Source organism: Chlorocebus sabaeus, chromosome 27 (assembly GCF_047675955.1).
Source record: "Chlorocebus sabaeus isolate Y175 chromosome 27, mChlSab1.0.hap1, whole genome shotgun sequence".
NCBI lineage: Eukaryota > Metazoa > Chordata > Mammalia > Primates > Cercopithecidae > Chlorocebus > Chlorocebus sabaeus.
This window is the reverse complement of record NC_132930.1, coordinates 25,955,137-26,027,225: the sequence shown is the minus strand read 5'-3', so window position 1 is coordinate 26,027,225 and position 72,089 is coordinate 25,955,137. Positions and strand designations below refer to the sequence as shown.

General features: G+C 45.0%; 1 protein-coding gene across 1 annotated transcript; it reads right to left on the bottom strand.

Moving 5' to 3' along the window:
- Positions 1-29,578: 29,578 nt before the first annotated feature.
- On the bottom strand, positions 29,579-59,342 carry LGI2 (leucine rich repeat LGI family member 2). Its single transcript, XM_008017735.3, has 8 exons — positions 58,893-59,342; positions 56,914-56,985; positions 55,231-55,302; positions 53,164-53,235; positions 47,238-47,309; positions 46,060-46,229; positions 40,456-40,620; positions 29,579-32,097 (listed from the first exon to the last, which is right to left on the bottom strand). Exons 1-8 carry the CDS (start codon positions 59,087-59,089, stop codon positions 31,280-31,282), a joined length of 1,638 nt encoding a protein of 545 aa, XP_008015926.1. The 5' UTR covers positions 59,090-59,342; the 3' UTR covers positions 29,579-31,279.
- Between the last annotated feature and the right edge of the window lie 12,747 nt (positions 59,343-72,089).

The window sequence follows — 72,089 nt, the reverse complement described above, 5'->3', positions numbered from 1 at the left end:
CACAACCCCTTATCATAATCCAGACATTCCTTTCTACTGAAAATAAGTCAACCAGTTGCTGATCAAAAAATCTTTAAATCTTCTTATGACCTGGCAGCTCTCACTTCCAGTTTTCCCACCTTTCCAGAACAAACCAATGTACATCTTACACATATCAATTGGTCCCTTACGTCTCCCTAAAATATATAAAACCAAGTTGTGGCCCAACCACCTTGGGCACATTCTCAGAATCTGTGGAGGACAGGTCACTCATCTTTCCCTCAGAATAAATCTCTTCAAACATTTCACAGAGTTTGACTATTTTCACAGAGGGAAGGATGACAAAGGGACACAGGAAAACCCTAGCTATCATGAACCTGTTTGCTGTGTTGATTGTGGTTGAGGACTAAATTCTGACCTTTTTCTTTTCTTTTCTTTTCTTTTCTGAGGCAAGTTCTCTCTGTCACCCAGGCTGGAATGCAGCGATGCCATCTCAGCTCACTGCAGCCTCAACCTCCCTTCCTCAAGCCATCTTCCCGCCTCAGCCTCCCAAGTAGCTGGGACTACAGGCACGCACCGCCACGCCCAGATAATTTTTGTATTTTTTGTAGAGATGGGGTTTATCCATGTTGCCCTGGCTGGTCTCAAACCCCAGAGCTAAAGCAAGCCACTCCCCTCTGCCTCCCAAAGTGCTAGGATTACAGACAGGAGCCACCACACCCAGCCTTTTTTCCTCTCTTGCCCAAATTCCTAAGAAGCCTGGGGAATCACACACTACAAACCGTAAAATCTCATCAGAGAGGTTTATTTAATCCTGTCTAAGTGACTGACTTTCCAATCTGACCCTGGCATAACATCACATGACAGATAAAGAAGGAAATCAAAACATTTTACCCCAAAGTATGTTTATTTGCCATACTTTGAAATAGCCTGCAACGTGGTTTTTGTGGTGGAATTACATCTGTAAGGAATCTGTTAACTAGATCTTTCCCCTTCCAAGCCCTCCCAATCCTGAAGAGATCAACTGAGGGTCTAGCACTTTTAAAGGGTTTGAATAGGAAACATTTGCCATCTTTGGCCTGTAAGGGTGGGCACCCATGAAGCTTCATCTATGTAACAAGAACCTTGGTTTCCACAACCCCTTATCTTGACCTAGACCCTCTCTTCTATTGATTCCAGCTCTTTAGATAATAACTTAACTCTTTTAACCAATTGCCAATCAGAAAATCTTGGAATCCACCTGTGACCTGTAACCCTCCCATTCACGTTGTCCTACCTTTTCAGACCAAACCAATATATACCTCACATGTATTGACTGATGTCTTATGTCTCCCTCACACACATAAAAACCAGGCTGTAACCCAACCACCTTGGGCACATGTTCTCAGCACCTCTTGGGACTGTGCCTCAGGCCTTGGTCACTCATATTTGGCTCAGAATAAACCTCTTTTAAAATGTTATGGAGTCTGACTCTTTGTCTCAACATGCTGGTGGTCCCATGGGTGTACACCTATGTCAAAACTTATCAAATTGTACATTTTAAGTATATGGAGTTTACTGTATATTAATTGTACCTCAAAAAAGTGAGTTAAAAAAAGTCTTGAGAAAAAGAAGTCCCCTTTTGTTTGCACTTGGAGCTGTAGGTAAGCATGTCTGAGGCTACTGGCAGCTATCTTGACATTGTGTGGAGAAAACATGCTTGAGAGTGAGGCCAACCCAGAGGAAAACAAGAACTAAAAAGGCCAGAGGAAGACCTGATTCCAGCTATCCATTGATACTGGATCCAGCTGTGCCTACAATTGCCACTGGAATTTTTGCTCATTGAGACAACACATCTGTGTGTGTGTATGATTAACCCAGTCTGCACTGAGTTTTGTTTGTTACAACTGAAGAGTTCTGTGCAGCATCATCCACAGTCCACCAGGAAAGCTGAAGGTGCTTCTTAATCAGCAAGTGCTTCACGGAGGGTTTGGGTTTGGAGTTACGGAAGTGAATAGAGCTGCCTGCCTTAAGGCAAGTAGGCCTTGCTCTGTCCCCCTTGCAGTCCCCGAGCCCGGGAAGCCCGAGAGGGAGCCCTTCAGTGCTTGTGCACTCGGCTGTTTCGCAAGAGTCACGGTCAACTGCGCCTCTGCTTCGGAGGAGTATTTTTAGTGGCAAATAAAGTGGTGTGCAAATAAACAAATGCCTGGAACAAATCCTGCAAAGGAGAGCGCCTGTGTGCGGCCCACTGTCTAACTAGGTCAGCCTCGGGCACAACTCCTTTTGACAGTTTGCTCCCCAGGGTGGAAGGTGACCCACAGGTGCTGGCTGCTTTTCCCACCAATCAGCCATCTGTGGTTTGAGACTCACAGGCCTAGGAGAGACTCGGGAGGCATCAGCTCTGCACCCCGCACTCCCACATGAATTTGCCCCCGCCCTGAGCCAGAACCCTAGAGGGGTGAAATCCCTGAATTCTGCAGGGGAAACCCACACTTCTTTGCTTTTTCGGCAATTCCAGGAGATGCCGTTTTTCAAGTGGCAAATGTGTGGCTCTAGAGGACAGAGTAACCACCTGGCAGCCAAGCAGTCCTGATGTGAACTCCCAGCTTTGCTGCAGCACCCAGAAATCACCAGACCTTTCTGCATCATTCTGGGTGACTCTGTCATGAAGATTTCATAATGTAATTCCCTAGCACATAAGAATTTCTCAACTAATGTGACTTTCTTTTTTTCTTCTCACTAGACTTTGAGCTTCTTAAAGGGAAGCCATGTCCTATCCATCTCTACATCCGCCACACCAGTCTGCCTTCAGTAAGTGCTCAATAAATGTCTGCTTAATCACATCTTCCCATTCAACTGCATGGCCTTGGATGATCCAATTCTGTGGGACTCAGGGTCTCCCTGATTCTGAAGATCTCCATTTCAGCCACCCCATCCTGGTGCTTTTCCTGGAGAGACTGGGAAAGAGGTGAGCAGACAAGAGTAGAACCAGGAGACGGAGGGAAAGAGGGTTGAAAGAGGGGTTGGGGGAAGGAAGGGGAGGGAAGGGAAATGCTATAGTTTGAATGTGTCCCCTCCAAAATTCAGATGTTGCCAATGTGATAGTATGAAGAGGTAGGGCCTGTAAAAAGGTGATGAGGCCGTGAAGGCTCCCTCCTTGTTCATGGGATTAAGGCTCTTATGAAATAGGCTTTGCGCAGCATTGCACTACCTTGCTCTCTTGCCTTATGCCCTGTGAGGTTGCAGCAAGAAGCCCCTCATGAGATGACAGCACCTTGCTCTTGGACTTTCCAGCCTCCATAGCTATGAGAAATAAATTTCTGTTCTTTATGAATTACCCACTCTCAGGTATTCTATGATAACTATTCTGTTAAAGCAGCACAAAATAGACTAAAGCAGGAAGGGAAAGGGGGAAGATAAAACAGAAGATAGGAGAGAAGGGGAAAAGAAGGGAGGCGAGACAAAAGGAGAAGGGGAAAGGAGAGGGAGGGGAGGAGAAGGCAGAAAAGGGGATGGGAACTTGAGGGGAGGGGAGAGAATATAAGAGGGGAGGGGAGGAGAAGGAAGTGGGGAGGAGAGGGGACAGGAGAGGGAAAGGAAGGAAAAGTAGGACAGGGAAGGGGAGGAGAGAAAAGATAAAAGGAGAGGAGAGGGGAGGAGAAGGGAGGAGAGGGAAAGGGAGGAGAAAGGAAGAAAACGTCCTGGGGAAGGAGCTCATTGATGGGGATTGGGTCCATGCCCATTCCTGAACCAGTCACCGCACACCATCACTAAGTCCTGCGTCCACCCCTGCAACCAGGAAAGCAACACAGTGTCAAGGGTAGTCCTCCAAAGAAAGGGGAAGTAATGGGTCCCAGGCAAGCAGAAACCACAGATGTCTTCCCTGCCGATCTTGCATGTCTGTCTTTGAATTTTGTAATTAGAAATGAGTTTTTTTCTGATCATGTCCATCATTTAACTCAAACCTGGATGGGGGTCCTGAGAAGGGCAGAGTCTGTGTTCCAGTGTGGTCCATGCATACAAGGAAGTGAAAAGAAGAGAAAAGGAGGGTAGAGGAGGACAGGAGACAGGAAAAAGAAGAAGGGAGAGGGAAAAGAGGGGAAGGGAGGGAAGGAGTGGGAGAGGGGAAGGGAGGGAAGTGGAGAAGAGAAGAAAGATCTGGTGGCAATCATTTGAGCCCCGTGTTTAGCTGTGCCTACTTTAGATTTTTCAGTTGAGCCAATAATTACCTTTTTTCTTAAATGAGTTTAATTATTTTTAAGAGTACTTGGAGCTCAAAGGGATCTTTACTAATCTATCTGGGCCCTGTAGAGTAATTCCAGGGCCCATTTGTCAAGGAAAGCAACATGGAGCACAGTCAGAGTCCCCCACTTGAGACCGTCGGCAGGTATCCTCCTTGCTTGGGCACTGTGTGGCCCTGGAACCAGGCCTGTGTCAGGGTGAAGGGCTAGAGAAGGCAGAAATGGGTGTAGAAGTATCACCAGGACATTTATCCAAAGTGTGTCATCAGGCCGGGTGCGGTGGCTCATGCCTGTAATCCCAGCACTTTGGGAGGCTGAGGCTGGTGAATCGCCTGAGGTCAGGAGATCGAGACCAGCCTGGCCAACATCATGACACCTCGTCTCTACCAAAAATACAAAAAGTAGCTGGGCATGGTGGTGCATGCCTGTAGTCCCAGCCACTCAGGAGGCTGAGGCAGAAGAATCACTTGAACCCAGGACACAGAGGCTGCAGTGAGCCAAGATCGCGCCACTGCACTCCAGCCATCTGGGCAACAGAGTGAGACTGACTCCCTCTCAAAAAAACAAAAAACAAAAAGTGTGCCATCATCTGGCCTGCACTGGTATGGTGTCGTTTCTGAAGGATGTTCCCAGAAGTGTTGTCAGGTGAGTGCAATGGACACCGGCTCTGGAGCCAAGCGGGGATTTGGAAGCTATGTGCGATTGTGGAGAACATCTGGCTGCTAGAGGAGTGTGCGTGGACCACACCAGAACACAGGCTCTGTGCTTCCCGAGACACCTGTCCAGGCTTGATTAAAGGATGGACCTGATCAGGAAACAAACAAACAAACAAACAAACCTCATTTCTAATTACAAAATCCAAAGACAGGCACGCAGGATTGGCAGGGAAGACATCTGTGGTTTCTGCTTGCCAGGAGTCCATTATATCCCCTTTCTTTGGGGGACCACCCTTGACACTGTGTTGCTTTCATGGTTGCAGGGGTGGACATGGGATTTAGTGATGATGCACAGTGACTGGTTCAAGGATGGGCATGGACCCAAGCCCCATCAATGAGCTCCTTTCCCAGGACATTTGCTGGAGCTTTGGGAAAGAGATATTCTTTTTCCATGGAGGACGCCAAGCTGGCAGGTTGGAGCTCCTCTTAACCATCTTGCGTGGAGACCCTGCCTAAGATCTACCAAGCACAGACAAAAGCAGAGCCGTGAGTCAGGACACATCCATTTCTCCCTGGATCTAGCCATTCCTGAAACCACGTGCATTCATTTTACAAACCAACATTTCACTCCCCCACACCTCCATTATTTATGGTTAAGCCAGTTTGAATCAAGTCTCTGTCATTTGTGGCCAAACAAATCCTGACTCATGTTATCTGTGAATCAACAAGCCTGTCTAGCTAATGCCAGATGTTGAAAAGGATAAAAAAGATGATGTTGTGGACCCAAATGAAATACCTAAGGCATGGTAGGAGGCACCCAGCACTGGAGATCGGCTCTGGTCTCAGCCCTGCTACCCCTAAGGAGGATAAAATAGCTTAACCTCCCCTAAGGCATTACCAATACAGGGATGATAATACCACATAGGTCTGCCTCTTAGGAATATTGACCAGATGATAATGTGCATGTGAAAGCGTTTTGAAATTCAAAAGCTCAATGCGAACATAGTAACAAGATATGCTGTAAATCTGTGCTACTTGGCTGGGCACAATGGCTCTTGCCTATAATCCCAGCAGTTTATTCGGCCGAGGTGGGAGGATTGCCTGAGGTCAGGAGTTCAATTCCAGCCTGGGCAACATAACCACAATCCCATCTCTACACAAAGTAAAAAATTAACTGGGTTTGGTGGTGCACACCTGTAGTCCCAGCTACTTAGGAAGCCGAGGCAGGAGGATTGCTTCAGCCCAAGACTTTGGGGCTGCACTGACCTATGATCGCACCACTGACTCCAGCCTCGGTGACTGGGCAAGACCCTGTCTCAAAAATAAATAAATAAATACATACATACATACATAAATCTGTGCTGTTCAACACAGTAGCCACTAACTACCTGCTGTTACTGAGCATGTAAAATGTGGCTAGTCTGAGCTGAAATGTGCTGTAAGTGTAAAACACACAGCAGCTTTCACAGACTTGGTATCTTCTTAATAATTTAAATATCATATTAATACCTTTTATATTTTTTCATGTTGAAAGGATATTTGTGATCTACTGAGTTAAATAAAGTACATTGTTAAAATTAATTTCACCTGTTTCTTTCCCCGCGTTTAATGTAGCACTAGGAAATTGTAAGTTGCACGTGGTGGCTTGCATATGTGGCTCACATTCTATTTCTGTTGGCACCACTCGTCTAAATTGTGAGGGATGGTTGGTTGTTGGCGTGGGAGGTCAGTGAGTTCTGGAGTAGTCAGAAAAATCAGAAAAACCTCAGATGAAGCGACAAGGATGGGGATAGGATGACATTTGGAACCCATTCTCCTGTGGTTGTTGTCTCTAATTTTCCCTGTGAATAAAATGAACTGTCTTCCCTTTCCCCATCATTCCTCCCACCATTCACCACCCACCGCCCACCAGACAATGAAATGGTTTTAGCATCCTGTGTGCTTTTCACAGCTGAAATGCTGGCAATTTTGCCACTGATTCAGATCTGCTTGGACTCGCTGGTTTCCTTTGGTAAAATGCCCCATATCCAGAAAGCAAGTCCACGGGCTTCTCTGACTTGGGCGTGTCTTTAGGATTTCTCAATAGGATGACTTCTGTGACTGGTTGTCCAACACTCATGGCTCCTTTCTGCAGGCGGTGCACTTTGTTCTTAGCCTGAGTTACCCCTAAAAGGAGACCCTGAGAAGGACTGCGTGCAAATGGTTTGGGGGGAGAGGAATTGCAGGGAACACTTTGAGGGAGTAGGGAAGTGAGACAGGGAACAAATGGAAGCCAATAAAGGGTGAATTAATGAGGCCACCATGGGGGACATGGATTCAGTGTCTTGGGAAATACCTTGAGAAATACTGTGGAGCATATCTCCTTATGGTCCCTGGATAAGGAACCTGGGATATTTATTAACTAACTTTTATTCCTTAGTATTGAGGGTCAGTCTTGGGGTGTTAACTTTCTGGTATTTCCAGCTTGGGTGTACACCACCAGGAACAGAGAATGCCCTCAGACAGAAAGATGCGGGCAATCTTTGAAGCATACAGGAAATGTCTGCAAGTGATCTTCAGGATAGGCTGCGGGGAAATGGTCAGACAGTGTCTGCTGTACCTTAGAAGAAAGACAGAAGACATAGAGAGAAGTGGGGTCCTTGGCGATAGTTTTGATCTACTGGACCAAGCCTTACCGGAAACCTACCTCTAGATTTGTCATTTACCTGCACCTATAAATTCCATATGCTATTTAAACTGGTTTGAGTTTTCTGTTATTTGCAATGTAATGATTCCTAACTCAGTCTTTTCCTAACCTGGTTCCTACAATTGAGTAGATCCCCTGTGGTTTCAAAATCAGGAAACAGGGCTGATGGGTAAGTCATGTCATCATTTCCTTCCTGAAACCAGAGTGCAAGGGAAAGAAAAGGAGGAGTTGCATGGATGGTAGCCAAGTTCTCATTGTGACCCAGGGACCATTACGGTAAAAGGAACCTGCCCAGGGAACTTGCTCAGCTCTCTCTAAACACAGTCAGCTCCATGTTCCCAACTGAATGTCACATCAATTGCATTGATGTTAATTCTGGTAAACTGAATTCACCCGAGAATCTTGTTGTGGAAGCAAAATGGGCTTAAAAGGCTTCTTTGATGCACGAGGAATTCTCACAAGCAATAAATTAAAAATGATCAAGGAGTTATTTTATATAATCTGTATATAATATAAAGTAATTGTGTCCATAAATAACGAGGAAGTTAAACAGGAAAAGAAAGGCTTTTTTCCTGACGTTCACATCGCTTCACAAGGTTTCGTGGATTCAGAAGGACATCTGGACCCCAGGAAAATTCCAATGTAGCATTTGAGACTTCCCTACGGCCCCCCGTCTAGTACGCAATCGCGGATTCACCAGCTTGGGTCAGTTGGTCTGTTTTGCTTTTGCAGGTAAATGGGGTGGTGGGAAGAGATACATTTCCATTCCTGATGTGGCCACAAGAGGGAGCTCCCAATGGTCGGCTGTACCTGAAAGTCCTGTCCGTGAAAACGGACAAAGAAAACTTGATTTAAAAGGCGTCTTCTGATAAACCTCAGCATCTCCTTGCTAACATACTAAGAGCAATCACTGAACACTTTTCGTCTGTTCAATGCGTCCTCGCGGCATCTGAGTAGCATTGTCCTATTAAATCTCAGTCGTCTGATTTTCAGCATCAATTTATCTTGGGAGCTGCTCCTGCATTTTATAAGGTGAATTCTGGAGCAACGAGATTAAAGATTCAGAAAGTGAGTAAAGTTAACACTGAGCCCTTGGGCCTGGTAAATTGACAACTGAACCAGAATAAGTATTTACCATTGTAAAGCTCTCGTCCTCGAGGCACAATTGTTTCTGAAGAATGCTACCAGCACTTCCCTGCCCTGCATTTGTCTGGCTTTTTCCATTCATATTTGAATCAATTCTCTCTCTCTCTCTCTTTTTTTATTATTATTATCATTTTCCAGGGACTTTGGATCATTATAAGATTGCGGGTAATGACAGACTGTAATTAAGCCTAAAACAGATTTTTCTTTTAGGAGACAGAAGAATCCACTCTAGCTGAGACTCCAGATTGCCTGGGCTGTAATTTACGGTGCTGTCACAAAGGGGTCCTTTTTCCGCATGGTGCTCTGCGGTGATGAGCCAGAAGCTGAAGCTGAGGGGTGTGTGACTCTCCTGCACACTCTCTGGAGTGAGCAGAATGGACGCTTAAATGGCTAAGTATAGCTTGAAACTGATTACAGGCCAGATCCCGCTATTGTGCATCATCAGTTGTCATTGTTGAGACTGAAATTGCACTGGGATGTTTCTCTTTGTCACCAGCTCCAAGCTCGTTTCTAGGACAGGAGTGAAACCGTATGGTGAGCCTCAGGCCCAGGCACAGGGAGAATTGTTCTTCTGGTGTGTCGCCCAAGGAGGGGCTTGGCAGGTCTTTGGCAGTGGAAGATGGGCTGGCTTCAGTCTTGATACCTGTAACCTTGGTGTTGCTAGGGCTTCTAGATGTATGGATAGTAACCTCTAATCTCTAGCAAAGAAGGCTGAGGTTGTGGCTCTTCCTCAGTTGCTCTGTGAACTTCAGCAAGCAGCTTAACTTCTCTGGCCTTAGTTTTCTTATCTGTACAACAGAACTAATTATAGTTACTTTCTGATTTGGTTTGGCTGTGTCCCCACTCAAATCTCATCTTGAATTGTAGCTCCTACGATTCCCACGTGTTGTGGGAGGGACCTGGTGGGAGGTAATTGAATCATGGGAGCAGGTCTTTCCTGTGCTGTTCTCATGATAGTGAACAGGTCTCACAAGATCTAATGGTTTTTTAAAGGGAAGTTTCCCTGTGCAAGTTCTCTTGTCTGCTGCCATATGAGACGTGACTTTCACCTCCCACCATGATCGTGAGGCCTCCTCAGCCACATGGAACTGTGAGTCCATTAAACCTCTTTTTTTGGTAAATTGACCAGTCTTGGGTATGTCTTTGTCAGCAGCATAAAATCAGACTAATACACTCTCCTATTCTCAAGGTAGATTTGCAGAGCAATGAAATGAGATATATGAAGACCCTGAGATATATATCTCTATATATAGATATATAGAGATATATATATATACTCTCACACACACACACACACACTCAGGCACTGCACACACACATGTACAAACAATATGCATAGAAGACATAGAAAGTACCGATATGTATTATTATGGGGTGTGTGTGTGTGTGTGTGTGTGTGTAGTTTCTTGGTAAAAGCATGGGGGTGAGATTATGGAGGGTTTATATGCTAGAAGATGAAGTCTGGACTTGACTGCATAGTAATTATAATAATAGTAAACTTGCATTCAGTGCTTATCATGAGCCAGGCACTGTTCTAAGCTCTTTGCATGTATGAAAGCAGTGGTTTTCAATAGAAGCATTATCAACATTTGGGCAGGACAATTCTTCATTGTCAATGGGACTGTCCTAAGCCTTGTGTGATTACCAAAGGTCTCTCAGGACCCTCATCATCACTGCTGACAAAAGACAGCCCAACTCCCCTGCACTTTTAAAAACACCCAGCTGAGAACCAATTGCCTAAGTATAGATATGTACTCTCCAATATGGAAGCTACTGGCCACAGGTGGCTATGAATGGCTTGCAATGAAGTTAGTCTGAATTGGAGTGTGCTGGAAGTGGAAAAAAACAAACATTGGATTTTGAAGATTTGGTATAAAAAAATCGTATTAATATTTTAAAAGATTGATTACATGATGAGATGTTAATAGTTTGGATAGATTATAGTAAATGAGATATTTAAATTCATTTCACCTGATTCTTGTTGCTTTTTTTTTTTTCTTTTTGAGACAGAGTCTCACTCTGCCACCCAGGCTGAAGTGCAATGGTGTGATCTCGGCTCACTGTAACCTCCACCTCCCAGGTTCAAGCGATTCTCCTGCCTCAGCCTCCCAAGTAGCTGGGACGACAGGCACCTGCCATCATGCCCAGCTAATTTTTGTATTTTTGTAGAGATAGGGTTTCACCATGTTGGCCAGGCTGGTCTTGAACTCCTGACCTCAGGGGATCCACCTGCCTTGGCCTCCCAAAGTGCTGGGATTACAGGAGTGAGCCACTGCGCCCTGCCTCTTGTTGTTTTTTTGATGTGGCTACTAGAGAATGTTGAAGGACAGCCGGAGCTTGCATTTGTGGTTCGTGTTCTGTTTTTATTAGGCAGTGCTGGAATGGACAGTGGGATGCTGGCGAGGGCTTTTGAGCCAAAATGGCGTCACAGTGGCTGTGGGGGACGCTGCTCGCCCAGCCCACCAATATTCATTTCTGTTTCTTCTATACTAGCAAAATCCTGATTGTATTTGTGATGGCCTTGTGTTCAAATACCCTTCTCCTTAGATCCCATGTAACCTAGTTTTTGTCAAAAAGCATAAATGGAAGTCAACTGGGTGGGCCATCTGGGGAAGCTGTTGTTAACATGAGAAAAAGAAGACTTGGCTGACATGTGCCTTTTGCCCTTTGCCCTCCCCTCCTTTTGCTGCCTGGAATGCAGACACAATGCCTGAAGGTAGAGCAGCCTTTTTGGGACCATGAGGTTGACAGTCACATTATAGGAATGATGAAAGGAGGGAGGAGACTAGTTCCTTAAGCAGCGTCACAGGCCCAGCACTGCCCACCCAGGACTCTTCATTATGTGAACAGAATAAATACCTTTTTTGGTTAGGCCACAATAGTTGGGTTTCTGTCACAAGAGTTGAAAATGAGCCTCACTGATCATTATGGTTTCATTTGTTTCATTTTGAAGTCAATGCACTGGAGGTTTTTGCTTTTCAGTCTGTCTCAAGCATTTGAGCATCTTTGCTAAGTTTGGGGAAATTCTGACATTAAGAGTTGAGACTGCACATGGCAGAACTCAGAAACCACCAATGGGCAAGTCCCTCATGGCATGAGGCTCTGCCAGTCGGTATTTGATTCTGAGAAACTGGAGAAGAGGATCTAGTGTTTAGCCCCAATAGCCTTTTAATAAACTCCTTGTCTGCTTAGCCAGCCCAAGCCAGCATCAATCGCCTGTAACCTAGAGCACTGATGGCTGCAGCTGGGAGTTAGTTAAGGTCCTGGTCCTCAATAGTCTCTTATTAAAATCCTATTCCCCAGGAAAAGACACAAGAATCCTTAACTTCTCAGCAGGAAACACTACTCTACTATCAGGCACTTCCTTACATTGGAAGGGCATTGTAATCTGTGCCATTGTCAAAATGCAAGACAACTCTTATTATCCCCACTCTCCTCTGTCTCTGGAGGCTGCTGCAGTGCGGGGCTTACAGAGTGTATTGACAATCACTTTTTGAATTCAAGCTGCTTGCGAGGAATCTGGGTAGACCACACCTGGGTAGGGAAATATTAACGAGTGAGGAGTTGCTGGAATACCAGTCATCTGCCTCAGGATGGAGTGTACTTCCCCGCACACCCCTCTGCTTCAGCCCGAGAATGCTTACGTAGAAGTGAGACTACCCAGATTCAAATCATGGCACCAACACTTACGTTTACAATATAACATACATTTACAATATAACATGACTGCTGTGTGTGATCTTAGGGAGGTCACTTAACATCTCTGAGCTTTGGTTTCCTCCTCTCCAAGGTTAGTTTCAAGAGTCTGTGAACTGTGCAGACACTTAGGGTCTCCTCCACTTGGAAAGGTTCCCTACTTAGTTTCATGCTTTGCTGTTGCCATCTTAAAATGTGTGATAATTTTTAACAAGGGGCCCGGCATTTTCATTTTGTCCTGGGACTTGTAAGTTATGTAGCCAGTCTTGCTTCTCTATAAATTGAGAATACTATTTACCACAAATATCTGCAGTGAGAAGTAAATGAGAAAATGTCTTTTATGTTCTTTGCCAAGTGTCTGGAACTAGTATGTCCTCAGTGAATGATGGCTGTTCCCTGTCAGCGCAGCTAATTTTCTCACAGCATCCTCCCCGGCAGGCTAAGTTCCCTGCACCCCTCTTACTAACTTCTGTGTACTCAGGGCCCATGTGAGGACAAGTTGGACACCCGCTGCAGCATCAAAAGTGGGAGACCTTAAGGAGCCAAGAATTCCCAGAAGTGAGATTTTGTTTCAGTTCTTTCCAAATATAAAGGCACTTGAACTTCCCCTGTGACTTTGATGCTGCAGTTGGAATTTCCTAGAGGATTCTAAGATGAGAAATCCATGTGATTAGCCAGAAATGCCACAGGCTCGTAGCAGAAGCTCCCAGACGCTTCCTTCTAAAGCACTGACACTTGTCTGCACTGCGAGGTTTGGGGATTAGACAGACTTTTCCTGAATACTCCTTAAAATCTTCCGGGCCCCATCTCTTATTCCAGCCACTACTGCAGTGACCAGTTCCAGGCTGACTTTGATCAGCTTTGTGCAGGTGCAACTGGACATATTTACTGGGATTCACCACACACCTCTGTCCTCCTGTCTTGGGTGAACATGCATCCTGATGCTGTCATATGGGGCACCCCTAGAGCCTGCCTAACCCAGAAGAGGGGGAGAGTAAATGCCTGCAAGGCCACCCCTGGCCAATGGGGGATGGACGCTGATGGATAAATGCTTCCCTTTTCATCCCCTTCCCATGCAGCTCTGAAATACATCGAATACAGCCACTGAGAATGTCCCAGTGGGATGCTTGGGCAGCAGCCCCTGTAGCACAGGCCAACTTGTTCCTCCTCCTGTTTCTCATTCCAGCTCCCCTGGATCCTCCTCTCCAATAGTCAACCCCATGCAACAAAGCCTTTGCGTAAGGCCCTGCTTTCCAGGGATCCCAGGCTAAGATGATCCGCTCATCTTCTGAAATGAAATACATTTACAATATAACATAACCTACCTCCACAAAATGTAATGCCATAACTGAATTTTTGATAGAGAAATAAAAAGGAAATAATCTTAAAAATAATTAAAATGTCCCAGCAGAACTCTACCAGAAAACCAAGGGAGCAAAGACACTGAGCCCCTTGCATGGAATCCCTATGAAAGTGACTTCGTGGCAGGAACCGTGGAAGGAGGGTCAGAGGACCTGGTTGGAGTAACCAGCTCTACCATTACCCTCCTGTATCATTTGAGTCCTATTTTTCTGGGCATCCATTTTCTCAAGGGCGGTGTGGCATTGCTCTCTAAGGACCTTTCCAGATTGATTTCTATATGATTTTCTGATCTTCTGACCTTTGCAGGATACTTGTTACTTTGTTCTGGCCTCCCTCCAGCTGTTAGCCCGGCCATCAACAGCTGAAATACTAAAGTTTTATTGAGGATCCATACCTGCCAGGCAATGAAAAAAGAGGCAGAATTGTCCATTGTAGAGTTTACATTTTGGGAGGTGGTGGGGGTGGGGAACAGACAGTAAGCAAACAAACAACTAAACATATAGTATGCCAGAGAGTGGTAAGAGCAATGGAGAAAAATAAACAAGTAAGGGGTCAGGGAATATGGGTGGTAAGAGGCAGGAGAGGCTGCTCAATAAATTCCCTATGATGCTCATCCCATAGAGTTATCAATACGAGGAGTGATGTCTCATTTGGAATGCCTGCTGTTCTGGTTACTATTGCTGCATAAAGAATGACCCCAAAATGTAGTGGCTTAAAACCATAGTTATTTCATTAGCTCCCATTGTTTCTATTGGCCAGGAATTTGGGAAGAGCTTGGGCAGGTTGGCTTTAAGTCTCTCCGGCACTGTGGTCAGACCGTAGCTGGAGTAGTAGAGGCTGCCCAGGAATCTCCCTCTCTCTTCATTTAGTCTCAGGGCCCCTCCTTGAGGTCTCTGTATGGGCTAGCTTGGGCTTCCTCACATCATGGAGGCCTCGGGACAGTAAGACCACTGACATGGGTAGCACAGAACTCCAGGCGAGTGCTCCAGGAAACCAAACTGAGGCTGCAACATCTTTTGTGGTAGACACTCCCCAGAGAGGCCCCCATGATTTCTCCCCCTTAGTGTCTGCACTCTATGTAACTGCCTCACCTTGAGGTTGGCAGGAACTGTGACTTGATTCTAACCAATCATATATGGCAAGGGAATGGGATGTCACACTTGTAATTATGTTATGTGATATGGCAGTGGTGTCAGGGGATCTCAGGGGTAATTAAGGCCCCTAATCAGTTGAATGTGAGTTACTCAAAAGGGAGATAATCCTGAATGGACCTGAGCTAATCGTATGGCTTTCAAAAAGAAGACCTAGATCTTCCCTGTAGTGAAAGAATCCAAGCAGCAGAAATTCTCTCTCTCTCTCTCCCCCCCCCCCCACCCCCCTCTCTCCATTGCTTGCTATTATGGGCTGGATTGCTCCCCCCACACCACCAAATTCATATGTTGAAGCCATAACCTCCAGTACCTCAGAATATGACTGTATTTGGAGACAGACTTTAAAAGTTGTCATTATGTTAAAAGGAGACTGTCAGAGTGGACCTTAATCCAATCTGACTGGTGTCCTTATAACAAAGAGGAGGGAGAGACACCAGGGATGTGTGCACACAGAGGAAAGACCTTGTGAGGACACAGCAAGAAAACACCCATCTGTAAGCCAGGGAGACAGGCTTACAAGGGAACCGAATCTGCCAAATAGCCTCTGGAACTGTGAGAAAATAAATGTCTGTTGTTTAAGCCACCCCAAAACTGTGATATTTTGTTATGGCAGCCCTAGAAAAATAATACACTTGTCTTGAAGAAATCAGCTGCCACAAATTTTACAGTCATAAGGAAATAAATTCTGGCCAAAACCTGAGGGAACATGAAAATGGCTTCTTCCCTAGTTGAGCCTTCAGATAAGAACACAGCCCAGACCACACCTGGATTCTGTCCTTGGGAGATCCTGAGCAGAGAATGCAGCTAAGCTATACCCAAACTTCTGACCCACAGAGAGTGTGATATACTAATGTTGTGGTGAGCCACTAAGTTTGTGGTCATTTGTCATGCCACAAAAAGACCTAATTCATCTGTAATAACCCAGCTTAGGAAGTCACAGCACGATTTTTTTTGCATCTTATTGGTTACAAATGAACCACAAGCCCACCCAGATTTAAGCACTGGGATGGGAGGTGTTGCTGGGGCCAAATTTGGAAAATACAGCCTGTAACACCTGCATAATTGAATTTTAATTTGTAGCTCATATTTGAAACTGCAGCTGGCTTTCTACATCTACATCAGCTTAATCAACTTGGCATGTTTCCTCCAACTGGTCTTCACATGGGCTTCAGAACCTCTCTGAAGGATGTCTGCCTCTGCCTGTCCCTTTGAGGAGCCTCCAAAGTGCAGAATACCAGCACAGAGTATAAAACAGGCTTTTTCTAACATTCCCTCCATGTTTGATGACCGTTCATTTGGGCATTTTTACATGATGCCTTAATAGATAAAAACAATTATTTATTTGGTATAGGTTTTTCTTCACCCCATCTTTGCACCTGCTGGCTGGTTCCAGATTCCAACCTGGGAAAGCATAAGCATGACTAGCCAACTGGAAGTATGTATCTCAGCACCTTGTGAAGTAGGCCCTGAAACAGGGGCATTCAGCCACTTCTCAGGGCTGTACCTGCACTTAGAAGCCCCTAGACTGGACCTATATTATTCCTGGGGGTAATAGAAAAACCAGAGTTCAGAGTCCTGTCCCCAGGCTGGAAAGCCAGAAGCACCCTTGGCTCTCCATAAGTCATGACACTGACTCATGTGCCCTCAGCTAGGAAGGACCTTGGAGGACATTTAGGCCAGACATCTGCTACTCAGTTCCCTTCTACAACATCCCCACCTAGTGGATCTGCCAGAGTGCTTCTCCAGTGGGGATAATCATTCCCAGTTGCCCCAGGGAAGGAAAGGGAAAGTTCTATCCAGAAGAAAGAGGCCATTAACCACCTGGAGTCTCTAGGCTGCCTTCCTTGACCTCTTTAACAAGACAATGGTCTTGATAGCTGGGCACTGTCAATAGAGGATTTTCTAAACTCCCTTCCTCTCATTACTACATTAGAGCCTGGCTACCTAGATCATAGAGTTTTACTATGAGACAGAGAAAAAAGAAGCCATGGTATGATGACAAGGAAATGAGAAGTCTATTCCTTCCAGTCCCAGAGATTGTGAGAGGAAGAGGAGCCAGGCCAAGAAAGCAGAGAAAGAATGGCCAAGGCTCTGGATGTGGGGGGTGTGCTCCAGAGGGAAGGGGAGGGCCAGAAACTCTGCACCGCCAGAGACATGCTTCCCTGTGAGTCCCAGATGGATGTGCAGAATGTCCAGGAGAAGCCCACGAAGCAGCCCCTTTTAACATGACACAATGTAGGGGCAACGGCTATGGCAGACACAGCACTTTTGGCCACATAGGATCTCATTTACACGCCCTGCTGAGGAGACCTGGAGGGGCTAAAAGGGCCGGCAGAGGGTCCTGCCAGGGGACAGAGTCCACTGCCAGTCATTTCCTACGACGAGAGCAAATGGCCAAGATCCAGTGATGGGTCCTGGCCAACAACAATGATATTGACCCGTATTGAACACTTATTAAATGTCAGGCTTGTCTAAGTGCTTTCCATTTATTATCTTATATTTAATCTTTGAATTAGCCTTGGGAGGTAGGCACTATTATGATTCCCACTTTTCAGATGAGAAGTTCCTGGCCAAAATTTCTCAGCAAGATTAGATACGATCAAACAGACCTCAGTGGTCCTGAGGTCAAAGACCAAACCAGAACAGGGCAGAAGATGGAGTGTGTCCAGAAGATACTATATGCACATGAAAACCCTTCCCCATCCCACCTCATCCCCACTGCCACCAGAACCCTAAAAGTTCTCTTGCAAGAGAAGCTAAAGAGGGTGGAAATCTGAAAAACTGACCATTTAACTCTTAACAGCCTGAATGGTCTAACAGGACTACTGAAATTGTTAGATTTGACTGACATTACTGGGTTGGTCTGTGCGTAGTTTACCTACTATCCAGTGCTGGGGGTCCAGAAAAAAATTAGGTCAATTAGACAAAAAATTACAGAAGTTCAATTTTTTGCATGTTCGACTGGAGTTTGAGTAAATTTATGGTTTGACTTCATTTCCTAGTCTGTTATATCTAAGACACTTATTTGTTCTGTATAGGAAAGTCCGACAGTTCTGGGTTTGAACCCAGCTGAGCTACTCACTTGCTGTTTGACTCTTGCTTACTTTGAGGGCTTCATTTTCTTCACATGAAAAATAATAATAACAGATTTATATTGTTTAGAAGAGAAGCCAGCAAATATTTTCTATGAAAAGTTAGAGAATAAATATTTTAGGCCTTGGAGTCTTACAGTCTCTATTGTACCTGCTCAGCTCTGCCACTGAAGCACAAAAGCAGCCACAGACGATAGATAAGTGGATGTGCAAGACTGAATTCCAATAAAACTTTATTTACAAAGGCATATGGAGAGACAGATTTGGCTCAAGAGACTTTGTTTGCTATCCTTTGGGTTGAATATAGACTACACAATGACAAAGAGATCGCAAAATATATTGCCTTAAATAAGACAGAAGTGGTCGGTGCAGTGACTTACGCCTGTAATCCCAGCACTTTGGGAGGCCAAGTCAGATGGATCATGAGGTCAAGAGATGCAGACCATCCTGGTCAACATGGTGAAACCCCATCTCTACTAAAAATAAAAAAATTAGCTGGGCATGGTGGCACATGCCTGTAGTCCCAGCTACTCAGGAAGCTGAGGAAGGAGAATCCCTTGAACCCAGGAGGCGGAGGTTGCAGTGAGCCAAGATATCACACCACTGCACTCCAGCCTGGGCGACAGAGAGAGACTCCATCTCAAAAAAAGAGACAGAAATTTATTTCTGTCCCTTGTTGACAGTCTAGAGGTGACCATCCAGATTGGTGGGGCAGCTCTGCTCCATGTGGTCATTCAGGATCCAGGTTCTTTCCATCTTTTGCTCTTCTATGCCTAAGGAACATTCAAGGAATAGCAAGGACAAGGCTGGAGTGGCTAGAGCCAAGCAAGCAAAGGAAGTCGTTTAGGAGATGAGGTCAGAAAGGATGCGTGTGTGTGTGTGTGTGTGTGTGTGTGTGTGTGTGTCAGAGAAACAAAGACAGGAAGAGGAGTTTAGGTTCTTGTAAGCTATTGTAGAAATTTGGCTCTTGCTCTGTGAATGATGGGAAGCCCTGACTTTTCCTGAACCACCTGATCTGACTTACACTTTAGCAGGATCCCTAGAGCCACTAAGTGGAAAACAGACAAGGAGGAGTCAGGGAGGCAGCAGGGGGCCTAATGTGGTGGCCACAACAATAATCAAGGTGGGAAAGCATGATGACTTGGGTCAGAGTGGATGTGGTCAGACTCTAGATATGTTTTTAAATGCAAATACAATTTTAATTTTTTTCTGCTGAGAAAGTTCATGACTTTGTTTGGCTTATCAAAAGTTGACCCTCTAAAAACTTGCAAATCGCTGTGTAGGCCAGTCACATTGAGATATGAACAAAGGCTTTGAGGAACCACTTAGTGTCTGAGTATCATGGTAAATAGCTTCACACAAGCAGGAACTGTGTCTTTTTTGTTAAACGCTGAATTCTCACTGCTTGGCTCAGTGCATAACATATAGTTTTGCACCACCATGCCCAGTTAATTTTTGTATTTTTAGTAGAGATGGGGTTTCACCATGTTGATCAGGATAGTCTCTATCTCTTGATCTCGTGATCCACCTGCCTTGGCCTCCCAAAGTACTGGGATTACAGATGTAAGTGCAGGAAAGTGCAGGTATAGCAATGAACACAGAGTCTGCCATAAACTCAACCTTTGTGTCACCTTCACAAGGTGCACAGCTCTCACTTTACCATTTCTACTGTGTAGAGAACAAGAGCTCCAAGGGGAGATGGAGGTGTTAAAACAGGCTAGCCCATCCCCGTTCAAGAAGCCACAGCCTCACAGGTCTCCTAGTTATGCTTCTGTAAATCACAAGGTCATGGGCTTTTACCATCTTGATTACTTGAGACTCAGATGGTTCAAGTTGCAGATTCCAAGGTGGTACCATGTTCCTCATCTTCCACTGTGAAAACAAAGCACACACAGGAAAGTGCTAGCTCTCCCTCCCTTAGGCAAGACATGTCATCTCTGGGCCTCCGCTTCCTACCTAGAACACAAGGGGGTTGGAGGGAGAGGCTCCAAAGGATTTCAGGCCCCCTGAACTATTCCCAGACTCAGGCCTGCCCTCTCCCCCGCCACCCCCACCATGTTCTAAGCTCCAGAGAGAGTGGCTGGCTGGTGGCACACGAGAGGGCTCCACATCAGTGACTACTGGCTACTCATGGGTGAGTGGGTGGTCAGCAGAAAAGGCTGGGCTTACAGCCGGGCACAGTGGCTCACACCCACAATCCCAGCACTTTGGGGGGCTGAGGCGGGTGGATTCCTTGAGGTCAGGAGTTTGAGACTAGTCTGGCCAACATAGTGAAACCCTATCTCTACTGAAAAAAAAAAAAAAAAAAGCTGGGTGTGGTGGCGGGCATCTGTATTCCCAACTACTGGGGAGGCTGAGGCAGGAGAATCGCTTGAACTCAGGAGGCGGAGGTTGCAGTGAACCAAGATCGTGCCATTGCACTCCAGCCTGGGCCACAAGAGCAAAACTCTGCCTCAAAAAAAAAAAGAAAAAACGAAAACGAAACAAAAAGAAAAAGAAAAGGCTGGGCTTAGAGAGCCCTTCGTGAAGAATGGCCTATCCAGCTTCTCATATGACCCACGCAGCGAAATAGACCCCCTCGCCCTTCTTGTGTTCCCTCACCCCTCACCCTACTGCCACATCCACATGCTCGCCTTAGAATGGGATTACAGAACAAAACATGGGCTCTGGAGTCAAACACATCTGGATCAGCACTTGGCACTTATAACACTGAGGCTTTTTGCATATTTATGGATTAAAAATGGAGGGTAGCCCAGTGGATAAGGGTATACCTTCTGGTGCCAGTGTTTCCTGGGTTTAAACCCAAGCTCCTCTTCCTGCTGGCTGGGTGACTCCAGACAAGTTCCTTAACTTCTCTGTGCCTCTGTTGATTCAGTTGTAAAATGGGGATAATGATTGGACCTGCCTCACAGAATTTGTGAGGACCAACTGAGATAATAGCTATAAAGCCTTTAGAATAGCACCTGGCACTGGGCTAGGGCTACAGAAGGGTTAGATATGATCATTGTTTTCTCCGTTTCAGGTCTTATTGGCTGTGCAAACTTGAGGGAGTTGCCTAACCACTCTGGGCCCTGTTTTCCTGGCTTTGCCACTCTTCAGCTGTGTGACCCGGGGAAGCTCTCAACTTCTTTGTGCCTGCATTTCCACATCTGTAAAATGGGGATATGACAGTGGCTGCTTTGTGAAGAGTCGTGAGAATAAATCAGTTAAGGTATGTAACACTCTGCCTGGTGCCTGGCACTCTGCAAATGTCAACCAATCATTTAATCAGCATCCTTTTAGAAAATATTAATTGAGGCACACTTTGGGGCTAGGCGTGCTGGGAAAAGAGTGGTGACCCCTACAGACACAGCCTCTGGAATGAGAGCTTCCTTCTGCCTTGCCTCCTACCCTAACCCATGACTTTGATGGTCATAGAAAATTTCATGTTAATTTCACATCTTTCATTTTCTAACAGCTCAGCTAGCATTTGTTTGAACTCACTTATTTTTCCTTTACAAATGTCCATTTTTTCCATTCTCTGGGCCAGCATGACTATAAATCATTGTCTATGATTCCATGCTTAGAAAGAGCCAGGCTAGAACCTACCATTGGAGGGTTTTACTAGGTTATTTATTGCGACAGAAAATGCAAATGCATTGGCAGTAAACATAAGGAAGAAAAAGCTACTTCAGCAGTATGTGCAGAACGTAAATGCAGATGGAAATGGGGGGGTGGAGTGTCATTTTTAGTAAGTAGAGCAGATACTCCACTTTGCTGAAAATATGAAATACCAGAAAATTCTCCTGACTTTCTATGTTAATGAAAGAAATGTAAAGTTGACCTGCTTCCTTTTTCAGGACCCCGGAATGACATTATATTTCACTATAGTTTGTGCTATTCAATGTGAAAAACTGATAAAATAGCAAATAAAAAACCTAAAAGGAAGTGTGCAGAGAGCAGAGCTTTGCTGAATGACATCAAGTCCTTTCTCATCACCTGCACTGCAGAAAGATCCTCCATTGTGTTGCCAAATTTCCTTTTTCTGGTCTGTTTCATACCAGAAAGATCTTTTCTAAGTGGTTAAAAATATATTCTCCTGGTCTCTGTGCATAACTTGCAAACAGAGTTAGGCACCAGGGAGCCCGAGCTCCCCAGAGCCACTCAAGGATAAGAAGCATTGCCTTGTCCTGAGTAGCTGACATTAGAGAAAAGGCTTGATTCCTACTCCTCATGCTTCCTTCCCCATGGAGGGAGCCCAGGAGCACAGTACTCCTGGCACAAGTCTGCGGGCATCACTCTCCAGCACCAACGAGATGCAATAGGTGCAACGAGGTGAATTAGGACCAGCAACTGAACATGCTAAAACCAATCTCACCCTCTCCCTCTGGTCTGCCTGTCAAGCGCAAATGTTCATCCGCTCCTCCACACTACAAAGATGTGACCAGGTATGTCAAAATGTGTGTTTCAGAGGTCAGTGTAAGGAAACCCATCTACATGCAGATAACAAGCTGTGGTCTCCAATGTAACCCTTATCAGTCATAAAGGACACTATTCTGGCATGTTCCCTACTTCCTAAGGGCTGCAGTACTCAGACAGAGAATCGGGGCTTGTGACAGGGCTATCCCAAACCCCAGGAGGTGACAGAGATGTCTCTGAGGTATCATGGATAATCTTCAGAGCATCATCATCTTCCTCGGGGTCACCCACAACCCACCAAACGCAGCCTAGGAGACCTTATTGTCACTAAGAAGTCTTCTTGGCCATGGTTAAGGAAGTTAAGTGACTGCATTCCTCTTCAACATTCAATTCCCAGTCAAGACTCTGCTGAAATGCCTTCAAGAAATCTCCCTTGATTTTTTAGTTAAATGGATCATTTCCTCTTTTTAATTTCAATACAACTGTTTACTCACCTGGGTGCACAAATTATTTGTGAAAATGACTTCTCTCCCTTAAACAGTATGTGTGTTGTGGAAATGACATCTCTCTCTTAAACAGTGTTTGTGTGTGTGTGTGTGTGTGTGTGTGTGTGTGTGTGTGGTGACATACAGTGTGGTATGTGGATGTGTTGGTTCCTTCTCAAATTAATAGACCCATTTGGCAGCAACCTCATTCCTATAAGCTAATAATGGTGGTGTGTTAGTTACTCATTACTGCAAAACAAATTACTCCAAAACACAGCATCTTAAAATAAGCGCTTAGCGTCTCACATAGTTTCTATGGATCAGGAATCCAGGTTTCTCAGGAAGTTGTAGTCAAGACATTGACCAGGTCTGCAGTCATATGAAGGCTTGACTGGGGCCGACAGATCCACCTCCAAGTTGGTTCACTCCCATGGTGCAGACTGTTGGCAGAAGAACACAATGCCTCCCACGTGGGCCTCTCAACAGGCTGCTTGAGTATGTTCACAGCATAGTGGCTGGCTTCCCTCCGAGTGAGCAGTCCAAGACCTATTCTGGGACGTCATACGCCAACACTTTTGCCACATTCTACTCCTTAGAAGCAAGTCCCTAAGCAAAGCTCACACTCCAGGGGAGGGAAACCAGGCTCCACCTCTTGAAGGAAGGGGCACCATATAATTTGCAAGTATATTTCAAAACCACTGCAGGTCACTTGGCGCAGAAAGAGAGAAGCAGAGCAGAAGAATATTAAAACCTATTGAATTCATAATAGCAAGAATAAAATACATGAATGTTGGAACATTTGGAGCTCCTTTCTCTCTATTGTCTACCCAGGAAAACGGATGTGGATACATGTGAAAGAGAGCAGGCCAGTGGATGAAATGGTGATGTAAAGGTGAGCTTTGTGGAAGAGTGGAGAAAGAGATTGGCAGTGAAGTGGGCAGTGAAAGAGCAAGAGGCTTGTGGGAGACTTGATTTCAGAGGCAGAGTTTGGATGGTTATGAACAGCCTTTCCTCTTCTTTCAGGGGCACCGTAAAGATCAGAATTAATGGTATGACTATTTGGTTTGGAGGCTGTTTCATTAAGTGGTACACTGTGGAGAGACTGGATCACATGGGTCATATTATTTATTCAGGTTACATTCATTCACACTCCCTGTGAATTCCCACCCTATGCAAACTGGCAAGAAAGCACTATTTTAAAAGATTCTTGAACGCTTTTGTATCTTTCTTAAGACCGTTGTATACAGCACTGTTCACATAGTAGGTAGTCGAAATTAGTGGGAAAGACTCAAGCAAAAAGTGTATTTGGATTTCCATATGATTTATAAGCCAAGATGCTATAATCCAAAGAGGCAGGAAAATGATATAAACCAGAAATAAAAATATTTGTAAGTGACAATGTGTCCAGAATTCTTTGATAGTTTAAGAGAAACAAAAGCAGGAGACGAGGAGAGAGTTACACTAGGGTGAGCAGAGAGTTAAGCCGGGGCCTGGGACAAGCATCAAGAGTGTCACTTCCTCTGAGGTCCCAACCCTACTTCCATAGGCTCTGTAGCCCACACCACCCTTGAAAGCAAACAGGGAGATGGCAGAACTGATGGGCTGGCAGCACCACCTCAAATCTCTTAGCTCCAAAACTGGAGGTACTCATCAGAGCCCTGCATCATTTCTGCGGGTGATGGATGGTGTGAGGTAGGGCACACAGATCTAGACTTGTTTCTCCTTCAGTAACAATTGTTTCTTGGAAGAGGAAGAAAACTTAGCTGGATTTTCTCTCTCTGTGTGGATTTCCAGGGTAGACACTCAGAGGTGTGTGCAGGAGCATGCTCTTTGGGGCCCACAGAGAGATTCCAGCAGGTGATGGAGATTCTGGGGTAGCCTTTCCATGACTACCGGCCTCTTTTCCCTGTGTTGTTTTGGTTTGCTGTCTGGCTAAAGGCAGGAGTGGAAGAAACTCACATTTCGCAAGAGGCTGCCCGGAACAGAGGTCAAGAGGGTAAGGTTTGTCCAAGGCCTTCCCTCTCAGCTTTGCTACCAATTTGTCAGGGAAAAAAAATCGTTTGTGCCAATTAGACCCTGGTTAGGAAAGTGTTGTCCTGTTTGGGAGGCGGGTACAGAAGCCAATTGCAAGGACAGGAGATCAATGAAAGTGACACATTACTATGCCTCCAATTCTTCTCAGCCCTCAATTTACTCTCTGAGACACAGAGAAAATAAGTGTACTTGCCTTGCTAATGGGTACATGGTTGGCTCTGGGCAATTTATATAGTGCACTTTAGTTCTAAAATGAAATGCACTGAGATATTAGGATTAGTCTCTGCTTTAATTAGTTTCTGACTTGCAGGTTTGAAAAAATTTAGTTCTTTTCTGTACTTCTCCATAAACACAAAACAGTGATTTAATGGTAAAACAGCAATGAAAAGAAACCAGGCCATTCTCTCCAAAATGTTTAAAAGGGTAATTCTCCTGATCTGACATAACCGTTCCTCATATGAATTTATTATCTGTATTCACACTCATATGCCACCTGAATGCCTTGGGTCCAGGTGGATGGTTGCTTATGGTTCGTGTGTATTCTGAGCAGGTAGGCCTTCATACTGTTTGTTGACGCCTGTGGTGGACACACCTTAAAGTGACTTCTCACATCCCTGATTCAAATTCTTGTATAACCTCTTCTCTTTGAGGACACAAATTGTGACCTGCTTCAAACCAGTAGAATAGAGACAAGGTGATGAGATCTTTGGTGATTGCATCTAACTGCCTCATTTATTGCACAATTAGTCACACACTGTTTTGTGATGCAGAACATTTTTTTTTTTTAAGAGATAGGAGTCTCATTCTGTCACCCAGGTTGGAGTGCAGTGACATGATCAGAGCTCACTGCAGCCTCAAACTCCTGGGCTTAAGGGATCCTCCTGCCTCAGCCTCCCAAGTAGCTGGGACTAGAGGTGCATGCCACCACACCCAGTTATTTTTTATTTTTTGTAGAGATGGGATATCATCACTTCATGGCCCAAGCTGGTCTCTGACTCCTGGGCTCAAGCGATCCTACCATCCTGGCTTCTCAAATTGCTGGGATCACAAGTGTGAGCCACCATGCCTGGACTGTGATGCAAAATTTTATCTAAACCTTTATTGTTGACTATAGCATCATGCACTTATTATTTTCCCTCTTAACTAGATTTTAAGTCTCTTGAGGGCAAGAGCTCTGTTCTTGAAGATTTTCAAAAGCCCCATAGCAATTGGAAGTACAGTAAGTACACAGTCATATGTAATTTGGGTTTCTGAGCCTTCATTTGTCCAACTAAACCAGATGGGTCTTAGATGAAGATATACATGGCAAACACTGCATGCCTACTGTGGGCCAGGTTAGATCCCAGACATGCAGAGAACAAGACAAAAACTCTGTCCTCAGGGGTTCATGGTGGTTCAACCTAACCAATGAAGTCTTGCAATCTCACTTCCTCCTTACCTTGTAGAATCGGAAGATATCCAAAGATTCCTAGAGTTCTTTGTCAAGCTGTCAGGATTATAATTCCACAGATCAGGCATAGTGTAACCATGAAGCTCTTCAGTGAATTTTTAGTGACTTTTGGGTGATTTTTTAGTTTCCAAGTAGAAGAAGCAAAAGACCCTTGTGGTGGTTACCTTCCATCTAAACAGAGAGTGAGCTGCAAAGATACTGCTGTCCCTCGGTGGCCCATGGGTGTCCCCGCAAATTTGTGACTCAAGTGGCCATATTCATATTAAGCAGACCAGAGATCAAGACCATATTAGGCATGAACCACTTTTTATTAATAGGCTTACCAAATATATTGAATTAAGAGGCATATAGTTTGTACGCCCTATTTACCAAAAAGAGCTAAATATGTATACAGCCTAAAATACATCCACTGTAGTCTGCATACTGTAAAACTTGCTTCTTTACACATAGCAACTATTCTTATTTTACCTAGGTTATGCATTTAAAATACATACAAATGGTACCAAATAGCATATTGGCCTATTTTATCACAATTCTTATACGTTCCTGATAATCAAAGGGATTGATAGGGAATGCATAGTTTCCTACTAGAAAAAAAAGTAGATTTTGATACAAGCAATGGAATATAGTAAGGATAATAATGACTTGGTTTAGATCTCAGTAGCTTTACAATATACTTCTTATTTGAATGAGCAATATAGTTGGTTCTCTTCATTAATAATTGAGATGTTGTTAATTTTCCTGGTCATTCTATGCTCTGCTTGCCTGGCTGAGGCAAAGGAAGTCCTTATCCTTTTTTCTTTTCTTCCAGTTTGTTTTTACTTTCCCAAGTTTCCTCTGGAGCCATCTGCCCCACTTTGCCATTCCCCTTGCACTGCCACCCAAATCTGGACCACTTTCTCATTGCGTCATTGCATACAACTAGATTATTGTATTCCACTCCAGGAAGCTGTTGAACAGAATCTTTGGCCACTGCCTAATTAAAGAACTTCCTTCCGCAGCTGCAAAGGAGAGGCTGATACCTCTGCGGAAGAATTGGGAAGCCAGCTTAAGAGATTTTCTTTAGGTGGCATGCAAATAGACTGCCCTCCTGCAGATCTTCATCTCCCCTTCATTATACCCCAGGCCGGAGAAATTTCCATCATGAGCACTCCTGGCCGCCAAACCTCCGGCATCCCACGCTGATTTCTTTCCTAAAAATACACAGACTCTCACTCCACGGGGAAGAAAAATGCAACTCTGCCATTTCCAGCGTGCTCCCTGAAGGCTGCTGATGGCCAAGAGCAATTCATCACCACTCGTGCGTTCAGGCTTTGAATTTTTCCTTCACAGATCGCTTCTTGTTTATCTGGTGGACAATGTGACAAGAACCAGATGTGTCTCAACCTCAACATCCCTCCCATAGCTATGCAGGGGGAGAAACAACCAGACCAGCTAGATATCCTCCTTAGAACAGCAGAAAACTATCCGAAATTTCTGAACCACTTTCAAGAGTGGGGCCTTGCATGTAAAAAGAGTAGGGCATGTAATTGCATGTTTGTTCACTGTTAAATGGATTAGTTGATTGAATCGTGTCTATTCAGTATGATTTTTCTTCTGGCTATGCATATTTTGTTGCACTTTTTACTTTATCTCAAGGTACTGCCAAATTCAAAATCATGCTAGAAATGAAAGTCTTTCTTTGGGAGGGTATAGCAGGGTGTCTTAGAAAGAAAATACAACGTCTGCAGATCAGAGGGAGAGTTCTTGCTTTGCCAGTCCCCATTGGATAACCATGGCAGGCAATTTATATAGTTTTCATGTCTATTTCCTTCTCTCTGGAATTAGAATAATACCTACCCTGCAATAAACTTCAGAACTATTTATGAACAAATGAGGTGAATACTAATATGCATTGGAAAAATATAAAGCCTTGCTAAATGTAAGGTGGCCTTATCATCCACTGTCCAATAACACAGTGCTCTTCATATCTAAGATTTATTTTTAGAGTCTTGATAACAGACTCATTCCCGATCCTATGGAGTATGGGGACAAGTCCCCCTTTAAGGAAAGGCCTTAAAGCCACATGGCTGCACAGAGGGATCAGTCCAGGAGCCTAGCCACAGAGCTCGTCAAGAAGAAACAAACTGAGCAGACGACCACCCAATGGGTTATGGGAGGGAAAGTAGAAGAAAGATCTGCCCCCCGCTTCAAGCTGATCTCCACTGGGGACAGTCCACATATGTCTCTGCTTTGCATTTTTGCTGTTGCTTGGTTGGTTTTGTGTTTTACATTATTACTGGAAGAATGCTTCTTGCAGGAATTGTTTAAAACTTCAGGGATTCTTGGGATGGAGCAGTAAGATTAATGAAGCAAAGCGTTCGCCACCCTGTGCCAAGAACATCTATGCTCCTTTAGTAAGTTGGCCAGAATAAATATCTCCTTCCACAGCATAGGCGCTCTGTAGATTACGGGCTTTAGTCTTGTGTAAAATAAAATTATAAAAAAGGAAAACCCGATTGCAGTTGAGTGGGTCACCCACTTCTCACACCCCATCCATCACCTGTTTAGATAATTCTTTCACCCCTTAATTCCCCATCCGGACTCAACAGCTCTCCCCATCCTAAGCCCGGCATCCTGTGTTTCCTGGTTTCCCAGAATCTGGCAATGTGATCAGAATAGTGAGTGCAGGGGGCTCAGTCGCTAATTCACCCTCAGAGGTACACCTGGGAACGTGATACCTCTCTGCAGTGGCAACACTGTGAAAAAATGCCACCTTGCCATCCCTACAGGTGGCTGGAATTGGGAACATTACTTTGATCTGGCATAGTTGCTGGGACTGTCTAAATATCTCCTACAGTTTGCCAAATACCCATTTTTCTGCTCAGTTTGTCTGAGGGGTTCCATGCAACAGAAAGAATAGCTTGCCATCTTTAGGGCTGGAGGAACGGCAGAGCTCTTCCCCGTTCAGCCTCTAATGGGGGAACCTGGGCATTTGTAGCCTGTTCAAATAAACCAAGAAGGCAAAAAAAAAAAAAAAAAAAAGGCAGAAGAAAAGTAATTTGCACTTAAAAATGAAAACAAACCACTTTTCTCCTGTTCGCTTGGTATTTGTAGAAGTTTCAAGTAACAACACTACTATGTGTGGGTGAGTTCGTTCACTAAAATCCGTGGTTTCTGAGGCTGGAAGCCTCAGCCTACAGTCCCAGAATGTTACCCACGAGTGCTGATGTAACATCAATGCTTCATTCTCTGAGTGCTATTTATTGTCTCAGTCTTCATTGCTTAAAGTCAGGAAACAACAAACACATTCATATTTGTGGCAAAACATCTACCTACTCATGACATGGCAAATAATCATTTTACAATAACAATGCACTACAATATGATCGTGCTACTTTCATGGCTAGGAATGAAGTTGTTGGATTTCTCTCTCAGAGCTACCCCTAAAGGCATTCACTTTATATTCTCTGAAGAGAACTAGCTAACCAGGTGGAATATCCACTAAGAATCTTCCACATAACCGAACCCCAGGAGCTTCCCTATTGCCCATACCAGAGAGGCCCATTTGGAAATACACCATCTGGTTTCTTGAGCACAGACCTGGAGTGTGGGATTCAGCTTGGCTGGCTCCAAAGCTGGCCCCTACTGATCAGCCTGAGATCCCCAGCCTGCACAGGCTGATTCCACTGCCAACACGTGGGCCCTGTGAGCATGTGGGTCCTGGGGCGGGGAGCGGGGTTCCTTTGGGAAAGTACTGGGAGAGGAAGGAGTCTTCCTATCTGAGTACTTGGGTTGTGATTTGGTGTGAGCTTCACTGGCAGCTGCAATAGCAGCAACTCAACAAAACGGGACTGTTACACAAGTGGGGCGGAAGGCAGGTGGGCTGGCAGGGAAGTTGGTATTCGATTACCTGAAATATTCAGTTGTCCAGAGGGCAAGGACATGCACCAATCAAAGGACCACCTCTAGGTTTCAAAGCACGTCAAGATCTGTGTAAAGTCCTCTTTGCCTTCGTAAAATCTCACTTCAAAAATTCTACCAAATGCTCATCAGACGGAAATAACTGTTTCATCCCTCTAAAGGACGAAATGAAAAGCACCATTCAGTGTTTGGCCTGTCTGCTGGTTACCCACAAACTCAACGGGTGGGTTCCGAGAAGCAGATGAGCCATGAAGAGCATCAAACAAGCATTACTGCTCTGGCCACCACAGGGTCAGCTTTGAACCACAAGAAAGAGGGAGAAACTCCTTTGAGTCGCTGCTGGGCCTGCCGCCTGTGCTGGGTCTAGACATGTGTCACCGGAATATTGTCTTTGTGGCAGAGGAAGCAATGTCAAACATTAAATTGCTAACGTATCCATGGCAAGCATTCATATGAGCCAACAAAATCATCAAGGTTCTGCTATTAAGGAGGATTCAGGAAGACTGGGCATCACTTTTAGGAAACTGGGATGACTCAAAATAGCACTGCTGAGTGTTACAAGATTTTTAAACTAATAATCAGCAAATCTTTTCAGCTGACTTTTGGCTTTAAGAGTTCTTACCAAAAAGATTGCTAAAGTGGAATGAGAGGGGCTCAAAGTTTGTTTTTTTATTTCTTATAAGAGCTGTCCCATCTTATCCAATTTTCTTCTTCCTCATTAAAAAGGGGGGAAAAGGCATATTACATTTCTAGATGGTAAGAGTAAATGCTGTACTCTTTTCTCAGAAATTACAGGCTTTAAGATGTTTTTTAAAATGGTAGAATGGGCATGTCATGCAGTTAGCCAATAAATGCAATCCCTGATTAAAATGTGAGTTCTAAAAGTTTGAAAACGTCTAACTATTTCAGTGCTTTTTAATTTCAGAGCTCTGAGCCTGGCTTTGATTTGTGTGTTGATTTTTCTTGGTCCTCTCTTGTGAGAGCTAATGCTACATGTCTTTTAATTTCACCCACCACACCTTCACAAACTTAAGTCAACAATGATATGTTCAAAAATCTTTGTTTTCCCTTTGAAACTGGATGCAAAAAAGAAATCTCTCCTGTCGGTGGAGACAGCTGTGAATGAACGAGGCGCCTGCACATAAATCTCCTTAAACTTTTTGAATAGCTGCTTCTCTTTATCCCACTGGTATATCTGAGAGAATGTATAGTCACTCCCCAGGGCCAGGTAGTGATTATCTTTAAAAGAAAAGGGCTGCAGGGTCATGGCCCCCCGGGATGGAAGAGCTTGGATCTCCACGAACTGCTTACTGTTCCACCTCATGACCCGGGAGTCCCCGATGAAGCGGGTGAGGGAAAGGTACAGGGTATTGTGCATTCGGAAGCTCTTCACAGCCAGTACGTCCTCCATGTTGGGGATGTCACCATGGGGGACAAACTTCTTAGAGCTTTTATTCCACTGGAGGATGATGGGGACCTGGGAGCGGCTGGACAGGATGAGATGTGATTTTCCGTCGATATCAACAAACTCCGCATCCGTGTCTCTGAACCACTCATGCAGTGACTGGTAAGAATAGAATCCTTTGCTGTTCCATTTGTAAACTGTGGACAGACCAGCCTTTGAGCTGTCTGCAATGACAAAGAACGTCTCGTCGTCGATCTGAAACAGCTCGATGTCGTTGGGCTTGGAAATGCGAGAGACCTCTATGTCTTGGAATTTGACAAATTTGGTCCAGCTCTCATCGTATTTGTAAATGTGAGAGCCGCCGAAGAGCTGGGCTACCACCACAAAGACTTGCTCATCGATGAGAATGGCCTTACAGCCCACGATGGACTGACCTGTGCTCCAAAATAAAGGAGAGGAGATTAGTGCAACTACAGCTAAAAACGCATCTCCACTTGTACTCTTGTACACTACTGATGGGAGTGTGAAATGGCACAGTCACTATGGAAAACAGTAAACATGGACTTGACCTACGAGCCAGCAATTCCACTTCTTGGTATATACCCAAAATAATTGAAAGCAGTGACTCAAAGAGATATCTGTACACTTAATGCTATAGACCAAATGTTTGTGCTCTCTCCAAATGCATATGATGAAACCTCATCTCCAGTGTGATGGTATTTGGTGGTGGGGCCTTTGGGAGGTGATTAGTTCATGAGAACAGAGTCCTCAGGAATGGGGTTAGTGCCCTTCCAACTCCCTCTGCCCTTCCACCACATAAAGACACAGCAAAGAGGTGGTCAGCTATGCAGTGGGTTCTTGCCACATACCAAATCTGCCAGTGTCTTGATCTTGGACTTCCCAGCCCCAGAACTATGAGAAATAAATTTCTGTTGCTTATAAGCCACTCAGTCTATGGTATTCTGTTGCAGCAGCCCAAACAGACTAAGACACCTATAGCATCATCCTTCACAATAGCCAAAAGGTGGAAGTAACTCAGGTTGCTTCAACGGATGAATAGATAGACAAAATGTGGCATATACATAAAATGGAATATTATTCAGCCGTAAAAAGGAAGAAAATTCTGACATATGCTACAACGTGGATGGACTTTGAGGGCATTAAGCTAAGTGAAATAGCCAGTCACAAAAAGACAAATACTATGGGATTCCACTTATATGAGGTACCTAGAACAGTCAGATGTATAGAGACAGGAAGGAAAGGAGTGGTTTTCAGGGGCTGTGGGATGGGGGAAATGAGGAGTTGTCATTTAATGGCAGAGATTCAGTTTTTCAAGATGAAAAGTGTTTGGAGGTTAGTTATACAACAATGTGAATGTATCTAACACTACTGACCAGTATATTAAAACATGGTTAAGATAGTACATTTTGTGCTTTGTGTATTTTGCACAATTAAAACAATTTTTTTAAATTGTCTAAAAATGTACTTCCAAAGAAATGGCCAAGTGAGATCATCAGGGCCTCTGGAGTCCTCAGAGGCAGGCATACAATTCAGGAAACTCACTAATGCACCAAAGGAATTATCGTCATGCTTTTTAATAAAGCTACATTAAATAGCTTGATTTAGCCATTCCACAATCTATACATATTTCAAAACAACATTTTATACACAAATAAATAGACACAATTTTAATTTGTCAGTTAAAAAATGTGTATCCTTGGGAAAAAAAAAAAAAAGTATTTCCTGACTCCATATGGCAGAAGGAGGCAGTTAAACAGGCTTCTCCTGGCGGTGGGGATGGGTAAGGGATGGTAAAAAGGCAGGAGTGAGGTCTCAGAGGCAGGAGAAAAAGATTTCTGAGTGTTCTTGAAGACATTTGGGCTCTTTTGATTTCCAGAGCCAAAGGAAGCCAAGTGGAGGCAGAAAGAATAGGGTTAAATCTCATGACACAGACCAGAGGCCTAGGGTTCAAAGCCCAGCCCTGCACCTTGTAAGCTTTCTAACCCTGTGCCAGTTAACCCAACTCTGTGCTCAAGTTCCTCATTCATAAAATGAGATTGAAGATGCTGCCAGCACTCATCTTACAAGTGACTGTAAGGATGAAATGAGATCATTCATGGCAAGTGTTTCTAGCATGGAGCACTGGCACCTAGGGGGTGATTGATCATTAGTGGCTATCATTATTGGACAATTGAAGCAATTGTCACAGTAATCACAAGACCTTGCCCCTTAGTGCTTGCCCATAGGGGGCATGCATAAATATCTAAAGAAGGAGCGATAGTCTGAATGATCTCGTACAGGCGTCATAAAACTAAGACTTTGCAGAGATAGGGGACCATTTTCCATGGTGACTCTCCTCTCTGGCTCACCTCCCACCATCCCTTCTCATCCTGCACCCAGATGCCCCCCAGACCTCCCCATTCCAGACCAACCACTAAGCCAAGGACCACCCACAAGACCACTGATCCTCCATCTAGATCATTCAATTAAAAGTGATTTCTTTCCTTTAATTTTCCACGTAATTTGGACCAAAGCTAAACTGGCCAGAATCCCAAATTCTAAGGATGATTCCATTTCTATCCTAAGGATTGGCTTTGGGGGCTGACACTGGGTGGTTTTCAGAGTGGCATTTACTTTTCTCTTTCACCATTCTGGCCTTCCTGCAAGGACCTAATCCCTTTTCCTTGTTTAAAACTAATTATTGCATTGTTTTTCCCTGAGGATATGTGTGTTAAATGTTTACCAGAGCAAATTTTGAAAATACTAAGAGGTAAAACGTAAAAAGGGTGTAGGTGGGCTGGGCACAGTGGCTCATACCTGTAATCCCAGCACTTTGGGAGGCCGAGGTGGGCGGATCACGAGGTCAGGAGATTGAGACTATCCTGGCTAACATGGTGAAACCCTGTCTCTACTAAAAATACAAAAAAATTAGCCAGGCATGGTGGCGGGCGCCAGTAGTCCCAGCTACTCGGGTGGCTGAGGCAGGAGAATGGCGTGAACCCGGGAGGCGGAGCTTGCAGTGAGCTGAGATCGCGCCACTGCACTCCAGCCTGGGCGACAGAGCGAGACTCTGTCTCAAAAAAAAAAAAAAAACAGTGTGTAGCTATGACCAGGCACTATTCTAAGTACTCTACATGCATTTACTTATTTAATCCTTATAACAACTGTATGAGGCATATACTATTCTTAGCAGCAGCATCATCCCCATTTTACAAAGTGTAAAACTGAGGCACAGAGAAGTTAAGTAATTTAGTAAAAGTCACACAGCTAGTATGTGGTAGAGACTGAGATTTAAATTCAGATAGTTTGGCCTCAGTCTATACTCTGCTACCAAAGAACCAAAAAGCACAAAGAAGAAAATACAAACCAGTTGTACTATAGATGTGAAATAACACCTAATATCTTGATTATATTATTTAATATTTAATCTATGCACATATTCAAATATTCTTTTTTCAAAAACTGGGGTTTATGTTATCCATAGATATTTTATAATCTACCTTTTTTTCACTTGGCACCCATGCTGTGAACATTTCCTCATGCTGATGATTCTTCAACAACTTGATACTGTTTGACACTACACAGAATCTCATTGCATGGATGCACCATCTTGTATTTAATTAATGCTCTACTGTTGGACATTGCAGTTATTTCTAGGTTTTCCTTATTGTAAAATAACGTTTCCTTTGAAATATTGTTAAATAACATGTTTTGATACCATCTGGCAGTGTTCTCAAGTGTAAGAATTGCTGGGGCAAATGTTGTGCACATTTTTAAGCTTTTGGGTTTTAACTGCCAAACTGCTCTTCAAAAGCGGCATTGACTTCCACCCTGCCAACACTAATTGAGAGTGCAGGCTCCTTGTCTCTTCTTGAGCACCTGGCTACGGAGGCCACCGCCCCCCAGAAGCATCCTAGAGGTCTGCCTGTCACAGCCAAAGGACCACGTGAAACAGAAGGAATTCCTTTCCTGGAGATGCTCTGGAACACACTCTGTCCAGGTTAGCCGTGGAGTTGTCAGTAGCAGACAGATCACTGTGTGCGTGTGTGTGGCGGGTGGGGGTGGTGAATGTAGGAAGAGGGATTACAGGTCAGAACATACTTAGCCTGCAGAAATCAAAAGGCAAACAAAATAAACCAAAATTGAGAAAGCCAAGATGAGGTGTAGAGAGAACAAGGGGAAGCGAACCTCACGGTGAACATGACCATGGGTATCTCTCTCTCCCCTGGGGCACATGGACAGCTGGAGCCGTCCCTTTGGCACCATGGTCACCAGGCCGGCAAAGGAGGAAGTGCATGGATTGAGAAAATCCTGCCCCGCCCTTGTCAACTTGGGGACGACCCTGCGGCCAAACAAGATGTTAAATGAGGTATGCACAGCACAGGGAGGGAGAATGATCCATTTACCTCCTTCTTCTTCTAGGCAAGTAGCACCCAGGGCAGCGTCCTTGCCTACCCACGTGTGCTGTAGGGCTTTCCCCCATGCCAGGCTCAATGCCAGCTACCGAGAGACAGCTCCTCTCCTCCCTCCATGGAGCAATCCCCTTCCTTCTGTAGCACCACCTTCTACCTCCCTCAGGGAAGTCTGTTGCTCTCTGCATTCCCAACGCTCATGCAAGCTGTGGAGCAGTTTTAATGGGAATCATAAAGGTAGAGTCTGGGGGGGAAAGGAGGGTTGCTCCTATTTTACCCCCATTAAATCCTTACAGTATTGGCCAGGCACATTGTCTCATACCTGTAATCCTAACACTTTGGGAGGCGGAGGCGGGTGAATCACCTGAGGTCAGGAGTTCGAGACCAGCCTGGCCAACATGGTGAAACCCCATGTATACTAAAAATACAAAAATTATCCATGCATGGTGGTGTGTGCCTGTAATCCCAGATACTCGCGAGGCTGAGGTCGGAAAATCGCTTGAATCTGGGAGGTGGAGGTTGTAGTGAGCCGAGATCACACCACTGCACTCCAGCCTGTGTGACAAGAATGAGACTCTGTCTATTAAAAAAAAAAAAAAAAAAATCCTTATAGTATTTCCCTGAGTCCAATACTATGCTGATCCCATTTTACAGATAAAGTAGAAATTCCTAAAATCTCCACTTTACAGATGAAAGGGGCTCATGCACATTAAAGCACTTGGCCACGGCCACCAACCAGTAAGGGCTGGAGCCAGGATGATCAAAAGCCAGTCTGATGTTGGAACTCATTTCTCGGGCTTGGTGGTGAAAAGAGGAGCCAGGTGGGCTTCGTGTCATGGCCGCCGAGCTGTGGGATGATTCAGACTTGGAGACTGAGGGGCTGAGGAATCCTTGGAAACTAACGAGGTCCAGCAGGGCTTTGACCCCAGCCACACCCACTCGGATCGCACTGACTTCCTCCCCACCAGCTCTGTGGCCTCCGCTGGGTCCAGGCCATGCTTGCTTGCCTGGGTTCCAGATTCTTTTCACAGCCTCTTAGCTCGCCACTGTGCTTCCACCTTTGTGCCCTCACTCCAAAAGTCTATGTTTGACCTGATAGCTGGACACAATCCAGCCTCTTAGCTAGGTACCTGCATCCTCCTGCCTCTGCACAAAACCCTCCATGGCTTTGCAGGACATTCAGAGGAAAAGCCAAGTCCTTCCTAGGATCTGTGAGACTCCATGATGAGCCTTTCTGACTTCGGACTCACCAACTGCAACTCCGCGCTGGCTCATTGTGCTCATGCCAAACCATCCCCCCAGATGTTCTTCAAACAGGAAAGATGCTCTCCTGCCTCTGCCTATGCACTTGCTGCTCCCTTTGCCTGGAATGCTCTTCCCCCCTCTCCATGGCAACCAATCCCACCAATCCCACAGGTCTTATTCAAGTAGCACCTTCTTGATGAGGCCTCTCCTGGACACTCTACCCAAGTCTTCAAATCCTCCCACACACAGTACTCCACATCTTCCTTCTTCACTTTATTTCCCCTCCTTAGCACATTTCTGTCTGATGTGTGTTTTTTTTAATACTACAATTATTTTTACGATAATTATTACAATACGAATATTCTTTCTTACTGTCTCTTTCTCCCATTAGAATGGAAACTCCTGAGGGCAAAGGTTTTTATGTTTTGTTTTGTTTTTTTGAGATGGAGTCTTGCTCTGTCACCCAGGCTGGAGTGCAGCAGCATGATCTTGGCTCACTGCAACCTCTGCCTCCCAGGTTCAAGCAATTCTTCTGCCTGAGCCTCCCAAGTAGCTGGGATTACAGGTGCCCGCCACCACGCCTGGCTAATGTTTGTATTTTTAGTAGAGACAAGGTTTCACCATATTGGCCAGGCTGGTCTCAAACTCCTGACCTCGTGATCCACCTGCCTTGGCCTCCCAAAGTGCTGGGATTACAGGCATGAGCCATTACGTCCGGCCAGAATTTTATCTGGTTTATTCACTGCTGTGTCCCCAGCACCAAGAACATGCCTGGCTCAGAGTAAATGTTCAAGAAATCTTTGGAATGAATGAATGAATTTAAGAACGCCACCAGCTGCCGTATATCAGAAGGGCAGGAGTTTGAGACCAGCCTGGCCAACATAGCGAAACCCCATCTCTACTAAAAATAAAAAACATTAGCCAGGTGTGGTGGTGGGTGCCTACAGTCCCAGCTACTCAGGGGGCTGAGGCAGGAGGATCGCTTGAACCCAGGAGGTGGAGGTTGCGGTGAGCTGAGACTGTGCCACTGCACTCCAGCACAACGACAGAGTGAGACTCCATCTAAAATAGTAATAATAATAATAAAAAGAAAAAAGAAAGAAAAAAGGGCTGTCCTACCAAGGTCAACCTGGGAGAGAAATCCAGTGGGGTACAACCATGAGAAACCCCAGGCTCGGCCTTAAATAAACAGTGGGTGACTGGACACGCCTGAGCCTGGACCTCATCATTTGTAAGGCTGTGAAAAGGATGGCAGCTTTGAAAAGTGCCTGCTCTGTGCACTCAGTCCTCACAGCGTCCACATGAGGCACATCCACTCCCCATTTCCCACGTGAGAAAACCACGCCTCAAAGGCACAGGTTCCTAGTCCATGGCAGAGTTGGGAGTACAATCCGTGTGCATCAGTTTTCAAAAGCTGAGCTCTTTCTAGAATGTATGCCTCCTCTCTCTAAAGAAGAGAGCTTTTGTCCTCCAACCTATGGGCAGATGGAACTCCAAGGGCTGTTATGAGCTTCCAATGGGATAAGCTAGGCCCTGGTGCTTCACAGGCTCACAGCCAACATCGGCACTGGAACTTGTTCAAGAGCAAAGCTCAGCCAGGCACGGTGGCTCAAGCCTACAATCCCAGCACTTTGGGAGGCCAAGGCAGGAGGATCCCTTGAGCTCAAGAGTTTGAGACCAGCCTGGGCATCATAGTGAGACCCTGTCTCTACAAAAAATAAAAAATTAGCTGGGTGCAGTGGTGTGTGCTTGTAGTCCCAGCTACTCAGGAGGCTGGGGCAGGAGGATCCCTTGAGCCCAGGAGTTCCAGGTTGCAATAAGGCAAGATTGCATCACTGCACTCCAGCCTGGGTGACAGAGTAAGAGCCTGTCTCAAAACAAAAACAAAAACAAAAAACCCACGAAAAAACAAAGAACAAAAAACAGCAAAGCTTCATTCTGCTCCCATCTCCTACCCTAGAGATGGAGAGAAAAGGCAGAGAGGCCAGTTCATCCTCCCCTCCCCTACCTTCCATGTCAGGACAAAGAGGGAAGAACAAAACCACGTGGGCATGGACTCACTTCCTCATATCCCTTGTTCTTGGCTTCCATGGCAGGTTCACCTGTGCCACTCTGTGCTGAGTCTGCACTTCCAAGAGCGCTACTCTCCGGAAGGTGAGCTCAGCACTGGGAGGCCAGATGGCCCGACGGTGGCCAGCTCATCTGAAATGGCATCCTCGGAGCATCCAATGTACATCTCACACCGAGATACACTGTGAGATAAGGCTCATTAGCAGCTCTCCCCGCCTCCCCACATCCCCGCACCTGCTGCGAAGCCACTTGGTGCTTGGGAGACTCTTAGGAGCCTCCCAACCTAGAAATTCTACCTGAATATGCTTCTTGCTGCAACAGTAAAACGCTGCTCTAAGGCCACATCAGGAGCCTGTAAGGGAAACCCTCTCCTGGGGTAATAATTAGACCTCTGTGGCACTGTTTACGCAGTATTATTATCAGATTCCACGTTGATAAATGAGAAGTCTTTCAAAGGTTATTTCAAAAGCAAGTAGGCAGTCCACACTTAGTAAGGCTAAGGCACTGGGATCCCATGACAGCACTGAAAGAAGCGTTAACTAATTCATATCCCAAATGCCTAATTTAGGGATCTATTTATTCTTATTTTGTACGTACTTATTAAAAGAAAGCAGTGATCACTAGGACTTAGCAAAGGGCACTAGGAACAAGCTATAGGGTGTATGTGTGTGTTTGTTAGCATATTAGTTAACAACCAACTTAATGAAAGTCAAAGCATAATTTAGTTGCTACAAAGCTGGTACAGACCTGGGTTCCCATACTGCTCAGAACAAGGGATTCTCAGTGTGACTTCTCACCCCTACTAGAAAATGCCTCCTACCACGTGCAACCTGTAAATGGTCATCAATAGTAAGCAGGATCACTACCTGAGGTTTCCACTCTCCCAGGAACGGACCACACCAAGACAAAAACTGGAGAGACCCAGAGGGTAGGCTGGGACGTGTTCCCCAGCTCTAACCAGGTTAGACAGCCAAGCTCTCCCTCAATACAGAGGGCGTTCCTTCTCCCATGGGCTTGAGGAATGCTGAAATTAGTTCAACACGTCTGATCAAAGCCACAACACACCTGTAATGTTGTCATAGCTCCGGAAATTCATTTCGATGTGGTCCCACTCCAGTACCATGCAGTTCTCCATGCTGGGCTGCGCGATGGCCACGTACACATCGTTCTTGGAGTTGAACGTATCCACTGAAACCGACTGGTAGGGCAAAGTCTGATGAACAACAAAATCTGGGAACGGGTGTTTAAAAAGAAAAGCATTCATAAAACCTCCTGCAGGAATTATCAACCACCATCACCTTTCCATCATCACATCAGCTCTGAAAAGGACTGGGGAGGAGGAGGAGGACAGGAGAGAAGCAACACAAACATCACAGCATATTTTACTCTGGGACATTCCAGAAAGAGTCCTGGCTTGTGCAGGACTATCAGACAGAATGCACAGCTTCTACTACAGCTTCCTGTGGAGAAACGGCTTCCCGAGTTTGGCTAAAGGATCTGAGTTTTAAGCATATTTGGTGAGACTTGGCTTTCAAAGTGGTAAGACAGACAGGACGTTGCACAGCAACATTCTCAAAACTGCCGTGCAAATCACGCTGTGACAAGGTGGGGGATGTGGTCCAGTGAGTTTGGAAAATGCTGTACTTCCAGCTCTCTCAAAACAGCCCTTGTAGGGAAGAAGTCTGCTTTGTTTTGTTTGATGTGGTGCTTCTCAAACTTACCTGACCCTTTATCTCCAGTTCTTATAACCTCTAGCTTGGGATTACCTGTTAGCAGACAACCCCACTGCATGTTCAGAATGAATGGTACACTCCCCAAATGGCACACTGAACACTGGAAACCAAACCAAACCCTCTGCTACAGTCTCAGGGGTATTATGGTTCCTACCCACTTAGCCTAGCACAAAGTGAGTGCTCAATACATGTTACCTTTTAGAGGTGCCCCTCCCTTCATTCTGGGGGCAGAGTAGGTGCTTACTGAATACCTGTTGGCTAAACCAGTGTGAGGGGACTGGCTTTGCTTCTCAGCCCACTCTAAAGACTACAGGGAAGGAGATGGAGGCTGAGTGGTACACGAAGATGTGGGTAGAAGGAGGAGAAAAGAAGAGGCTGCCTCTGCAGCCCAACAAGTAGGAGGTGACTGAGGGAGAGTGTGGACAAGTGGCTCCAGTGGACGGGGTACCTTCCCATCCCCAAGTTGAGAGCAGAACATCCTGGTGAAGGGCTGGGGCTCGAAGGTAAGACAAACTGGGCTTCCAATTCTTGCCCTGCCAATTTTAGCTGCATGACCTTTGGCAAGACAATTGACCCTCAGGTTCTTTCTTCATCTGTAAAAATGAGGGTGGTGTCTATTTCATAAGGTTACTGTAAGACTAAATCCAAGAGTACATGTAAGTATATACTGCAGTGCTATGGTGATCACTTAGTAGTTGATATACGCAACAATGATAGTATTCAGTTGCCTGCTTGAAGACTTAGGGAGGAGTCACGGCTCCCCCTCATTCCACCCCCCAGCAAAATAATAATTGCTTGGTCAAAGATAAAAAAAACAAACAAACAACAACAAAAAAGAAAAAAACAGAAAAAAGTGAACCTCTGTTCACTCCTGTTGGCACTGGCAGAACGAGCATAGAAGCCAGAAAGCACGTGTTGACTGCACAAGGCTTTGCTGGTTTCTGTGTTCACACGTAGACAAAGAAAGGGGAAATGGCAGCAGTCATCATGTGCTCCCTTTTCTGGGGATATAAAAGGACTTGGAGAATACAGCTGCTTTCTTTTAATTACAATCAAGATGGTTATAAACTCCTCTCCTACATCTCCGGTTGCATTCGACTAATCCTTGTCTGCCAAAGGCTCTAGGCACTCCCGAGATGCCCGCCACTCACTCATCTCCTCCCTCCCATTAGCCTCCCTACTGCACTCTGAACTCTCAGAAACATGAGTATTCACTTAAAAAGGCAGGCTGTTTAAAGTGTAGACTAGAAAGCTTCTGGTTTTATTGAAGAATCCCAGGATGAAAAGGAGCTGTCACAGTGCAGAGCATTTTACAAATCTGTTTTAATCTATTTTCCCCACATAGTGGTTTCATAATATTTTCTATATACTATCTGGCATAACACAGATTGTTAAATCATTTGAATTACAAAGCTAACTCTTGATAGAAGACACTCCCCCAAAAAAAGGGAGGAGAAGGAGGAAGAAGAGGAAGAGAAGGAAAAGAGAAGAATGGGGCCAGGCAAGATACACAAGATGGCTTGTGCCTGTAATCCCGGCAGCTTGGGAGGCCAAGGCAGGTGGACTGCTTGAGGCCAGGAGTTTGAGACCAGCCTAGCTAACATAGCAAGACCTTCTCTTTACTGAAAATTTAAAAAATTAGCCAGGGGTCATGGTGCATGCCTGTAGTCCCAGCCACTTTGGAAGCTGAGGTGGAAGGATCAATTGAGCACAGGAGTCTGAGGTTGCAGTAAGCTATGATTGTGCCACTGCACTTTAGCCTGGATGACAGAGCAAGACCTTGCCTCAAAAAAAAAAAAAAAAAGAGAGAATGAAAAGCAAATGGTTGACGCATATATGTTTGTGGGTATCAGAGAGAGGACCAGAGGAATTTAAATATCTTCTCCCACCCCCAATTAAATTTACTTCTCACAAACAGCAAAAGCACATTCTTGTGGAAAGATCTTAGAAATACACATATTGATGTGACATCAATTTACTAGTGTTAAAATATTAATGGCACTCTGCAAAAAGAGCTGCCACTTCCATTCACACTGGATTAAGTTCATGATGTCAGTGGGACTCTTACAATTTAGGCCTTTCTCCCAGTGGAATCAACAGATTTTTACATGGCTATTTATAGCACTTGCAGAAAATAAATTATACATGACGCCGATCCTGCTGGGAGAAACTGCACATTAATGCATTATTTCTCTTTGCATTTTCATCAGCCCTGAAAAGGGGAAGCTAACAGGACAATTAGGATGCAAAATTCACTTCCTCTAAGGAATTTAGTGAATTACCCTCCTAACACAGGGAATCATTGGTAGGTAACAGGGACTTTTGAGGTGGTTAAAAATAGACTTGAAGGGAAGGGTTCAAGAGCTGATTAAAGATCTGAAACAGCCCAATGTTGGCTTTGTGGTATGAATTACACGCGTTGGCCAAGGAACAGAATGGGGACAGTACCTTCCTGTCTCTGGGAAAAAAACAGTGAGACAGGAGAAAGCTCACCCCTTTTCTGAAAATCTGAGTTGAAAAGGAAAACAACCGTACTTAGAAAATATGCTTCTTTCCAAACCTTTGGCAAGAATACGATCACTGTACCATGAACTCTCGAATTTGGCTTTCCATTTTCCATCCATCCTCATTTGTTCCCCCCACCCCACGCCCCTACTGCCCATCTAGCTTCTAATAAAGCAACAGAGGCTGAGGTTTGATCTGAACAGAAGATAATGGACCCCGAACACTCACAATTTGTTGACCTAGTTCTTACACATCAGGGCCTATATTTGGGGGTGGGTCACAACTTGATTGCACCATTTTTTTCCCGATGGAAGAAACTGTCAGCAAGAGCCTCATCTCTGTTGGTGAGTCTTAAAGGGATAAAACCATAGCAAAGCCAGAATTATCATCTCCCTCTCACCAGAAAGCCTAGCGCTGACTTTCTAAAGTTTAGGAGGAAGCTTGTTCATGAAGACGAACACTGCATAAGACAGAGAAGGTTCTAAAATGTGTTAAGGCCTCTTGCTGCTCCATGTTGGGATGAGGACAGGTTACCTCAGTTCCAAGCTACCACCATTCCAATAACAATTCTCAGAGCCTGGGTCACTTTTACAACCATCCCCAGGGCCCTAAGTTCAGAAAATATGTTTTCTTATAGAAATTATTTCCTGTTCCCATGGCCCTCCAGCCCATTACTTCCATCAGAGCTTAGCAGAGTTTCTCCACGCTATGGCCAGGTGTGAAGAGAACAACGGAAAATCTGCACATTTCACCTTGGCATTTCGAGAACTCTCCAGAGAAAATGGAGAAAAGGTAGAGAGAAGTTCTCAGTGAGTTTTGGTTTAGCTTTGGTTTAATTCAATTTAATTTAATTTAGCATTTAATGCCAAATAGTCTTGAATGCCACCTTTTGGTGCAAATGTTATCGACTATGACCTCTGATTTATTGCCCTGGCCCTAAAATACAATAAATTAACCTCCTAACGGCCTCAGCTGACTATGGAGCACCTGCCAATTACACAGCTGAAGAAGCCCCTATTCGATGATGAACGAAAGTCATTTTTGTGAGATTTCAGGTTGTCTATCAGACAAGAATAGAACTTGCAGGGGTCCCTTATTTACAAACAAAGATACCTAGAAATGATTTTTACTTTGTGGGTTTTTGTTTATTTGTTGGACAGTGGTAGCGGGGACTGGCCTAAATGTGATATTTTGTTCTTGGAGTGTTGGTGTCTTTTGAGTTTCTGTAACTATTTTCTGTTTCTCATTCCTGCTGCTTCTCCTGACATGACTTAAGGCTTTGTAGATAGTAGCTCTCAGCCTGAATGTTTATTTTTATAAATCGGGTAAGCAGGTTTTCGTACAGTGGCCTGATCCTCTCTCTGACTTTAGAAGCTGTAGAAACCCCATGTAAGCCTTTCCAGTGGAGATACTCACCAGTACCTTTGGCCTCATGTTGTGACAGTGGAAGCAGTTAGTATATATGTAAGTATAGTTTAATTTTATTTTATAACCTGAAAAATGTATAAACTGAAAGCTTGTGGCAGGCCCTGGAAAACAAAATCAAACTTTCTTTACATTTTTCCCTCAACATGAGTTGTTTCCTTTTGATAACTAGTCGTTAACTCTTATTTTCTATTTTGCCATTGGTTATAATTTACCTAGTTATCTCTTCTTACATGGGACTCTGAAAGTCATTTTTGGGTTTAAAGTTCTGGTGTTTGGGCCAGGCATGGTGGCTCATACCTGTAATCCCAGCACTTGGGGAGGCCGAGGCGGGCAGATGATGAGGTCAGGAGATTGAGACCATCCTGGCCAACATGGTGAAACCTCGTCTCTACTAAAAATACAAAAATTCGCTGGGTGTAGTGGTGCACACCTGTAATCTCAGCTGCTTAGGAGGCTGAGGCAGGAGAATCACTTGAACTTGGGAGGTGGAGGTTGCAGTGAGTCGAGATCACACCGCTGCACTCCAGCCTGGGTGACAGAGTGAGACTCCACCTCAAAAAAAAAAAAAAAAAAAAAAAAAAATCTGGTGTTTGTTAGTTAAATGTCCAGTGAACTTCATCTTCCTAAAGCAAGAGAACAATCTCAACCGAGTAATTTACGCCTCCCTGCACTGACCTTCTATGAAACCTAGATTGATTTGAAAACATTCTCTTGCCAAACCCACAAGTTTATACTTTGACTTAAGAAAATGAAACCCTTAGAGAAATTTGAGTTTTGTAAAGAAGCAAAATTAAAGCCAGGGCAGTTAACAAAAATTCTCCCAAACTTTTGAGATATTTTCCTTACCACATCAATTCATTTCTTTAGAATGTTTAAAATTTCTCTAGAACAATTTTGATAAACAGTTCTATATTCACCTTTCCCCACTCTCTGTTGACAGTCTAAAAGAAAGACAAAGAGATTATTCTAGATATCCGTGTCTGATGAGATAGGCTCTGAATACCTGTAGTTGTGCATTCATAGTCAAAGCTGGTCACATCATTTAGCTTCTTTTCCTGATACTCTGGTGGACCACTACACAGCACGTCGGAAACAGTGGAATTTGTCATCTTCAACCACAGGTATAGCCACTTGGCTTTGCAGTCACATTCAAATTTATTACCCCTTAAATCTCTAAAAATCAAAATAAAACACAAACACATACAAAGAGAAATAGACGTGTCTGATATGTTTTGGTAGTAACACGAAACTCCAGAATTATTAACATCCTGATATATTTAAAACCCCCTAAAAATGGAGTTCAAAAAATTTTGTATTTAATGCCTCCTGTTTCTTGTATCTATCACTGACTTTATTTAATACTCCTCAGCACCCAGAAATTTAACTGCATAACTATATAACGCCCAGAGAGCTCTCAACGAGGACATATCATCTCTCCAGATGCTCTTGTCTCCATGCCATGCTGGAAATGGGAGACGTGTGATAGAAGAGCAGCCCCCAACAGAGGTTCTCATCAACATAAAGAAGACAGTTTTCACAAACACAATTGAAACTTCAAGCTCTTGTTAAAACTACGTCCAGTAGGTTGGGCACAGTGGCTCATGCTTGTAATCATAGCATTTTGGGAAGCCAAGGCGGGCAGATCACCTGAAGGTTAGGAGTTCGAGACTAGCCTGGCCAACATGGTGAAACCCTGTCTCTACTAAAAACAAAAATTAGCTGGGGGCAGTGGCATGCGCCTGTAGTCCCAGCTACTCAGGAGGCTGAGGCAGGAGAATCGCTTGAACCCGGGAGGCAGAGGTTGCAGTGAGCCGAGATCATGCCGCTTCACTCCAGCCTGGGCAACAGAGCAAGACTCTGTCTAAAAAACAAAAACAAAAACAAAAAACTACATCCAGTAAGAAGCAACACTAGAAGATAAAGCAGGTGAACGCGCCATCTCAAGGAGGGAAACTGCCACCCAGCAAGTGCAATTTACCATTGGCCTCATGGTACAAAGTATAAAATGGCAAAATCCAACACAACACAAACTGTATGCTATTTCCCAGGATGCACTACTTTGTTATAGATTTTTAGGCACAGCACAAAAGAAATGCATAAAAGAAAGGTGAGAGGAGATTGAAAGACATGATTAACTGGGGCACAATGACAAGAACACATAAACTAAATTTCATTACTTACAGTTCAATCAGAGAGTCTAAATCACTGAAGACATCCCTTGGTAGTGCTTTTATGTGGTTATTGGCCAAAGAACTAGAACAAGAAAGTCACATTGCAATGCAGTTATTATCTCATACCCTGTCACTCTCAATTCCCTTCAGATACAGCTATTGACTTACAGCACAGCTTTGGTCATCAATACTGCGATAGAGCTTAGTTATGCAAAGATAACATAAGATATGCTGGATTATAATATAAATTTTCTGGTTTTTTTTACAAAAAGCACTTTTTAAGCTCTTTATGTATATTTGCTCAACCTCAGATGGCTTCCCATGCTTCTTAGAATCAAAGCCAAAGTTCCTTCAGTGGCATGCAAGACCCTTTATTGCCTGGCTACCTCCACTCTTGCTTACCTAGGAGACCCCATGTCATTGGTCTCCAACTACTCAATGGATCTCTGATCCAGCCACACTGGCCTCCTTGCTATTCCTCCAACAGGTGAGGCATGCTCCTACCCTCCAGGCCTCTGAACTTGGTCATCTGCCTGGAATGTTCTTTCCCCAGCTATCCATTTGGCATTCCATTGCCTCCTTTGGGTCTGTCCTCAAGTATTACCACCTTCTCAGGCCTCTGCACACCTCCCTTCCCTGCACCGCCATCATTTGGCACACTGCATATTTTAATTATCTATTTGTTTACTGGCTGTGTATTCTCCCTCTACATAAGCCACATGAGGAAAGAGATTATTGTCTGTCTGTCCACTGCTGTATCCCCAGTTCCTAGAACAGTGCCTGGCACACAGCAGGTACTCAGTATATCTTTGCTGAATTAATGTATTAAGCACCAAAGTGAGAGTGATAAAAGAAGATTTACAGTCTTGTCCCAAGAAGTTCCCTAATGGTCCATCTAAGTGAATTCTATTACTTGTGACTCTAAGAAAGGACTCAGTAAATACTCCTTTACATAAAGACACTCAGCTCTAACCTTTATTCTTTAAGAATAAAGGTTAGAGCTGTAGGGAATGATTGCCTATGATCAATTTCATTTTCACATTAATAAAAGTTGACCCAAAACCATTTTGCATTTGCTCGTGGTGTTAAAGATCATTCTAAGACGTCTTAGCCACACCCCACCTCCAGGAAATAGACTAGAATGCACAGCATCAACTCTTTCTCCGATGATTCAGGATTTTGCAGTGCCCTGTCATCATCCTGTGAAGATGAATGTCCACGGTGCAGGGCTGTTGATGTAGAAAGACGCGGAGTGTTGAAATGATGTACACTGAGTTTGTGATTTCCCCAGGCACTGCACTCTAACGTGAGTCAGCCAAGAAACTGATGCCTACTTTTGTTTTCTTTTACACATATGAATGCAAACAGCCAAACATATAAATGACAAACATGTAAGCAATTCAGCCCCAACCTATTTAAGATATCTATGAAATGCATCTTCTGTATCATCATAATGACCCATCCCAGAAAGATGAATTAAAGAAATGAGTCTTCCTACCTAGAGTCGGTTAGCTAGGCACAGTAGAAAGCTTGGAGCCCAAACATTCTTGCTTCAAGGCACCAACTGAATATAGGGAGACCCATAGTTTCTGAATTATGCCCCTTTCCATTTGGGTAGCCACAAATGGGTTTAAATAAAGTTTCATGTACTCTTTTACCTTTCTTTTCTGAATGATGTATTTGTACATTTTTAACTGTGTTGGAAAATAGGCTGGATATGTAAACAGACTGAAGCTACTCTGAAAGAGCTTTTGGAAATTTTTAAAAGGGGGGTGTTCATTTTGACTTTTTTTCCCTGGTTGACGGTCACTTTTTCTGGAAAGTAAAGTACAATGTTTTAGCTAATTAACATTATTAGCTAAAAACTTCAGCTAATTGAAAGTTATTGTATTGATATGATAAGTATCCACAGAATGGTCAAAGCCAAAAAAAAAAAAACAAAAAAAAAAACGAGTGTTTAGCAACGTTCCAAATGTTCAATTTAGATTTCAGAAAGCACAATTATTTAGATGGGCTATACACCCCACTCACACTAAGTGCTTAACACCTGCCTTTCCACTTCATTTTGCCTACAAATCATGGCACTTACTTTATTTCTAAAACTATTTAACAGCTCCGTGTCCCTTGGGCTCCATGGGACTGCTGGAAACAAATGTTCTAGATTTTAGTTACAGATTGGCACAGCTCCTTCAATGCTTTGAAACCTGATCTATGTCTCTTTTCCTATGCATGTGAGTCTGTAAGCATTGGAAAAGTTCATAAAAGATAAAAATCAGCTGCTTAACTTCAACAAGCAAATTCCAAATAGGAACTTCCGTAAGCACGGGGGTGAACTTTAGAGACTTGGTATCTTCTCTTTGCTTAGAGGTTTTTAAAAGGGGATGGAGGTGAATTGATTCATTCTTTAAACAATATATTAAATGCTTGAATTACTAAATACATCTCCAGCCTAGAGGAGTCAACATTAAAAGTCGCCTGGTGGGGCACGGTGGCTTACGCCTGTAATCCCAGCACTTTGGGAGGCCGAGGCAGGCAGATCATGAGGTCAGGAGATCGACACCATCCCGGCTAACATGGTGAAACCTCGTCTCTACTAAAAACATAAAAAATTAGCCCGGCGTGGTGACACGTGCCTGTAGTCCCAGCTACTTGGGAGGCTGAGGCAGGAGAATCGCTTGAACTCGGGTGGCAGAGGTTGCAGTGAGCTGAGATCACGCCACTGCACTCCAGCCTGGGTGACAGAGTGAGACTCCATCTCAAAAAAAAAAAAAAAAGAAAGAAATTCACCTGACTTGTTCAGAAGCAGAGCACATATGGGAAATCCAATTCCATTGAGAAGCCATCCATCAGCCAGGCAAGGTGGCTCAAGCCTGTAATCCCAGCACTTTGGGAGGCCGAGACAGGTGGATCACGAGGTCAGGAGATCGAGACCATCCTGGCTAACACGGTGAAACCCCATCTCTACTAAAAAAATACAAAAAAACTAGCCGGGCGAGATGGCAGGCATCTGTAGTCCCAGCTACTCGGGAGGCTGAGGCAGGAGAATAGCGTGAACCCGGGAGGCGGAGCTTGCAGTGAGCTGAGATCCGGTCACTGCACTCCAGCCTGGGCGACAGAGCGAGACTCCATCTCAGAAAAAAAAAAAAAAAAAAAAAAAAAAAAAAGAAGCCATCCATCAATTAGCAAATCAGAAAGTACGTACTGCTGGGTTAGCCCTGCGCTAGAGACTGGGGGAAGAACAGAGCTAAGGGCAGATCACTAAAAGTCCTGCCCTACAGGAGCTTCCAACGTGCTGGGAGATAAAACAAACACCCAGGCAACAGCACCAACCAGTATGGTCACTGTAGACAGTAAAGTACTGGCTGCATGAAGCCAATGACAGGAGTGAAGAGGAAGATGGAGAATGGCTTAACTGGGGAGATAAAACTTAATTTGGACTTTGAATGAAAAGACAGATGCCAAGAGACCAAGGGCGGAAGAAACAGCATCCCAGGCAAGGGAGAGGATGTGAGGAAAAGCAGTGGGATGAGGTGGGGGAGCACCGAGAGCTTGATGTTCTGAAGACACTCAGAGAAATAAGGTTAGAGAGCTGAAGAGGGGCTTGACTTGTAGGCTTGACAGCAGGGTGGTCCTACTCACTGGGATGAGCTGGTTCTTCTCTAATGCATTCTGTGCTCTCTGGACCCAAGTGCAAGACTCCCTCGCTCCCTCTGTGTTTGTGTTCTCTGTACATACCACAGAAAAGGAGGTGCCTCTTGCACACATGTATGCATGATAACACATGAAACAAACGCATAAGCATGCACAGACGAACACAGTTATGTACACTCATGTATATAAGTCCATGCACCCAAGGATACTTTGTACACCTGCACAAAGATATGCAAATACCCGTGCATGATACCTGCTTGTTCACACCCTCCTGCTTATGGCCATCTGAGCAAATGAAAGTTGCCATCTGGACTAACTCAGCCCGTCACATGGGCTTTGGGTTTATAATCTGCCCAGAGCTTTTGCTCAAATACAGAGCCCTAATTCCTGACTTCTGGGAACCAGGCTCATCTGGCCACAGCTGTTCCTCTTCAGACACCCACAGCTGTCTCCTTAGCAGACTCTGTCTGGCCACCCAAACTGCCAAAGATACTTGACGGGTCATGGAGGAAATTGGGACTTCTTAATGCGTGGAGGGAAGGAATGATGATGATGATGATGATGATGATGATGATGCCAGCTATGCCTTGAGCATTTACCATGGGTAATGGGCTAGATGCTTTGCAAGCAAGCATTAACCCTTTATGTACAGCGATCCTATGAAATCAGTATAGTTATCCTTATTTTAGGGAGGAGGAAATTGATCTCAGAAAGTTAAGCAATAAATCATGGCCTTGAGATTTAAACTCAAGCCTATATGACTCCAAGCCCACAACTGTAGCCTCTACAGGAATCTGGGGATTTCACACTTAGGTTGAATCTGAAAAACAATAAAGGCTTTTATAGGAAGAAATGAAGACCTAGGACATTCTCCAGTACCAACTATGCTGACACAGAATTTTGGGCTTCCCACATCTGCACCCTCATCTCCTTACCCCATAGGCTTTAACTTAAGCAGAGCCTCTACTTGTGGGCGTTCCAGAATCAAGTGCTTGCTAGGCCTATTGACAAACCCCTTGGCCAATATCGGGGCTTGATGTGAATGGTTTCCTCATTAGATGACTATGTCCACACTGTACCAGTCAGGGTTACACATGCTGAAGGTACTACCATCCCTGCCCACACTTCCAGTCAAAACCCTCCAATTTTCCCAACTGTCTTTATGGCGGGCAGGCTGACTACAGAGATGAGACATGTTATCTTACTCAAACTCAAAATACCTATCATGCAAAAGGGACCTAGTTCCTGGCTAACGAATTGCTCCTACCAAGACAACGGGTATTTTTACATTTTCATAAACACAGCCACTATTTTTTCTAGTTTTATACATTTTATACACTTGCTAAGTGTGTGTACTTGCTTCATTTTCGTATGCCAATTTCAAATCAATTTCTTTAATTTTATCTCTAGAAAGCTCTTAAAGAACCAGAGAGCTTAGTTGAAACCACAGATTAATCCAACATAAAAGAAAAAGTGATTTGTATTCAAATGAGAGGAACCATGAAAATGTCTCTATTCCACTTTATCCTAATTCTGATTCAACATTCCACCTAGTCATCTAAGACTGGGTTCCAAAATCTGTAAAATGGGGACTCACAGATTATTATGAAAGATGAAGCAGAGAAGGCTCACTAAGCACCCAGCCCTGTGCCTGGTGCCAAGCAGGTATAAGACTCACAATAATTTCCTTCCCGGCTGGGCGCAGTGGCTCACGCCTGTAATCCCAGCACTCTGGGAGGCCTTGGCAGGTGGATCACTTGAGATCAGGAGTTCGAGACCAGCCTGGCCAACATAGCGAGGCCCGGTCTCTACTAAAAATACAAAAATTAGTCAGGAGTGGTGGTGTGTACCTGTAATCCCAGCTACTCGGGAGGCTGGGGCATGAGAATGGCTTGAACCTAGGAGGCAGAGGCTGCAGTGAGCTGAGATCACGCCACTGCACTCCAGCCTGGGCGACAGAGTGAGACTCTGCCTAAAAAAAAAAAGAAATTTCTTCCCATCTCCTCCATCAAGCAACACAAGTTCCCTCACACCCCAGGTTGCTCCTTAATTCCCACACAGTCATGTGGCCTATAACTGCAATTCAGGTTGATAGAGATGATAATAAAGACAAGTATGTGAGTACTCACAATGAGCCAGTATCTGACTGACAACATAGAAACCTCTTGAGTAATCTAGAAATTCGTTTCCTTCAGGGAGTCTTACAGCCAAGAAACAGAGAGGCTCCAGGAAACGAATCTTACTCCACATATTAGAAGACTTACAATACTTTCCATAGGACTTACAGGTGAGTCAGGTCACGGAGGCCCCGAAAGGCATTTCTTGAAATGGTTTCTATTTTGTTCCCTTCAATGAACCTAAGAGGAAAAGTTGTGTAATTAAAATGAATTTTCTTTCCTTAGTATCTCTAAAAAAACTATGTTGATAAGATTTCAGAATAAAATCTGAAAGCATTCCTGAATTATAAGAATTGATCTCTGAAGACTAGGTCAGCTGCACCAAATTACATGTGGTAGCAGTATGTATGCAAAAACGCATGCATGTGAGTGTGTGGTCTGCACTCCTTCCAGAAGCGGCATGGAAGTCTTCGAAGAATTCTGAGCTGGCAACATGGGTAAAAACATCTTGGGGAGAAATAAAGAAGAAAGCACTATACAAAGGCAAGAAATTCTCATATCTCTATAAGACTGGAGCACTTTCAGACATTTTCCCTACTCAATCCCACATTTCATGGTGCCTGGCCATTCATACTTCTGTTAATGTCACTGTCCCTTGAGGGGGTTCCCTTGTTTTACATCTCCATACTAAAGTTTTTTGCTGGGGGAGAGTTCCGTCAAGCTTAGTTTTCAGCAACCTTGAGTCTATCGTGTCCTACACCATCTAATCACCAAGCAAATGGGTGACAAGGCAGGAAAAGCTCAAGCTCTCTAAGCCACTAGGAAGTAGGAAGTACAATGAAGTTGAGTAGGGACCAAACTTCTTTCTCTGTACCAAAACCCCACAGGGTTTTCTCATGGGATCTTGTAATATTACCACTGGCCATGCTTTAAGGTCTTTGTGGGAAAGAATTGAAGTGAATTCACGATGACTATTCTCTAGGCCCAGGGAGAACTAAATTTTAGTTTACAGCATCATATTAAGTCAAATGTAAGAGGGTCTTTGATGAGATGCTCCATGGGTGGTGCTTTGTAACATAATATCATCAATGAATTAGTTCTTGATTCTTGCACTGAAAACTCACTGATGAGTTTTTTTTCAGTAGTGAGGTGTTTTTTCAGTAATACACTTCAGCATAAACTGATGAGCTGATATAACTCCCTCTCCAATAACCTTGACCATAAGATGAACTACCGTAAGAGAAAACTCATAGCTTTACAACTGCTACCTCCATTGGGTATGTATGTGCTTTGATAGACCCTAGTCAGATTTAGCATTGCAGTCCTTCTACACTTTCCATACTATGCATATGATGATATCAGAGTATTATGCGAATACACATATTATGTATACTCTGGAGAAAGAATGCCTCCAGGGACATCTTTCCTCAAGACACAAAGTCAGCAGAGAGATTTCTTATATCTGGGATGTGTCTAGAATTCCAATACCTACCTGTTGAACTCAGACAAGATAATGAGACAAGGCTTTAAAAATCCCTCAGAATGCTAAGTGAGGAAATCCCATCTGATAGCAGGATTAACATTATTACAAAGTTACCAAAGACAAGGATGAAAGAACTTAAAGGGGAAAAAAGACATGAAAGGAAGAAAAGGCAGAAATCAGAATAAGAGGAAAGCTCATTGTGAGGGGAAAAACCTGCACATCAAAAAAGGGGAAAAGGACCTTTCTTTAAGGAAAAAAATAAAATGAAATTAGACCCTCGGTAGCAATTCATAGGAGATACTGCAAAAGAGATGTAGGACAGTGAATGAACAACATGAAGTTGTACCTCCCAAATAGGGAGGCTTTCTTAAAAGTAAGGAACCCTCAGAATCCTGCAGCTCTATTTCTGGCTGATCAGCAAATCCATGCTGATTTGCTCATTACTTATGAGAAGTAAAAATATCCAACACAACTTCCAATTGTGCTTACTACATGACAAATTAAATGTCAGCAGAGAATGAATATCTCTCCTTCTTTGTTTTGTCGCTCCCTCTTTGTCTCCAGCCTCCTCCTTCCCCAGCATGTTTGTAAGCAAGTACACTACAGAAGGTCAGTGCTGAAAAGAGAATGGGGTGTTCTCCATTTTCTCCACCCCTAAACCCTCGCAGAGATGCTGTTCCAGCACAGAAACCAATCCAGAAATTCTACCAAGATACCAAATGTTCAGCACGTAGACAAAGCACAGAACTTACAGGTATTCAAGATGGAAAAGTCCAGCGAAAGCGTCATCCCGGATGATCGTGAATGAGTTAGAATTCAGCAATCTGAAAGTAAGAGACAGATTCCAATGCAGAGATGTAAAACTCGAGTCACATGGTGAAGCCATTTCTATTTCCTTTGCTACATTTTGATCTGTGGGCAAACATGAGCTCTTCTTAGTCTAAGGAGAACCCATTTGGTTGTAAGAAACCTGATATTCACAGCCTGCTCTTAGAGACGATGGCAAGTAGATTCCTTTTGACCAGATTTTCTTGTCATCTCCAGAACTCTACTCCTTTCGTCCCTGTGTGTCTCAGTAAATATGACCTGATAGCTATTACTTTATAACATCATAATGCTCAGCACGACTAAACAGCCAGTGAATGTTTTTTGGTACACAAGCAATCATAAATTAGAGATCTAAAAAGATCTCATCCAAATCTATTTTTAGGAAAATATAAGCCCAGAGAAGCTAAGTGACTTGACCAAAGTCACACAGCTGGAACCAAGAAAAAACAAAAAACAGAAAAACCTTTTCTACTGTATTATACACCCCCATAAAAATAGATTTTTAAAAAAAAAGTTTGCTTAAGAAACTTTCAGAAGACTGTCACTACGTAGTTTTCTATTTGAGTCATCACCCAAGTCTACTGGCAAAAGAATACCTAAAATTGTATTTCTATTATATGAAAAGTATATTTCAATAGCACTGCCATTTCTAAGAGGCCTCATATTTTAAAATGTTAAGTATAATGTTAAAAGTAGGCATATAACATTTCAAGAACAAAAGTATCAAGAGTATGTTTATTTAGGATGAATTGTGATCTCCTGTATTCCATTTATCCAAATTTTTCTAGAGCACATTGCTTGTTTTAATTTCAATCTCATCTCAAATTTAAGAAACCAACATAGATCAGGAGAATGAGGTGTGTACTCAAACTTTGCCTGTCACTGGTTTGCTTTTGAAAACTGCTTTTTGGACATTTCTTTTCATCAGCAAACATTACCCAGCCTGGGTTACAGGGTACAACATGAGCATCGCCACAGTGACTTGAACATCGCTCACAGAGAGGAACTGGGATGAGGAATAGTGACGAGTATGGGCTTTTGGCCCTGGACTAGAATCCTGGCTGTGATTTCGGGCAAGTTAGTTAACTTCCCTGAGCCTCAGTTTCCTTATCTATCAAATGGGATCATAAGCATGCCTTCATCCTACAGATGATGTGATGATGAAATAAAATTATGCAGATAAATTCATAGGATGCTGCCTGACTAGTTACAGTTCTCAGCATACTAAAAACACTCCTATTTCCAGAGTAACAGTAAAATTTTAAAATGAAGTTTTCTTTTAAACTGAGGTGTTTGGGAAACAGTGCATTTAGGTGACGCAGGTCATGAGTCAATGCAATTACCTCCCCATTTACTAGATGTGGGTGTTGGGATCTACAATAAAGTCTTTGAAGAAAACAAGTATCAAACTAAGGAAAGAAAGCTGAGCAGAGCGCCTCAGTGCTTTGCTGGAGACATCACAGGGTAAATTAACACCATGAGGCAGCCATGGTCTCTTCCCGGAGCTGGGGTACTTTAGGAAGGGCTGATACCAACAAGGCAGAGACAGCAGTTCAAGGATGGCACCGCAGGGCCCCCACTGTGCAGAGGGAACTTCCCATACTCACAGCAGCTGCAGGGAAGGCAGATGAGAAAACATTCGGTCCTTGATTTCTGAAAACGTCCCATTTACCAGGCTCCTATGGGCAAAAGATGAACAAAAGTAGGCCTAGGTTTCTTTTAGGAAGTGCCAGGCAGGGTGGGGGATCGACCTCTGCCTCCGCCTGTACTTCAAACCCTGACTCTCAGGAGTGAGGCGTAGCACAGTTGCCCGGGATCTTCCCCAGGGGTAGGAACCAGGAGACAAGCTACTTCCCAATGAACCAGATCAATATGAAAACTGGTCTGAATAACAGAAACCTTTCCCATCAGCTCCTTCCACAGACATTATCTCGGTCAGTTTAAATCAATCCCTTCACTTCCTTTTCTTAACTACAGGAGGCCCTTGCCTGAAAATGGATAATCGCTTCACCTCTGCCCATGATTCTGTTTGTGTAGACACAGCGTTACTGTTGGCCTACGAAACGCTGGGGTAGGATTAAGCATTCCTCTTGGGAGCCCATCTCTGAAAGACAGTCGGAGCACTTCTGATTAAATGCACCATGAAAGCCCTGGGGAAAAACTCACAGACACCTGAACTCCCCTGTGTGGGGAGAGACAGTGCCATCTGCCAAATAAAACGGTCAACCAGGGGGCAAGATGCTTGGCTTTATTTCTGCCCCCAGGCCCCCTATCCTTTCTGGCCACAGCAGGATCTGAATACATTATTTCAGAATTCCTTTCAGTTCGCATGCGGGTCAATTAAGCAGCTGCTGGTCTGAAGGATTTAATAAGGGGAACTCTAATTTCTGGAATCCTCCATGTCACCCGACTTGGCAATATTAAGAATCAAAACTGTCCTCTGTTCCCACCAGCCAAACTCTTCTGACTTTCTATAAGTGCAAACGGGAACCCCCTCACTCCTGGGTCCAGGCCCCTACAATTTGCCTTGGGTGGGAGGCTGGGGAGCGTTGGACACAAGAAAGTATCTTGGGCACAAGCAACGTCACCTCGGGGATTCCCTGCCTCCACCACCGAATGGGCACCCAGACATCTTGGCCTGGAACAAGAGAGTGGTCCTAGCAGTAAAGATACAGCCCAACAGCCCCTTCCACCACCCTTATGAGAGCTGGTCATTTGGCTTGAGTGGCCAGGTGAGGGCAGGGTGAAAGCACCTCGGCAGGTGGCTACGTCATGTGAAGCCCTTTCCTGTCAGTTCTTCCTGCTGAAAAAAGCAGCCGACACAACTATGTGATGGAGAAAGGGGGCTAGAAGCCCTGCTGACCTCAGGGCAAGAAGAAAAGCTGATTTCAACGCACTTGGTCACTGGGCTAGGCGCCCGACATGCCCCAAACCTCTGCCAAGCCTTCTGTGACCTCTCTTCCAGGCCACGTGGGGCGGACCCTCGGGCTCCCAGAGCCTGCATGCCTTGACCTCGGCCTTTTGTAACCTGCAATGTGGAGAAGTCGGGAGGAGGCCACGGGATGAACATTCGCCCCAGACCTGATGTGGGGCAGTGAGGCCTCACCCTTCCCAGTTTGCACTCAATCAGGTCGTGTTCAGCTGCTCCTATGCACGCGCCTGCACACACAACTTCAACCCGCAAACACACACACATACACACACACCCTCTCAAACTTTAATGCACCCCTGAGTCTCCCGGGGATGTCAAATGCACACTCCAGGACTCCACTCCAAAGACTGCCTCAGAGCAGCCGGATTCTGCATTGGCACAAGCTTCCCCAGGTGAGTCTGATGCAGGTGGCCCGTGGGCCACACTCTGAGAAACACTGCCACAGGGACCTGTCTGGGTTTCCAGATTCTGGGGCTCAAGTTCTCACCATCCTTCCCGGGACCAACACTCCACCCACGTCCCCCACCCAAAGGCAAACAAGGGGCCTGGGGAGTGGGTCAGGGTCGCGCTGCCCCGGCGCCAGAGGCAACTCCCTCGCGGCGACGGACGCAGGGTGGGGCGGGGCGGGATGGGGGCTGGAGGGGTCCCACTCACAGGGAGCTGATGTCGCCCGGCACGATCCTGGGCACCCAGGAAGAGCCCACGCAGATGATGGACTCCTTGGTACAGCTGCAAGTGGCGGGGCAGCGCGCCAGCCGCCTCACCTGCGCGCTCCGCGGGATCAGGCACGCGGCGCCCAGCAGCAGCAGCAGCAGCCCGAGCGCCCCGCCGCCGCCTCTCCGCAGCGCCATGCCCAGTCCCGGCTCCCCGCCCGGGCCCCGACCCCCACCGCCGCGCCGCGCGCTCGGACCCGGTGCCGCTGCAGACGCGGGCGCCGCTCGCTGCTCTGCCGCCGCCGCTGCTGGTGAGGACGAGGGCGCCGCGGGTGTGGGAGGCCGAGCCGCAGCCGAGCAGCATGCTGGCCGCCACCCCCACTCGGCGCCCCCCCACCCGAGCCCGGGCTGCTGGGCGGCCGCCGCCGCTGCGCCCGCCGCACTCGCGCCTGCCTGACATCAGCACTCGCGCCCGCAGCCCTGCTCTGGCCAATGAATAATGCATGGCGGGGCCCGCCCCGCGGGGGAGGGGGTCAGCGCCGCCCCCACGGCGCCCCACCCGGCCACCACCTCGCCACCCCCTCCCGCCCCGGGCCGGGCGCGGGGACAGAGGGAAAAGTTGGGTGACCTTGGGGGAGGGGCCAAACCCGGCGGAGCCCCCCGTCGGGGCCTGGCTGAGCGGTGGAGGATCCGATGCCTGCAATCCCTCCAGGGGTATAATCTGGGGAGGGCACTGGGTTCCCTTCAGGCAAATAATGAATAAAGTCGGAGCGGGGAGTGTGGAGAACCGGCTTGATTACTGGGGAGGGAGGCAGCCCTAGGTGATTTGAAGAGGAGAGACTTTTGAGCAGCCTTTAATAATTTTGAAGTGCATGCTGCCAGTGGGGTCAGCGGGGATGTCTTTGCTTGCCTTCTGCGGTGGGGCAGTGAGGTCTGGCTCCCGTTTCCTCAGCACCAGGGGTTACTGAAGCCAGCCAGCCTTCCCCATAGGAGGAACGTGGGGAAGCAAAGCCGCTGCAGCCTGCACGCTCTGGGCCCTGCCTGCTGCCTGCTAAAGAGCTGGAAAGCCCCAGAAAGTTTCCCCTTGCTCAGCTGCCCACGGGCCACCCCACCTGCCCCAGTCAGAGGAGGGTTAGTAGAGATTGAGGGTGTGATACATCCTAGCCACTGTGATTTTAATCTCCTAACCCTTTGAGGCAGGTCCTGCTTATATCCTTAATTTACTGATGAGGCTGCTGACGTCCAGAAAGCATCCTGACTGGCTGGTGGTCCAGCAGCTCCTGGCTGGGCAGGATGGGGCTCGGAGCCTTGAAGGGCTACATTAACTGGGCCCTCCTGAGCCCCTCTTCAACTCCTTAAGTTTGAAGCAATGAGCTGAAATCTTAACACAGGTAGTGTGCGGCTGAGGAAATCAAAGAAAATGGCCAAAGCAGAAGCAAAAGAATGTCTAATAGCCTGAACTGCTTGGAGAAGGGAATCACAGCACCACTGTCCAGCTGCAAACCAAAGAAAAGCATTGCAGATGCTAAAACCTACTCTGAAAAGGCAGTATCCAATGCAAAAATAGGAATCATACTATTGCTTCTTTAGCAATTACTGTTGGTGATCCGCTGACAAGATCCATGAGGACAGTATCGGGTTGGCTGCTGTGGGAGGGAACAAAGGAACAGTTCCTGTCCTCAGGGAGCTTAAAGTCTAGCTGGACAGACAAACCTAAAAGAGTAACTACACCGGCTACATGGGGGTCACAGACTGACCCAAAGAGGTTCAGGAATTGAAAGCGAGCTTTGTGTAGGCAACTTCGTGGAGGGAGTTAGACATTCCCTACTGGTGGCCATGTATCCAGCACCAGGCATCAGTGCAAACCAGTCTGCATTTATCATCATTTAATTCTTGCATCTGTCCTGAGATATGGGTCTTCCCATTTTATGGATGGGAACATTGAGCTCAGAGAAGTTTTTATCTTGCCCAAGGTCACACAAGACATGGCCGGGGGGATCATACTCCACAACTGGCTGCTGTGTCCAACCCTCGCTGCTGTGTGGGCATGCATTTCACAAATACTTTACTCAGCAAGCCCCAGCGTTAGATGCTGAGGACACAGACCACAGCCTGGGGAGGGCGACAGACATGCAGACCCACAATCATGGATGTGTGTGCTGCGCACCTGAAAGACGTTTGCCTTCAGAGGGACAGGCTACTGCTGTATAAGCAGAGGAGGGGAGGCTTCTCAAACACAGCACTCCCTGCTGACCCAGGAAAAGAAAATCTATTTCTCACCTGTGAGTGAGAGCCGGGGGTGACAGGGCGGCATAGCTAAATGCTGGCCCCAGGACTAGACCGGTTGGTTTGCATCCCAGCCTGCCACTTACTGCTGTGTAAATGTGTAATCCCAGCCTGCCACTTACTGCTGTGCACGTTGTGATCTTTCTAAACCTCAATTTCCTCACCTGTAAACAAGAGGTTGTTGTAACCACGTTTGGGGGTTAAATGAGATAGAGAAAGTAAAGCACTTAATACCACAAAGGAGGCACTGGGCGTTTGAGCAGAGTTTTATGTGACTAGATTGTAGGGAAGTGACGGGGAGAGGACTATGGAGGGAGATGGGTTTTCCTGACTTCTGTGCTTCCATTGTAATCAAAGTCAGAGTCACCGTCTTGTACTGTGGTTCTCAATTGCGGATAATTCAGGGGACACTTGGCCATGTCTGGAGATATTTGGGGTGGGTGCCCCTGGCGTCTAATGTGTAGAGGCTGAGGACGCTACTAAATATCTTGCAGTACTCAGCAAGAACGATCCAGGCCAAAATGTTGCTAGAGCCAAGGTTGAGAGAGCCCGGCTTAGTGTTCTGGAAAGACCCTTGGCATGAGGAATTCCAGAGAAGCAGATTGTAAGCCAGGTTCATCAGTCACAAGCAAACCTTCTTGGTGATGTTAGTCCCATCTCTAGCTCCTATTTTTTTCATCTATAAAATGGGGATAAAGAGCCCTTCTGTACCCTTTCCTAAATAAATGTGACATATCATCATTGTTACTAACCTTAACTTCCCCAAGCTAGGGCTAGCTCCAGCCCACCCTCTCCAACCCAAAAACCTAAAAAGTTCCTGATAGGAGTGGTGCAGAGAGTAGGCTGGAGTAGCATAGCTGGCAGAGTTAGTATTTGTTTCGGCTCTGCTAGAGACACTAAGTAAGTGAGTGCTTGTAAATTATAAGGCGCAGTTTATAAATTAAAATATAAAAATGGAAATGCAGATTACTTTGGTGGTGTTCCAAGTTCCTCAGCAGTTTAAATAAAAAAAACTTAATAGACAATCAGAGAGACACAATCTGTTTCAGGAAATAGCAAGAGTTTTTGAAAATGTAAAAATCCTTGTTCAGATGTACACTTACTCAAGCTATGTCTTTATGACATGAATAACACACGTTCCTACAGTGGCTGAAAGGGTGCCGGCTGGAGTGTCCTTCTCTAAAGTCTCAAACAGGTTCTACTTTATATGATTCCATGTGTTGGCAGCTCAAAATGGCATTCATTCATGCATTCATGTACCCTCACGTTCAGTTACTTGTCAGTTCATTCTGTCAGTATTAACTGAGAACCTACTATGTGCTGTGCATCCATAATAAAACAATGGGCAAGACAGATATGATCCCCACCTTCATTGCAGACAGATATTAAATTAAAAGAATGCATAAATGAGTAAGCAATTGCAAATTTTGATAGAGCCTATGAAGAAGAGAAGAAGGGAGACCTAATTTAGGTGTGTATTAGTCCATTTTCATGCTGCTGATAAAGACACACTGGCGACTGGGTAATTTATAAAGAAAAAGAGTTTTGATGGACTCACAGTTCCACATGGCCTCATGCGGAGGCCTCACAATCATGCGGAAGGTGAAAGGCATGTCTTACATGGTGGCAGACAAGAGAAAATGAGAGCCAAGTAAAAGGGATTTCTCCTTATAAAATCATCAGATCTTGTGAGACTTATTCACTACCACAAGAACACTGTGGGGGAAACCGCCACACTGTTGATCCAATTATCTCCCACTAGGTCCCTCCCACAACATGTGGGAATTATGGGAGCTACAATTAAAGATGAGATTTGGGTGGGGACACAGCCAAACCACATCAGGATGATGAAAGCCCATCTGAGAACTTAGCTGAGTGCTTTGAGATGAGGAAGGGCAGGCAAGTGCAGGAGGGCAGTAAGCAGAGACTAAGGGAGGGGTGGAGCAGACAGAAAGCACGGGATGTGTGAAGTCACCAGGACCAGAACATGCTGAGTGCATGTAAGGATCTGAATGCAGGCCAGTGTGGCCAGAGCATGGAGAGTGAGGGAGAGAAGAGATGAAATGAGGTCTGAAAGGTAGAAAGAAACTAAATCGTGCAGGACCTTGTAGGCCAAGGCAAAGAGCCTGCATGTTGTTCTAAATGTCAGAGGCCACTGAAGGACATTAGTCAGAGAAGCGGCACGCTATCCTTTATACTTCAGAGCAGTTACTTCTGACTGCTGAGTAGAGAATGGGAACTAGTTCCGTTGAACTAGTCCTGGTAAGAGATGATGGCAACTGGGACTTGACTGGTGGCAGAGAAGAGTGGATGTGGACTCAAGATGTATCTTAAAGGAAGGATCAGCAAGACTAGCTGCTGGTTTAATTTAGGAGGGAGGTGGAAAGAAATGGCAAGAATATCTCCCAGGTTTTGCCTGAAGCCAGTGGGTGGATGGAGGTGCCATTTCTTAAGATAAGAAAGTCTAGAAGAGGAGAGGGTTTGGCTGGAAGAGAAATATTAAGAGATTGGTCTTGGGGATGTTGAGTTTTAGATGTCCATGAGGCATCCATGTGCAGATGTTGAGTAGGCAGCTAGAAGGCCAGTGAGGATAGGAAGGGGGAGATGGATGGAGGTGGATGGGAAATCTTCAGACCAAAGGCTAATCCCTGATTCCCTCTTGGTAAGCCCTCAATGTAACATTGGTTGATTGAATGAATGAATGACATTTCAGAAACACAGACATTAGAGGGACAATGTCTCTCAGGTGCAATCAGTAAGAAGCAACAGAAATCTTACAGAAGAATGTGACTGAGAATATCACAGTTTGGGGATTCCATTTTAAGACCAAAAATAGGCTTTAAACTCTACACCAAACTGTGAATCTTGTAAGAATCTCAGATACCACATCAGGCTGCTTATCCTCCCTCTCTTCTCCTACTCCCCATTTTCCAAGCTAACTTTATCCCCACCCCCTACCTGGTCTTCTTACCAGAGATAGAAACTTTGGAAAGCCTCCACTAACGTCTAATACTTCTAACTCTGATGCTTGCTGTAACAACTAAAGCAAAATTATTCATCCAAATCTCAAGGGCACTTGGCTTGAATGGCTACAAATGAGATTCCTTGGGGTGAAAAGAAAAAAGTTCTTGTCCGTTTTTTAAAAATCAGGGTATGTCAATCCCTTCTTGACCATGTCACCCTAATGGGCTATTCTTGTGGTTGGCTGCTGACCAAATGTAGATCCTGTTTCTGGCTTCCCACTATTTGTTTTCTTCATAAACTCAGTGGGTGTCACAAGTCTGGAACTCATTTGGAATCTATCCCTGATTGGCCTCTTAGATTGCATCATGTTCTTGAAGAGCTGCCTGTGGATATCTTACTTAGATTCCTAAATCAGCCCAAAGGCCCTCAGGACCCTGGCATTGGTTTCTAGTGACCTTTGTTACCTCCTCCCCATTACCAGTGTAATGTGCCTGTGGGATTTTTGTTACCCTGCACCAACTTCCCCTTCTCATGACAACAGGGCGTGACTTTCCTTTGGAGAGAATCACTCCTCCTCAGTGTTCAGTCTGTGTGGCTCACTTGATGAATACCTTCATCTCCAAGAAGTATACATGTCATCTAGACTAGAGCGTTCCAGAATATTCCATTCTCCCAGCCACACTGAGTGGTTTAGAGATAAACACACCACCCAACTGGAACAACCAGGGCTAACAAAACTCCTTAACAGGGCTTTTTCTCTCTCCAATTTCGTAATGTTCTTTCCATCCTCTTTGTTAAGGGGGTTTTGAAATTCTGCTCCTCTCCCCTTTACGTCATCTCTTTTTTTCTTGATCAATACTGTCAGAGTTTTGTCGATTTTATTCGTTTTCTCCAGGAATCAAGTTACGCCTTTGTTGCTTTTCTGTATTCTATCTTGGTTTTCTATTTCATTACTACATGCTTTTATCTTTCTCATTCTTTTCTTTTACTTATTCTGAAGTTCTGCACTGTGCAAAAAAGTTAATCAGAATCTTTTATTATGCTTTTTTATTTTACACTTTATTTATGTTTACAAGACAGAATGCCTTTATCTGTGTTCCTAGTTCTAGGAGAATGCGCCCAGTCTGGGAGGTCACAGAGAGTGAGTCTGTGAGTAAAGTCAACCCCCTAAGACAAGCACAGTTTTCTATATAACAAACTTTCAGTCTCAACTTTACAAGTAACATAATAACTTTATGAGAAATCTCTTTACTCTTCTTAGCAAACAGACTTAGCAGAAATTTTACTTTAGGCGAACGAGTTGTGGAATAAGCAGAGATTTAACTTAAATTTATAATAAGGGGTCTGTAAATATCCTCTAAGCTCTTCTGTTATCCACAAACCATGGTTAATCCAACGCTTTGCATTCTGAAAGGTCTTATATCCTCTCAAGATTTTTGCTATTCAAGACTGTGGCCTCTGGTCTCAACTTAATTTTAATCAAGGCTAAATTAAATATATTTGGGATTTATAATTTTTCTGTTCCTTAGCATCTGAGTTACTCTGTGGTCTGATGCCCTCTGTTCAACCTACCCTAGCTCACATCAAAATGTCTTCTGGGAAAAGTGTCCAAAATGCATCCACATTTAATCCCATGACTGCCTGCTTATTGGGTTAGACTTCCCAGGGATGTTTGTGTTTGAATATAGCTCTCAGACTTAAACTAATCACCATGGAGGGAATTTCTGAATTCCTGAAATCAGAACATGGACGAAGGATTCCACTGCTACCTACAGGCCTGGCTGTGGGTCCCTCCTCTTCGCTTCACCTACATCTTATAGGAAGGATTGCTCAGAAGACAAGCAGGCATAGCTCATCTTCAGAACTCACCCCCATGCCTCCCTTTCCAAAGCTCACCAACTGAGAAGGTGGTGCAGTGAAGGAGCATGGCTTGTGTTGTCACAGGGCGTGATTTGAATCTCAGTTTCACCAGTTCTAAGGCCTTGATTTCTTCTTCTGCAAATGGGAGAGGACAATGGACATCAGCTTGGATTGCTTGAAGGATGAAGTCAGTTGAAAAATGTGAACATTCTTATAAGCAGCACAAATTAGTTAACTAAATGGTTAGCTAGTTGGTCTCTCCCTGTTTATTGAGAGCCACAAATCACTATAGATATAGATATGGATGTGGATAAGATATGGATATGGACATGGATGGATGGACAGATCAGATAGGTAGATGATGGGTAGATAGATAGATAGATAGATAGATAGATAGATAGATAGACAGACAGTAGACAGACAGATAGATATAGCTAAATATATATAGAGAGAAGATAGAGATATTCTCAAGAAGCTTAAAATGTACCAAGAAAATAAAACTCTTCTATGTCAAAACAGCCTCCTAGAGCCTCAGAAGTGTTTTAGTTTTTCTCCAACACTTTCCACAATCCCAAGAGACAGTATCCGTGAATTTCTCTGAAAGCTGGGGAGCTTAGTTTAATTGTTCAGCAAGTATTTCCTGAGCAGCTCCCATGGTCAGGCACTGTGCTAGACTGTGGGAGTCCACTGGTGAACAAGGCGACTCTTGCTGCCTTCAGCCTGCCCTGCACATGCAACAATTCCAGGTGCACCTCTTGCTTTCTGGGATTAGCAGCCCCAGGCCATTAGGCAGTGTCTTGGGAGCCCAGCCTAAGGACAAGATGTGGGAGACTCCAGCATAGTTAATCACCACTGCCCTTCCACCAGGACAAGGCCAGACCCACCACTGTGCTGAGATAAATCTCTATCCCTTAAACAAACCTCATGACTCTTTGTTCTCGATTGTTACAAGGACATTGGAGCCTAGAATTTATGTGGCTCCTGAAGACTGCTAATTTGGTGGGAGAGTGGGTGATCTATCACTTAAGGAAGGGCAAAGGGGTGTGTCTGTTGGCCCAAATGCTGGCACACAGGAGCAGTCATTTCAAGGAGAGGACAGTTGTAAATCCCAAGTCTGTCACCAGTAGGCTGTCTTAGCTCATGTCAGACAAGGGCTCTTCCTCTGCTATACATAAACTTCTGGGAGAGTTCCTATCTCCAGCATCCCTATGTTGCAATATTCACCTTCCCTGGAAGGAGAAGTCGAGTAGCCCTTAAGGTTAAAATAATATTATCTGATATTCATCTAGCGGTTTTCTAGGTTACAAGATTTTTTCATCTCTATTATCTCTATTGCAGCTCACATAACCCTGGAACAGAAGTTTTCAGAGGAAGAAACTGAGGCTTGGACAGGTTATGTGATCAGGTAGCCAATGTCATCATGTCATCGACTATAGTGGATGGAGTTGTCCTATTCTATCAACAAAGCTGCTGGAGAATATTGAGGAGGGAAAAAGAGTATCAATGCTTTCCACAAAGTTCTAGAAGGTAGAAGCCTTATCATTCCTTCTACCATCTAACCCCAAATTATTTGAAGGCATCTCTTTGATGTCGGAATATCATTCAAAAGCAATCTTAAATATGACCATCCTTCAGGCCCTCAGAGGGAGAGTCTTCATGACTTACAGACACACATGAATTCCAAGATGAACCTGTCCAAATATCCCTTGAGGCACTAGCTGAGTGCAAAAGGGGGCATGGAGAATGGAAGCCCTCTGCAAATTCCTCCTTGATCCAAATGAGACCTGGCAAGAGACAAGCTTTCCCAAGAGCCAAGAGAGAATCACTGGATGTTGACAATGGCAGACAGTAGAAAAGACACAGTCACCCTTGGACATCAGGGATAATCCTGGAGCCTCCAGACCAGCAAAAGGCCAGCTGGAAAAACTGCTCAGCCTCTTGCACCTTCCTCCCCACTCTAGTATGAGCCACGGCAGCTTCCTGGGGAGTATAATCCAAGACAGCCCTATTTATTTTTATCTTTTATCCTCTGAGAAAAATAATAGGATTCATCAATAATGTCTTATGTTTAGACTCATTTGGGAAATCAAGAAGTTTGCCACGGGAACAGCATTCTCTTTGATCGATTTTGCTACAGTATCATATTTTGGACAATGTAATTACTGCTGGATTCCCCCAGCAAAACCAAAGGACTCTGGGTGTCCTTCTGGTATATGGGCAGCCCAGGCCACTGGACAAGGCTTCTGATGGCCATATGCCTGGTGCTGTCAGATCAGCTCAATATTCTATGTTTCTTCACCTGCTGTAAATGAGCACTGCTCCTGGAAAATGAGGTCAGTCTTCCTCCCGGCTCTTTCCAAGCTCCCTGGAGACACTGGTCTGCAGTGGTGTGCTTTTTGGGATTTTGGGGAAGGAGAGGCTGAGCTGGTATTGACAGTGCAAAAGCCTTATTAGGAAGTAACACCAATGACAGAAAAAGAGGAGAAGCACTGCAGACTGGATAAAGTCCCTACCAGCCCAGCAGGGAGCTCCGAAGCAGAAATTGCTTGCGGGAGGAATCCCACATCCAGGGGAAGAGGCTGGGCCCTTGTACCATGGTCTTGCTTAGTTACAGGACCAGGGTTCCCTTGCTCCCTGTAAACTGAGGAAAATCCGGAGGAGTGAACAGCTAGAGACGGTGAGCTAAGCACACTCTCAGTCGCTGTGCAGCCAGTCTTTTCATGAAGAGATCTGAGCTGCGATTCTCCAGGTCTGCTACAAATGGTGAGAAGGATATTTGGGCTTGGCCAGGGGACATGAGCTCAGAGGATCTCAGTCAAAGCTGTTTCATATCTCCAGGCCTTTCTAGACCCAAAAGAATATTTACAGTGATTTCTCCCTAGAAATTCAGTGCTTAACAGGAGTTCATAACTGCCTCTTATTGAATTTTATTCTTTCCTACTTCACTAGCTAATTCAATAAACATCTACTGAGCATTTTCAATCTATATCTATTGAACCCCTTGAAAATGGCAAACCCTGAGTGAAGGGTTGAAGCTACAAAGATTCCTGAGGCTTGTGACCTCCTCTCTGAGGACATACTTCTGCAACAGATAAATATGGTGCGCAAATAGCTGAAGAAATCCAAGAAAGCTTAGGACAATTGCTATTGAAAAGAAAGACATTTGGGCTTGATCAGTTGACAAAAACTGAAAGAAACTCACTAGAAGTTGTCACAGAAAATCTTCAGGTGTTTCTGGCTAGACCCAAGAGATTATTAGCAGTAATTTTTCCCTTTTATTCTTCCTTCCTTCCTTCCTTTTTCTTTTTCCTTTCTTCCTTCCTTGTCTTCTTTCTTCCTTCCTTCCTTCCTTTCTCTCTCTCTCTGTTTCTTCCTTTGTGTGTGTGTGTGTGTGTGTGTGTGAGATAGGGTCTTACTCTGTTGCCCTGGCTGGAGCACAGCAGCACAAGCATAGCTCACTGCAGCCTCGACCTCCTGGCCTCAAGCAAACCTCCTCCCTCAGCCTCCCAAAATACTGAGATTACAGCAGTGAGCCACTGTGTCAGCCCATTTTCCTTATAAATTCACCACCTCACAGGGGGTGATAACACAGAGGACTATAAATGTACAGAAGAGGGAGTGATTGCTTTGCAAGGTCAGACTGGCTTTCCGGGACTGTTAACGTTAGAGCTAGGCAATGAAGAATGGGTAGGACCTAAGTAGACAGATACCAGGAGAGGGACATTTTGCATGGAGTGGAATGAGCAAAGCCACTGATTAATGACAGCAAGAATAATAGCTAACACTTTTCTAGTGCCTATTATGTGCCACACACCTTATGTAAGTTTATCCTACCTAAGACTTGAAACAGTTCTGCCCAGGAGGTAATTGTATTAGTCCATTTTCACGCAGCTAATAAAGACATACCTGAGACCTGGCAATTTACAAAAGAAAGAGGTTTAATGGATTCACAGTTCAACATGGCTGGGGAGGCCTCACAATCATGGCAGAAGGTGAAAGGCACGTCTCACGTGGCGGTAGACAAGAGAAGAAGATGAGGGCCAAGTGAAAGGGGTTTCCCCCTATGAAACCATCAGATCTCGTGAGACTTACTCATGACCTCAATAACAGTATGGGAGAAACTACCCCCATGATTCAATTATCTCCCATTGGGTCCCTCTTACAACATGAGGGAATTATGGGAGCTATACTATGAGATACGATTTGGGTGGGGACAGTCAAACCATATCAGTATTAGTATTCCCAATATATAGGTAAAGGTTCTGAGGCTCAGAGGGATGAAGTAATTTGCATAAGGTTGCACAGGCAGTGGAAGATTCAGTTTTCAAAGTCAGATGATCTGACTTGAAAACCTATTCCCACCCCTACACAATTTGCTAACATGTGAGACCGACAACACCATTGGCCAGGGAGGGCACACAGCAGGATGAGGATGAAGAGAAGGAGATATTCTGGAGTGGAGAAGAAGAGTGGTCAGTCACCCCTGGGTGGTCTGTGGAACATTTAGGTAGACATGCCCAGAAGCCTGTCGGAAATTTGAATTTAAAATGCAAACAAGAGGTTGGAGTTAGAAAGGAGTTCTGGAGAGAGAGAGGGAGAGACCATTGCTAGTTTTAGAGATGGAGACCTGTTTATTCACTCAAAGAGAGCAGTGGGTCTGTTTGGAAAAATGCCATGAGCATGAGATGTCAATGCTGTCTTGTAGCAGAAGAGCAGAATCTGTTTTGCTAGAGGTGCAAATGGGCTGGAGAAATAGGAAGAGAGAAGGCAGAGGTAAGATGGAGAGAGAGAAGGAAGGCTCTGCTAGCTATAAGTTCTTTCTCATGACTCCCCAGCCTTTGGAAAAATTGCCAAAAGCACACATGATCTGAACGAATAATAATATGAGTTGTGTGTGTGTGTGTGTGTGTGTGTGTGTGTGTGTGTGTGAAAGTCAACAAAGCAGACTTCATTTCAGGCCCCACACTGGGTGAAACAGAGACTGTACCTGGAACAGGGGCCCAGGCAGAGGTACCCTGAGAGCTCAAGCATGGAAAATTTGCAGAAATCATGGGCAGGACTGGTGATTTGAATCAAATCTGTTGAGTTTTCATGAAGCAAGTGCGCCCTGGCTGAGAAAGAACAGGCTGAGGATGGAACTTCCCTTACTTTGCACCACTTAAGAAGCTGCAGAGGAGACTAAATCCAGTGAAAGAGAAAGCAAAGGGTAGAATAGAGAGAGGGTGAGGTGCCCTTGAATAGAAGGAAGAGCCTGGGGCCTGGCTCTGCCCTGGACCAAGTGCTGGGCTTTGGATGCATCAACTGAACATCTCTGGGTCTCACGTCTCCATGTGGGAGCTCCAGACCTCATGATCCCAGAGCTTTGCATGTTATAATGCTTGTGGGCTTTAGGGGAGAAGGGGCCAGAAGGTAGAAGCTGAAAGAAGATAGGCACTGTCCTGATGCAAAGAGGGGAGTTACGTGGAAACAGCCTCCAGTGCTGTCATGTGCTGGAACTGAGAAGGTTGAGGACTTAGAGGGGCCCGCTGGGTTTGGTGAGGGCAGGTGCCTTTGGGAGAGTAAGTAGTAGAACCAGATCACTGTTCTCTGTGTAGGAAATTAAGTGTCCATGGTTCCTTTTATAATAAGGTGCTGAGCATAGGTGTGTCGAGTTGTCTCCAAGTGTTCCTGTACCAAAGTTGAGTGGACCAGCCCTGTGGCACATGCCTGGCAAGGTTGCCCACTTCAAGAGAGCAGCACATTCTGTCCTGGCAGCTGACCCATTTCTCAGTGCCAGGTGACAGGAATCCCACTGCTCAAACTCATGGCTCCAAGGATAATTAGGTTCTGATCATGCAGTTCTGGGAAATGACACTCCTCTCTCCTCAACGGATGAAGAACTCTCAGGAGGCAGGAGGGGTGCGATCTCGTGTGGCGAGCCTCCTATCTGTCACTCTGACTTTGACTATTCCAGCTGGCTCTCTACAGTCCCCTGGCTGCACTGCCGTCAGCAGAAGAGGACATTGAGCAACTTCAGATACAACATCATTAGGCCAGGGGGAGCAGACAGGGGGATGCCAGGAAGACCCCCACTCAGGTGCTGCAGGGA

Coding starts and splice junctions, on each gene's coding strand:
- LGI2 (XM_008017735.3), bottom strand. CDS start 59,089: ATGGCGCTGCGGAGAGGCGGCGGCGGGGCGCTCGGGCTGCTGCTGCTG. Junction 46,230..47,237: donor TTAGACTCTCTGATTGAACT/GTAAGTAATGAA, acceptor TTTGATTTTTAG/AGATTTAAGGGGTAATAAAT. Junction 32,098..40,455: donor GAGCTATGACAACATTACAG/GTGTGTTGTGGC, acceptor TTTGGAGCACAG/GTCAGTCCATCGTGGGCTGT.